Here is a 57,536-nt window from a genome sequence, read left to right as displayed (position 1 = left end):
TGGAAGACTCTGGGCCAAAACCAGTCCCTGAGTGGTGCTGCTGGTATCCCCACGTCCTGTTGGAAACCTAGAGCCAAAACAAACAAAGAGCTATGAAGGAAGTGGAACCTGTAGCAAGCCCAGGTAGGGGGTAGAGACTGAAGAAATGGTGGGCCACTTTCTTCCCATTTCTCTTCTCAAAATGGTGGTCCAACAGGAAATCTAGTTGTTGACCAGAGTATTAGTGTCTGTACACCCTGGTTACACACTCATATTGTGGAGAAAATAAGTCACATGTGTGAATCCCCAGGAAACAGTGCTTTCAGCAGAACCTCACAGCTTGGAGGCCCCAAGTACAAAAAGAAGCAAAGAAGTCCAGTGTCTGGGTTTAACATGGACATGCCCCCTCCCCCTCTAAATGCTAGTAAGATAAATGCCATTATCTTACTAGCATTTAGAATAACCTGTGAATCATTAGGGGGGAGAGTGGTCAGGGTGAGGTGGGGTTGGAGTGTGTTAGATACATACCCAAGATCATTTAAGGTGCAATCCAGAAGAAAAATAAAGTCTTACAATGCTCAGCTGAATGCTGGGAGTTGTGAGACTTCCCCCCACCCTGTCTAAACAATCCTAATGCATAGGATTGTCCCTTTATTTATTTGTATCCTGCCTTTCCTTTTTCCCACCCCCACATTTTATCCATAGAACAACCCTGTGAGGTAGCAAGGCTGAGGGGGTCATGACTCACCCAGCTGAGCTTCATAGCTGAGTAAAATTTGAACCAAGGTCTCCCCAGACCTAATCCAACACTCTTAACTCAGTGGGATGGGAGGACCCTGTTGCCTTCCAGATATTGTTGGACTCCAATTACCAGTTGGGACTGATGGGAACTGGAGTCCAGCACCTGGAGTCTAACAATATCTCCACTTCTGCTTTGATCACAACACTACATTAGCTTTCCCATCACATCGGACGGAACTCCAGCTGTGGAATGAGCTCCCTAAGGAGGTTCGCTTGGCACCTACATTATATGTTTTTAGATGCCAGGTGAAGACCTTTTTATTCTCCCAGCATTTTAACAGTCTATAAAAAAAAATTAACTTGGTGTTTTAAATTTGCAGTTTTGCATTGCTACTGTTTTTATCTGGTTGAGCTTTTATATTGTATTTAATATTATGGTTTTATACTGTTGTTTTATACTTTGAATGTTTTTAATTTTTGTGAACCGCCCAGAGAGCTCCAACTATTGGGCAGTCTAGATAACTGAAGCCAGAAAAAGGTCCTGCTTCTTCAGTACATATTGGTTGTGGTGAGTAGAGATTCTGTGGTGCTGAGCATGGAACCAAGAGAGTGATACTTATTTCAGAGTCATTGATTCAGGAGGAAGATGGGAGGTTAGGCATAATGTTAGTTTTGGGAGCCAGTTGGGAATTAGTGGAAGCATTTGGTTGGTTGCTAGGCAACTGTTGAGGTACTTCCCTACTGCTTCAAATTATCTAGAAGCTTTGGCCAAGGGGGGAATTGGGGCTGCCTAGCAACCATAAAATACACATTCCTCCAGTTCTTCCCTCTGTCAGGATAGGACTGTGGTGGCTTCAGGAGAATGAGGAATACATGATGCTTGTACCAAGCTGTAGCAGCTTCCCAATGGGTAAATGGGCCTGTTAGGTCCTATCCTATTTGAGTTCCCTCAAACTTCCAATCCTGGGCCTACAAAGGAGGATTCGAACACATTCCCTGGTAACCGTTCACATCTCCTTAGGAAGACTAACTTTTCACACCAACCACCACAGAGGCTCAGTATCTCTGTTGCGTTGCCCTTGTGGCAGTGAAACCTCTGACAGTGATTGGCTGAGTTGCTGTGATGATACCAGCATTCCAGCATCTCCTGGAACCAGGCTTTCGGCAATAGAATGTATGTAGTTCAGTTTGGATGACGAAAAAAAAAAAAAAGTTGTTGGTCTGGCTGGGAATAATTCTCAGAGGTCCAGAAAAAGCATGGAGCTGAAGAAAGGATAAGAGTAGGCAATGGGTCGAGAGTCCTGGGGGAAAGGAAGATGGAAGAAGCCAATTAAGCAGATAAATCTTCATATCTTCATGAGTTGAATTTAAGGTGCAATCCTATGCCTGTTTAGAGAGAAAAAAGGCCTATATCAGGAAGCCAGTGCTGACAATGAAGTCGTATGATCGCACAGACCAGTCCTCACACCTCCCAAATACCAAGTGAAAGCAGAATCAAGCCCTAAATTCTCTTGGAGCACAACCCTATGCATATTTAGACAGAGAAAAGTCCTACAAGTCCCAGCATTCCTGAGCCAACCATGCTGGCTGCGGCATGCTGGGAGTTGTTGGTCTTCTTTTTCTGTCTAAACATGCATAGGATTGCACCCTTAGTCATACAAAGAGCAGACCTAATGAAATCATTGAGGGTTAAGTTAGTCATGCTTAACTTACGTCCCATTGATTTCCAAAGTTTCTATACTACACCTGACTAAGTCTGGATCCAACCCATGTCAAGAAAAGCTTCACCTGTCAGATTATTGTTAAAGGTGGAAACTCTCGAACCCAGAGGCAGAGGGGTGGGACTGTTACGTAGAGAGTTCACATATTGATTGGAATCAGCTAACATTTTCCCGCAGGCTTCTAAAATGCTTTGATCAGTTTTCCAGACCTATAATGATATCTGACTTCAGATGGCTCAGCTGGACTCAACTACCTTCTTCCGGGCTTTGTAGCCTCTGTTTCTGGCAACTGGCCAGAGCTGCTGGGGGCAGAATCTGAGACAAGTTGCCCTGGGGGCCCCCACAAAGCAAGGCCCGCGTTGCCTCGGCTCCTCTGTTTACCACTGAACCACGCTCAAAAGAGACCCGCAACACACACATAGGTCCTTTTAGGGGGGTGCTCTTAAACACTCTGGGTGCCGCTGAGGAACCAAGAGGGTAGAATCCTGCCCAAGGTTCTTAGTGAGCATTTGGTGTCTCAGCTAGAAAGCAGGAAGATCCAAGGGGGCATCTCTGAGGAGCCACCTTAACAAAGAAGTTTCGCTGTTAGGAGGCACCGCTTGGAAGTGTATTCAAAGGGAAGTCCCGCCCAGTGCTGGCCTCATTGGATTGGTTATCGCAAAATCAGGACTCCTGGGTCCAGTGGGAATGAAGTGAAATTTAGTAGGTTATGAAAAGGGAAGGGCTGAGAGCCACAGATTTTGTGATGCTCTGGGAAAGGAGCTAGGGTTTATTAGTTAGAGGGCAGAAAGAGGGGCTAAGAAAAAGCAATGGCTCCCTGGGGATATGATGAGGATGAGGATGAGGATGAGGATGAAGAGGATGATTTTGTGGCCAAGAGGTTTAAATGGGATGGGGAGGGGAGACCCCCTGACAGTCAAGATTTAGAGAGTAGTTTACAGTAAACATGAAAGCCAGGACTTCTGCATTTTACTGGAAACCAGGAAGAATGCGTTAATAGGCTAAATTAAAAGTAGGCAAGGTTGCCAACTATTTTTTTTTCTGGCAGGGCTCCGATGGTGTTAGCGGCTGCATTACAAGCAGAAATTCAGCCAGTTCGGGTTTTCCTGTCTCTGCAACTCCAGAAAAGGGTGGGGGAGGAGAAGCAGCAGCAGCACCTGTTGAACTGCTCCATATTGTGCAGCTGTTAAAGGCACAGGAGTCCTGTTAGGTACCAGCCACATCTGCTTCACACATGCATGGATGTCACTGGATCTTTTGTGGCTTGGTTACTCCGTACTTGATGACTCTCAGCCAAATGTGTGAACACTGTTTTTGACCTGGCATCAGAACATGACTGGCACGGAGAATGTGGTAGAATCCTGAGGTGGTAGAATGGACTTCAGGAGGCATGGAGGGGGAGGCCATTTTGAGTGCTCCCCTACATAGTGTGTTCCCTGCAAAAACTAGTACATCAGGAGAATGCTCCTTGTCCTGTTTGCTAGTTTTCTACCTCCGGGGAGTTTTGACTGTTTTTAATGTAGGAGACCATGCAACACATGCATGTGCACACGCACTCACAAAATAAGCGTCCCCCCCCATTGCTGCCTGCAGTGACATAATCTGTTTCGCCACCTCACTGACTCCTACCAACTCACTCCCAGCTCCATCCTGTAGATCAAGCATGAAAGTACAAAACATCAAGAGCAGGAATATAGGATGTGGCAGAACTGGCTTGGCTGCTGCAGTATGTGTGAAAAGAGATCAAGGTGTCTCAGCTAAGCTGGACAGGAGCCAGAAGTGTGATGCAGCTGCTCAAAATGCCAATGCAGTCTTCGGCTGCGTTAACGGAAGCACAGAGTCCAAATCACGAGAAGTCAAACGCCCTATTCAGATCTTATGCCTGAATAAGGTAGCTGAATGCCTGCCCTGCTCCAACACCCTTGACCTGCTCATGTTGAGGAAAACTGGACGGGGCTGCATCCCTGATAAACCAGGGCCCCCATTTCTATGGAGGCATCTACACGTGTTCAAGCGCATGCAAGAAGAAGCCCAATGCAGACTTCTCTGCTTTGGATGCTGAGGGCCGGGCGGGATGTGCAGCCCTATTCCTCTTACTTGTTCATGCACCCTATTCTTTTCAGAGCCAGCTATTTGTCCAAACTGAGTCCACTTTCCCGAAGAAGTGCTTTTATTGAACTGGGATTCCAAGTGATGCCAACTGCAGTTCTGGATGGACGCTACCACAAGGTGCCATTTGAATGCAGACTCTGCATCTGTGGCCAACATCAAATGGAAGACATTGTTCATCACGACATGTTAATTTGCCCTCTGTACAGGGACCCAAGAGAGAGATTGCTGAAACCCCTGTTAACACAAGGATATAGGAAGGCCCTTGCAGAAACGGTTCTTTTTTCTTCTGAGTGACACATAAAGTGGCTTTGTTTGCACTGGCAGCAAAAAAGATCAGGAAGAGAGAACTAGACAAAATTGTCATAAACTGCCATGGAGATTCAGACTGCTGAGCGAAAGCTGAGTTTTAGTTATGGTAAATTTCAAGTTATCTGTGTATTTTTGAGGCATTTGTATTACTGTATTTATGTATGGATGCTTTCTTTTGATGTATTTGTCATGGCCTTTGGCTAGTACAATAAACTTTGGATCGATTGGTACCCTATTCAGGCATAATATGTGAGTAGGGTGGGCAGCAGGGCTACTCTGTTCTGCACCAGTCAAGTACCACGTTCCAAGGAGGACGTGGACAAACTGGTGAGCGGCCCGGATGGTGAGAGGTCTGTGGGAAACCAAATCCTAGGATAAGGGTAGAGAACCCCTGGCCCTGGGGCTAAATCTGGCCCGCCGGGATCCCAGTTTGGTCCCATATGCCCCCTTCCGCTTCCCCCCAACCATTGGTAGCTTCTGGGCTTTGGTGCAGTTTTCTCCCATTCTGAAAAGTTGAAATGTCTCTCCTAAGGCTTATTTACCAGCAGTAACAGCTTTATGCTACAATAGGTAGGGGATCTTTTGGCTCCACCCATCACTGGAGTACCGCCCCTGAAAGCTTCAAAATAGGGTGACCCTATGGAAAGGAGGACAGGGCTCCCGTATCTTTAACAGTTGCAGAGAAAAGGGAATTTCAGCAGGTGCTGTTTTTATGCATGCAGCACCTGGTGAAATTCCCTCTTCATCACAACCGTTAAAGCTGCCCTCTTTTGTAGAGTGACCAGATACAAATGAGGGCAGGGCTCCTGCAGCTTTAACTGCTGTGATAAATTTCACTAGGTGCTGCATGCATACAAATGACACCTGCTGAAATCCCCCTTTCTATACAACCGGCTAAAGATACAGGAGCCCCCAGTCCTCCTTTTGATATGGTCACCCTATAATCAAAATGGGATTCAGCTCTCTGGCTAAATGAAATTCTGTACTTCTGCACTTGGAGGCTTGCCCGAAAGAGCTGGGAATGTTTATCCCTGAGAAGGGAAGATTAAGGGGAAACTGTGTGTCATCCTTTTTCAAAGATATGATTGGCTGATGCAGAGAAGATGCACCAGCTTTGTTCCCTCTTGTGCCAGAGGGCAGGATGAGCCCGTAAGGAAGCGGACTTTGGCTCAACTGGCTTAAGGGTAAGTGTTCTTTGACACTGAAACAACCTCTCTCAAGAGGTGATTGGCTCTCCTTTGCTGGATGCATTTAAGCAGAGGCTATATGGCCCCGTCCATGACAGGTAGCATGCAAGTCAGTTACAATCAAAGACAGAAACCAGAACTTTTGGGTTCCCTAGAAGGGTGGGTGAGCTCCAGCAAATTACATTCAGGGTCTGCCAACTATGCCTTTAACAGCCGCTTGAGTTAATTAGGCTGCAATGCTTTGCATGTTTCAACAGGAAAAAAAATATCCTGCAACTCCCAGCTTTCGGTTGACAAATACTGGGATTTGTAGGATTTTTTTCTGCCTAAACATGCACAGCAACTCTGAGCTGCTGGTTGATAAATACTGGGATCTGTAGGATTCTGATTCTCTCTCTCTCTCTCTAAACATGCAGAGCATTGCACCCTTAGTCATGTGAAGAGAATGAGGTTCCTTTCCTGTACACTTGATCTCTTCCCCTCTGGTTTCTGTGGATTGTGCTCTTGTTAAAGGCACAAGAGCGCTCTAGACCTGTTGTTGTTGTTTTTGTGTGTGGTCATTTGGCAACCCTGAGCTTGATTGGTGGGTAGGAGCTAAGTTTCCTGGCTTCTCTATTAGAGGAAATTGGTTCTGCGAGTTAAAAGACAAGAAGTAAGAAGGTAGATGGATAGATAAGAACGGGTCATGACAGCTCAGTGCTGCAAAGGCGTGTCAGTTTAGGTTGTCACCTGAAGCAGGGGTAGCCCTTCTGTGCAGGGAGATGCAGCAAAGCTTCACATGTTGAATTTCTGCTTGCGGAATTTGTCAGCAGCCCGCTTGTCAGAAGAAAAGGTGATGAACACCAGAGTTCCCTTGAAAGGGACAAGCTGTCCATGGGATGGTGTAGTTGGAGCCAGAACTGCAGGCTTCTTGGGGTCCTTTGACTTGGTAAAAACAAATAACTAAATTCTGAGTGAAGGAAATAATGTTCTTTTTCAATAACTCACAGAGATGGAAGGAACTGGCATAAAAGTGAAGGGCTTTCGACCCAAAAAGTACATGTGCATTAATATCACAGAACATTTTTGCAAGCTTATGTTCAGATGCTACTTAATATACCAGCTTGACTGAGCAAGATCTGAAGATGAATGTTGCTGGCATGGCTCTAGAAAAGCAAATACCTTGCATATCTTTTGGACTTGTCCAATGGTGATAAGATTAGGGTTTCCCGTGTTGAATGAGATCAGCTTACATGGCATTTCTGCCCCTATCCTAGTGAGAATTCCCTTTCTCTAAAGGTATTTCTCAGGAACCACCTTCTCTCTCTCTCTCTCTCTCTCTCTCTCTCTCTCTCTCTCTCTCTCTCTCTCTCTCTCTCTCTCTCTCTCTCTCTCTCTCTCTCTCTCACACACACACACACACACACACACACACACACGGTTATGCTTCCACTAGGACCGTTAAGGCTCAGGCCCAACCCTTACTCAGTCCTCTCTCTGCAAGGACACCCAGACTTTATAACTTTGTAATCCTCCCTTTATTACCTCCCTCTTACATAGCCAAGAGCAGAAGGCGTAGGATTTTATTAACAAAGAAAGTTTTATGAATTACAATAAAACGTTGTTACATAATAAACAAATAACTGTTAAATGGCTCTATCAAGATAGGTTCCCTCATACATAGTACTCCAAAATCAGTCTCTCAAACAATCCTTTCACATTCACCACAGATCTTTATTGTAGGGTGACCATATGAAAAGGAGGACAGGGCTGCTGTATCTTTAACAGTTGCATAGAAAAGGGAATTTCAGCAGGTGTCATTTGTATATATGGAGAACCTGGTGAAATTCCCTCTTCATCACAACAGTTAAAGTGCAGGAGCTATGCTAGAGTGATCAGATTTAAAAGAGGGCAGGGCACCTGCAGCTTTAACTGCTGTGATGAAGAGGAAAGTTCCCCAGAGTCCCCTTATATAGAACCATAGAATAGCAGAGTTGGAAGGGGCCTACAAGGCCATCGAGTCCAACCCCCTGCTCAATGCAGGAATCCACCCTAAAGCATCCCTGACAGGTGCTTGTCCAGCTGCCTCATATACAAATGACACCTGCTGAAATTTCCTTTTCATTACAACTGTTAAAGATACAGGAGCCCTGTCCTCCTTTTCATATGGTCACCCTACTTTATTGAATCCTTAATTCTCTCTCTGTTCTCAAATCTTAACCCCTATCTCCGATCTAAACCATCTATCATCCCATCCCTGTCTCTAACTCTGCTGCTGCTCTAAACCATCTCTAATCATATCCCTGTCTCCTCTCATCTCACCCCTGTCTGCTTCGCACAGGCATAGCACGCACACACACACACACACACACTTCAACCCTTCTTCTCACTCTCTCAGCCAATTAGCTCACATATGCAAATCCATCATTCTCACCCCAGAGATATTTACCAAATCATAGATCTATAACAAGAATACAGTTATAAACACGAACTCAGTATGGACAGATGTGTAACATCACAGTCCTCCCTAACGACCAATTAGCAGGCCTTTTTCACTATCTTGAAGGCAGACTTGCTTGTGAGGGTATCAAAATTAATGACTGGTGTCTTAAGAGTCCAGGTTATGGCAACAATGGTTAAATTGACTTACATGATAAGAGTTGGAGAAAGGAGGCTAAGGTCGTAGCTAGACCTAAGGTTTATCCCAGGATCATCCTGGGTTCGTCCCTGCCTGAGCACTGGATCCCCTGTGTGTCACCTAGATGAACAGGTTTGACCCCTGGACGATCCAGGGATAAACCTTAGGTCTAGCTATGGCCTAAGAGATCGATTTATAGGAAAATGGAGTCTTTTCATTATTTACTGAAATGAAAAAGTTCAGGAAACATTAAAAATCTTTTTCTTTATTGAGGAAGATCGAGAAGCCCTTTAGATTAAATGGAAATCGTGCTTCTTTGTCGTCACTCTGCTTCCTGTTTCTCCTCCACATTTGAATTACACAGGAAGAGAGCAGCAGACACCTCCCAGCTCATGTAGTTCAATGGGACAGCCCCCTCTAGTGGGCACTTTACAGCGCCACTGTGACTGCACGTGGCAGGAAATGCCAACGTATTTCAAAAGAACTGGGTTATCCAAGGTTTATTTTTAAACGGAATACTGGAGGGAAGGAGGGAGAGACGCACAGGAGGCTCATGATGCTGTTAAAATGACCCACTAACTTCCGTGAGCTGCCAGCCACGATCATGCTATGAATCATTCCTTTAAAGAAGCCCAACATGTCAGGTTTTATTATACATGTGTGTGTGTGTGTTTACATTCTTAATATGTTTAATATGTGATGATTTTTGATGATAGGATTAGATCAGTGTGAGCACTCTTATGTACCAGGTATTATGTTTCCATTGTGGATTATGTAAAACAACAATCATATAATACTTCTAAAGGAAATAAAGGTTAAGGACTGGAGATGGTGGTGAACTGCTGTCGCAGAGCTTGCTGTGATGTTTTTGTTTATTTTGTTCAGGGCTGGGCAAGTCGTCCATATAGAGATATGACCTTGATTTTGCCATGCTGGCTCCCTTCCCCCTTAAAGAACAAAGTCTCCCTTTGTGTCTCTCTGTAGCTGCTAGCTTGGATTTTCCCCTCTGCACAGACCGCACTACAAAGAGCCAAGAAAGAGGTGCTGGAAAAGGAGGCTGGAGGAGACCCAAGAGTGAAAAAGTAGGTTTGCTGGGGATCTGGGCCCGTGCAAGAGAAGGTAAAAGGTGGTGGTGGTGATGGTGGGGTTCTCATCCTATTAAAAAAAGCAACGGGATCAGGAAGCAGAGAAATGTTTGGAGCTGAAAACGTTATGTTCACCTCTCCTGCCTGGGCAATTATCCCAACTGTTCAGTACTCCCAATGGATGCCCCTCAGAGCTTCATCCCACGTACCCATTTCCCTCAAATTATCCCCTACAGTGCTAAGCTGTTGCTGTTGTTGTTGCTACCGGGCGGCTAGATCCTTTGCATACCAGGAAATATGGGTTTAAGGGGGGAAATGTAAAAAAAAAAGCACATAAAAATTCAACAGATGACCCAATCCGATTCAAATTTGGTATGCTTAAAGCTCTCCTTAATATCTATTACTGTGCCAATTTTGATGTCTTTAGCTTGAAAGCTTATGCAGATGTAAGCATTTGTTTATTTTTTCTTCAAATCCTGCTCCTGCACCCCAGTGGCCGCTCAGAAAACAAATGATACCCTCAAAAACTAGTAGCAAAATACGGCGAGGCTTTTTGCCTTTGAAGCACAATTAAAGCAGGATGCATGGGAGTACTTCACAATAAAAGCAGATTATAAGCTGGAAAACTTTGGAGTCTTTCGCATGCAATTCGCAGTAATTGCACAGTATAACGCTGGTGTGAAAAAGCACCTTTCTCCTTCCCCATTAATCCCATTTGGGGGCTTCCTTCCGTCCCAGCTCTGGGGAGTCTAACACAGATTAATATGTAAGAGCGTCATCACCCAGGGGAAAATCATGTTTGCTTATTGTCACTTCTCTACCCCCCGCGTTTGTCCCCCTTTACTTCCTCTTTTGAAAGAGGAAGTAACCAACGTGCATGTGCCCCATTTTGATCCCGCTGCTTCTCTTGCACGCAGCAGGAGATAGCGGCCACTTCCATCTTTAAAAATCAGTCCGATTTACTAGGTTGTTTTCTTGTCGCGCGAAGAAGGCTAGAAGGGGCGGGAGGCAGACGTCGTCGTGAGAGGGACCTGCGAAAATCCGTGAGTGCCCAGTAACGAGCATGCAATAAAACGCTCGTCTGATGGAGCTGTAAGTCTGTAACTTTTCCAGCCTCTGTTTCCCCTGCTGCAGAAGGCCATGGCCAGACCGATCACACATTTCATAGAGTACGGCGGAATCACCCTTCCTGGCCTCGTGCATAATGAAGCAAGTGTCCGGTACGCCCATCAGGTCTTCCAGGTGCGAGACAGCGACGTCTTCAACCTCACGTACCCCAAATCTGGTGAGACCATCAGGCGCACAACTCCTGCCTCCTCGGAGTTTCTGCACTGACAACATGTATTTATTTCTTTTGTCTCTTTCTAAGCATTTTTAAAAACTTGCTCCTTGATCTAGACTAGACTAGCCTTCCCCTACCTGGCACTCTTCGGTGATGGACTACAACCCATTGTTGGCTCAGGATGATGTAGTTCAAACACCTGTGGAGGGTGACTGATTGGGGAAGGCGCATGCTAAGGCACCCCTCTTTTACTTCTGACCAGTGTGTCACAAACAGAAGTTCAACAGGTGCGATAAGTTACCAGATAAGCAGCAAAAAGCAGCACTTTTTGAACTGTGTGCCCAGTTGTTACAGGTGTCAGCATCATGTCAAGAGACAGAAGGTGACCCTGATGCACATCCAAACTTCCCAAAGTCCTGTTGTAGATGCCCCACCCCCCACCCATTGCTTTGCTTGGAAGTTCGGGAAAGGATCATAGAAAGTTTGGAGGACAGGGCAGTATAGAAAAGGGAATTTCAGCAGGTGTCATTCGTATGCATGCAACAGCTAAAACTGCAGGAGCCCTGCCCTCTTTTGTATCTAGTCTAGAGGGCAGGGCTCCTGCAACTTTAACTTTTGTGATGAAGAGGGAATTTCACCAGGTGCTGCATACATACAAATGGCACCTGCTGAAATTCCGTTTGCTATACAGCTGTTAAAGACACGGGAGCCCTGTCCTTCTTTTCATATGGCCACCCTACTCACTCCTTTCTCCACCCCAGGAACGACTTGGATGCAAGAAATCCTCACCCTGATCCACAACAATGGGGATCCCACACAGTCGCAATCGGTCCCTTCCTGGGAACGGGTGCCGTGGATTGAACAGAAGACGGCAGCCGAATTCCTGGAGAACCGGCCCAGCCCCCGTCTCATCAGCTCTCACTTGCCCTTATCACTCTTCCCAGAATCATTCTTCACCTCACAGGCTAAGGTATGGAGTGAGGTGGTGTTGGGGAAAGGTGTGTTACCCTTCTCACTATTAGGGAACCAATCAGCACATGGGGTGGATTACATTGCATATTGTACTGAACTGATTGGCAGGAGGGGTTGGTATTTCCTCTTGGCCCCAATTCAGATGCTCCTTGGGAAAGGAGGTGCTTGTGTCACCCCAAGAACTGTTTGTACCTCCCTAGGAAGGCCCACCTTGCAAGGTGAGAAGAACCACTGGGTTAGAGCAGCCTTTCTCAACCTGATGCTTTCCAGATGTGTTGGACTACAACTCCCAGAATCCCCCGGCCAGCCTGGTTGGGGAAAGCTGGTTTAGTTATTCCAACACCTGGCAACCTTCTCTTCCAGGTCATTTACACGGTCCGTGACCCCAGAGATGTCTGTGTATCGCTCTACTATTATGCCAAGATGTCTTCATTTCTGGAATACAGGGAGAATTTTGGAGAATTCATCGAGTTGTTTACTGCTGGGAAAAGTAGGTGGGCGGAAGCCGGTTACGAGGGCTCAGGAGTTCTCTGCAAAGGGCCGTGTCATCTAGCATTCAATGGGGAGCTTCCAGTTGGAGGGCGCCTAGCCCTCTCAACTGGAAGACATTGGGCAGCTCTTCCGCCTTTTCTTTCATGTAGCTTCATCACACCGGCATTATACCATGCAATCACTGCAAGTTGCGTGCAAAGGACTCCGAAGTTTTCCAGCTCAGAATCTGCTTTTACTGTGTAGTACTCCCAAGCATCCTGCTTTAATTGTGCTTCTTAGCCAAAAGAAGCGTCGTATTTTAGTACCCCTTTAAGAGCGAATCTTTTGTTGTTCTCTGAGCGGCCAGTGATATTTTTAAACTTCAAATTAAACAAATGCTTACATCTGTGTAAGTTTTAAAGATAAAGACATCAAAGTTGGCACAGTAATAGATATTAAGGAGTGCTTTCAGCATACCAAATTTGAATCGGATTGGGTCATCCCTTCATTTTTTACATTTCCCCCCCTTAAACCATTTTCCTGATGTGCAAAGGATCTTAGGAGCGCCACCGCCTGGGGTGTGATTTAGCTAACAACAACAACAGCTTTACACTATGGGGATAATTCGAGGGAAACGGGTACGTGGGATGAAGCTCATAATGGATTATGAAAGATGGGAAAAGCAGGCGGAAAAGATGGGAGTTGAAAATTTCTTCTGGAGCCCTAAATAAGATTCCACGAATGAGGCAGGGTAATGGCGCCTTAAAAGCCTTGTCTGGAAGCAATGTAGGAGGGGTCAATGTCAGACATTGCCCATCGGCTGTGGCCTTCCCCTCCCTTTAATCCCACGTGGCGTCCCGTTTGGCCCTTTTCTCCCACTCTGCTCTTAATCCTTCACCTATCCATGCTTCCTCGCTTCTTCCTCTTCGGAAACAAGTTCCACCCGAGTGCATGGCTAGTTTAGTGAATCTGATCGATCCATTCTCAGTTCCAGTGGGCCACGTTTCCCTGACCAGGAACCAATTAAATTATGATCTCAGATCGAACGCGGTGTCAGTTCTTCGCATGAGCCCATGTCGTGTTAAAGCATTTGTTCTGTCGGTGTTAAATCTGCTCTAACATCCCGCTTTGGCTGTTAGTCATTAAAAATAGGCTCTTTTAGCACCTTTCAGTCTGTCTCTTTCGCCCCTTCACTTGAAACTGTAGTTCCTAGTGTACAAATTTATAAGCAGCTACAGCCCAGCCCAATGTATATTTGGAAGTTTCATTGAGGTCAATGGGGCATGCTGTCAAGTGTGTGTGGGATGGGTGTGGCAGTGACAACTTCAGGTTTTTATAGGCCCTTGGGTAAGATGCCCTCATTGTGCCCCCTCCCTCAGTACGCCTGCCCTCTCACCCCCTCAACACCATTGCCACTAGGCGGCTGTTGTTCCTCACCCTTTTCATCGTCATCGCTATACTAGTGACCAGATACAACAGAGGGCAGGGCTCCTGCAGCTTTAACGGTTGTGATGAAGAGGGGATTTCACCCGGTGCTGCATGCCTACAAATGAGATACAGGAGCCCTATCTTCGTTTCCATATGGCCACCCTAATCAAAACGGCCCACTGAATGGGCCATGTGCATGTTGTTTACTTCCTCTTTCAAAAGAGGAAGTAATGCGGGACAAACGCACAGGCAGAGAAGTGACGGTAAGCAAACGCGATTTCCGGTGTGATGACGCTCTGGGCCAGAATGAGAAGGTGAACAAGCAGGTTGCAACGGTAAAGAGGAGAAAGTCCAGGGGATTCTTGTCCGTGGGCCTGTTGAGCTGTGGGCCCTCGGCAGGTACCTGGCTGTGCTGACACTGGCCCTGGTAAGATTGCAGCTTTAACATAATCTTAAATCCTTGCATGATCCTTCTTTGTATCTGTTCATTCTAGTTCTTTTTGGCTCCTGGTTTGATCATGTCAAGGCTTGGTTGACCTACAAGGACCAGACAAACTTTCTCCTTCTGACCTATGATGAATTGCTGAAGGTGAATGGCTTTTTTAAAAACAAAAATAAACCCAAAACCAAATTCCTTTTATCATTCTTTGCTGTTGCCCCAGCCTAGATCCACAGGCCATTTTACCCGAGTATCAGGCCCCAGCAGTCCAGATCTGACTCATGTTAAACTCATCTTCCCAGGACCTACGGGGAAGCGTTCTTCATATCTGCCAATTCCTGGAGAAGGATTTAGACGCATCTGCTGTCAACTCTGTGGTGGAAAACGCCTCCTTTGAGATGATGAAGGGCAACAAGATGGTGAATTACAGCCTCATTTCTGAAGACATTATGAACCACAAGATCAGCCCCTTCCTCAGGAAAGGTAAAATTAAAGCCAAGGAAGGGTGCTTTGGGGAGTATTTGCAGTCCAGCAATGCTGTAAAGCCCAGCGTCTCTTTCTCTCCCTCTCATATGCCACCCCCTCCCCACTTTGCAGGGATTTCTGGGGATTGGAAAAATCATTTCACCTTGGAGCAAAGTGATGCATTCCGTCAGCTGTACCAGGAAAAGATGAAAGATGTGGGGATCAAATTTCCCTGGGATGAACTCCAAAGCGAAATCCACCAGGAATTTGGAGAGGGAAATGATAACGCTGCATTTCCTCTTTCCTAACTCATTCAGCAATCTTTGCTTTGAGAAATAGCCTATTTTCTTCACCTAATAGGCCCCACACCCTTCTTACAACAATGCAAGAATCTCAGCTATCTGTGCAGTTTTGGCTTTTGGCTTTGAGCAATTCCCAAGTAAGAGCTCTCTTAATTCACTCAGATAGCAACCAGAGGGCCAGCAAATGCCATCAGCAGAATGAAGGGGCAAATGTTTTCTTGGAGTGTATCATATCAGGTGGTGATGGTTAGTGGTGATGTACCATGTATGAATGTTCCCCCGCCCAAAAAATGCCTTTCTGCATATAGAAAACAAGCCTGCCGGGGGAAAAGCATAACAAGAAAGAAGATTTGGCCTAGTCTTCTCCTTTAGATCCTAGTTTTCTTCATGCGGGGAGTTTTGCCATGGAATAACAGAAGAGTTCTATTTTGTTCTGTCACCGCCGTATATAATTCTGTGTCTGTCTTTTCTACAATACATTAATTTTTTTTATCCGTTTTGTCTTTCTTATTGTGGATGTAAAAAAAAAATTGTAGTCACAACTGTTTATAAAATCTTGTCTCCTCAAACTAATAAATAAAACAGCTCTCCTGACTGCCCACCAGATGGTACTGTTGCTTTAGACATACCAAGGGCAATAGGGAATGATAAAATTGTGGGCCTGTCAATACTACAGTAATGACAAATTGTTTTAAACTGGTTTAACTCTCATGGCTTCCTCCAAGGAACTCTGGAAGCTGAAACTTTTCCTTCTCAGCCACAAATCACAAGCTCTTTTATGTGTGGGAGGAAGCTATGATGGTTAAACCAGTTTGTGTTTGCACTTTATACCTGCCTTAACAATGAATGTCTGTCTGTTCGAAAGTAAGTCCCATTGACTTCAGTTGGAACTTACTCCGAGGTACGTTTGTATAGGACTGCAACCTGAGTGACTCAGGGGAAAGTACACTAGGCCCTAATTTTAGGCCCAACTGCCCCTTTCTGTGATCAGGGCTCATGGCCTAACCAGCCCCAAATCAGTTAAAAAAATGGCCTCCATCAGCCCTAGCTAGCCAGCATAGCCAACTTTGAGGGATCATGGGAGTTGTAGGCCAAAACAACAGGAAGGCCACAATTTGCCTACCCTTAGGTTAGAGAGGCAACTAATATTGGAGCAGTGCCATCCAAAATGACCCTCATCTCTGATGCTTCACTGCCAATGCAATTCAGGCTTATACTGCTCAAAGCCTAATCATTAGTTCTTCTTTTCTCCCCCACGTGTAACACATTTCTCAGGAAGGACGCAATGATTTTGAAAATATATTTCACGTTGTTCTGCATATTTCAACAAGTACATTCTAGGTCCAACGTCATGGGTCATCTGGAGACTTGCCAGATCTTTGGGGTTCTAAGAAAGGCAATTTTGCCTCACCGTCTCTTGTGGCAGTGGGAAATTGGTAAAGGAACATAAGAACCTAAAAAGTGCCATGCTGGATCATCAGGCCAAGGGTCCATCTAGTCCGGCACTCTGCTCACACAGTGGCCAACCAGCCATCGGCCAGGGACCAACAAAGCAGGACACAGTGCAACAGCACCCTCCCACCCATGCTCCCCAGCAACTCATGCACACAGGCATACTGCCTCGGATACCGGAGGCAGCACCTATCCATCAGGGCTAGTAGCCATTGATAGCCTTCTCTTCCAGGAATTTATCCAGCCCCCCTTTTAAAGCCATCCAAATTGGTGGCCTTCACCACATCTTGTGGTAGAATCCACCCTTTCCATTGACAAAACAGGTGGATAGTATAAGATCAAAAAAGGAGCATTGCTGGATCAGAGCCAAGGCCTATTTAGTCCACCACCCTGTTCACACGGTAGCAAACCAGATTCCCATGGAAAGCCCAGAAGCAGGAGAAGAGCTCAAGAGCACCTCCTGCTTGTGTTCCCCAGCAGCTGGCAACCGGGGACATTCTGCCTTTGATCCTGGAAGTAACATATAGCCATCATGACTACTAGCCATAGATCGCCTTTTCTTTGGATCTATCGCCCTCTCCTTATCCACAAGTGCCTGTTGTTTCATTGAAACCTGTTTAACCCAGTCCTTGTTCCATCACCCACTGGCAGATTTTACAGCCTTCTTGTGCCCAAATATTTTCCACTGGCACAGCCTGAGGCAAGCTCCTCACTCAGCCAGAGCTCACCAGTCTCTAAAAGGGGAATGATGGTACGCTCGCCACACAGGAGGAAGGAGGTAAGGAGGGCCATGTGTACTCGAAACTAACATGTAAAAATCCAGGTAGCCATCCATTCCAGTTTGGGCCTCTTGTTTTGCGCCCAATAAGTGTTTTCCTTGTGCTCTGAATCATTCGTTTGGGCTAGCAAAACTGGCACTTTCTCAAAACCTAAACAGATGGTTACGCCTCTGGTTCCTTCCCTAGCTCTGTTTCTTCACCCTGGTTCCCCGCCGCCACTTGCCGCGCTGTGGCTCAAACGCCCCGACATTTTCCGCGTTTGCTTTGCTGCTGGAAACTGCGCAGTTTATGCGCCCAAGCATCCCTCCAGGGCAGGGCCAGGCTGTTTTTGTCGAGAATTAACCGGGCAGGGTCAGGTGACTCTTCATCGTTGCCGATAACCAGGTAAGATTTGCCCACTTGGAGGTGGAGGCATCGGCAGGTCAAGTCCTGCTCGGGCACCCAGAGCGGCTGCTCGCCCCGCCGAATGGGCACGTGACGCTGGCGGTAGACGGTGAGGACTGAGGCAGTAAATTGCCACCACGTGCCGGACTTCTGCATGGCCAACAGTTGTGCACGGAGAACTGCCAATCCACGTGCAGGTTACAGAAAAAGAGAGAAATAACGATCAAGAAGTGAACTTAAGTGTTATAAGTCTCAAGCTATGATATCCCTTCCTTTCAGGTGATTCTGTTATTCCCTCCCTATAAGTAGGACTGTCTACTGTTCCCATTTTTAAAACAATGATGTCACTGGTAGACATGCAAAATCACTACTTCCCAGAAAACTTGGCCTTCCAGCTATGATGTATGTATAGGGGAGTGGGGAGACAATGACATCACTTCCTGAATGAATAAGGGCTTTTCTACATGAAGGTTTTAACCGGCACCTTTATCAAGGCTTCTGCTTCCAGATTCTTTGTGGGATTAAGATCTGCTCCTTTACATGCTTCCCCCCCCCCCCAGGGCTTTTCTTTCTCTGCCTTTCTAGACATTCCATTACACAACCACTAGGTGGCGATGTAGTATAGTGGAATTGCACAATTATGCAAGGCTTCCATAAAGCCACTGAGAAAAATACCAAACTTTCATTAAGAAAAAAACCCGCAATAATAATAAAAGCAAAGCATGGGTGAGGCCCTGGAGGATGATGACGTCATGTAAAAGACCCGCAAGCTACTGTGAGTAAATAATCAGGAGCGCACAATAAAAGCCTCAGGTAGAAAAGCTCCAAGTCTTCACATTTTGCCTCGTATTTATCCTTAAAGGTGGTTTTTTTCCAGTGCTTGCCATTTTAAAGCTATGGTATTTCTTGAAGTTAGGATTGCTTATGTCACTGGAGCTTCCTGGCTGGTTTATGTTTTGGGAGGAGACCATGACATCACTTCCTAGTTTAGCATCCCCATTGCTCTTTCAGCAGAACAACTTCTCACAGTGAGGTTGGGGGCAGGGAGCCGAGGCGGCATTTCAGGGGGAGCTGTCTGTTTGGGATGCAAGTCTGTGTTACCGTAATCCTTCTTGCAGTAGTTCCTCAGGTTCATTTGGACACGTCCTCGTGGTGGCTTACAGTGGGTCTGGCATTCAGTACCTGGTGAATGGACAGGGTTAGGCTGGGGTAAAATCATCCCCCTTGACCTCTCAAATCAACAGTCCTTCGTCCCAGGAAATTAGACTTCCAGGAACATTGGTAAGGATAACCTTTCCCTAGTAAATACATCCTAGGAACATAAGAAGATGCTTTTTACCAGGCCCATTGGTCCATCCAGCTCAGTATGGTATACACCAGGGCTGTCGGATCTCAGGCTGCTAGGATTCCAATTCGGAATCTCCTTTTGCCCAACCACCAATCGTCTGGTAGTGTCCCAGCTTTTGAGCAGTCCCCCGCCCCCTGCCAACATTCTAAAAGGTTGAAATTCCACTCCTTAGCTACTGACTCTGCCCTCTTCCCAGCTTCCAGCGACTAATCAGTAGTCGCCATCAGCCCTGGACCGCCCCCGGCTTGATGTTGGAGTGAGGTCACACGGCGGAAGGGCTGTGGCGACCTTGCTCCAAAAAGAAAAGAGTAAGTCCCTGACTTTTTTTTTACAGTGCACTTCGGTGATTTGCCCTGCAGTGGCTGGGCTTGGCAGCTGCATTGTAGGACCAGCGCAGCGCCACCGCGCAGCCAATAAGCCGTGAGTGACCAAATGACAGGAAAAACCAGGATTTGTCAGGATTTTTGCTAACAAATCCACTGGGGGGGGGGGGGATTGTGAAATTTGAAGGAAAAAAGGGTTTTTTTTTCTGCCCTCCCCACCCAAAGGGCCTATGAAGTTGTAGTCATGGCAGCTCTCAATTTTTCCTATATCTATGGCCACAAACTACAGTGGCCATAAAGAGGAATGGCCCTTTATGGCTGTCGTAGTATTCAGCCATAGATATAGTAAAAATAGAGGTGCCATGATCTTAACTTCATAGGTCTGGTGAAACAGGGCTGCCGCTGCTTCTGCCTGCTCACACTCTCACCTCCCCCTACCTCATTGTAAGGGAATCTCCAGATACAAAAGTGGGCAGGGCTCCTGCAGCTTTAGCTGTTGTGATGAAGAGTGAATTTCACCAGGTGCTGCATGCATACAAAGGACACTTGCTGAAATTCCCTTTTTAATAGAACTGTTAAAGATACAGGAGCCCTGTCCTCCTTTCCATATGGCCGCTCTATTCACTAGAAGAGTGTGCACTTTTAAAATGCCCATTTTAGAAAAAAAATGCATTTTCACACTTCAGTCCATGGTGGGGAGGGAGTATGCATTTGGATGCATTCCTTTAAAAATGTGCATCTAAATGTACACAACAACAACATATCTCGGTTTCAGGAACAGGAATGAGGTGGAACATGCTTCAAGATGGAACCTGGAGAGCCTTGATCAATTTAATCCTTGCTGTTTCTCCCATCTGTACCTGCAGAGCCTAATTTAAGACAGGGCCTGTTTTCAAAGCTTTAGAACATCCCTAGTAATGCTACAGTGTTTCTGAATTTGTGCAGAGTGCCTTTCCCCACGCCACTGAGTAACTAGAGCTTGCCTCTAAAATTTAGTACCCAAGGGGGAGAGGGCTCCCAGGTTCAATAGTGTGGCTTTAGGGAAGGTTGGAGTTTCAGCACTTCTTTCTAAAATCAACCTTCTTTCTTTCATTCAAAAAAGGGGGGGATTTGACCCTCCTTTCCTCTTTCTTCTCACCTGTGTTCCATTCCTGTGGTGGGGCAGCTGTAGTTGTCATCACTTCCTGGATTCCTAAGAGATGGAAGATTTGGAGTAAGCCGTTTGCTATATAGAGAGGGGGGGGGGGCATTTACACCAAGCAGGATATTGCACTATGAAAGTGGTATGAAAGCAGTATATAAAAGGCAGGAGTCACACCAAACAGGATATAGCACTATGAAAGCAGTATGTATCAATGGGCCCCTACAGTTGTCTGTGCACTTCAATACCACTATAAAGCAGTAGTGTGGCTCCTGCCTTTTATATACCACTTTTATACTGCTTTCATAGCGCAATATCCTGCTTGGTGTAGATGAGGCCAGAGAGAGAGAGAGAGAATTCTTCGCAAAGAGATACATTCCAAAGTCTGAGTAAATAGATCCATATTAAATCTATTTGCATGCACTTGTTTTTGCACCAGTGATTCTGCTAAAAGAAAAGAACATTGTTAATATTAGTCATGAGACTTATCTCATCTTCCAGAAATTTTTCTAATGAAGCCTCCCACCCAAGTTGAGGTTCCAAATGGTTTTAGCAGAAGTCCACGGTGAGGCTGTCCTGCGTGCTTCACATCAATATCTATGCTCTATGAAGCTATTTCCTGATACACCTTCCAGCCCCTACAGAGAGATCAAGCGTTTGCTTGAAAACATATGCATCCAGAGCTATGACATCATTTCCTGTTTTAGCAATGACTTGGGAGGCCGAGCTAAAGATCTGCCTGAACATCAGAAATAGAAGGAAATATGCCTTTAAAAGAGGATTAGTCATAAGACCAGCAAGGGTTACTAGCTACAATGGCCATAGGGAGCCTCCATCTTCAGAGGCACTATATCTGTGAATACAAATATTTTTATTTTATTATCGCACTGATATCCTGCCCTTCCTCCAAGAAGTTCAGGGTAGTGTAAATGACTTCCCATCTTCATTTTATCCTGACAGCAAGTCTGTGAGTTAGATTTGGCTGAGAGATAATGATCGGCCCAAGGTTCGTGCCTCCACAGAGATTCAAACCCAGATCTCCCTGATCCTAGCCTGACGTGCTAATACTACTACTGCACTATGCTGGCTTTCTTGGGGCAAACAATGTGGCAGGGGCTATTGCCTTCATACCTTGCTTATGGGTTTCTTAAAAGGATCTGGGCTATTCTTACGTTCTCATGGCCAGGTGAGGCCATATCTAGGTAAAGCATCTCTGGCTTTAACTGAGGTCTGACACACATACATTTTCCAGCTTCACTGGCTGCCAGTCCAGGTCCGGGCCCAATTCAAAGTGCTGGTATTGACATTTAAAGCCCTAAACGGTTTGGGGCCAGGTTATTTGAAGGAACGCCTCCTCCCATATGTACCTACCCGGACCTTAAGATCATCTACAGGGGCCCTTTTCCGTGAGCCCCTGCCAAAGGAAGTGAGGCAGGTGGCTACTAGGAGGAGGGCTTTCTCCGCTGTGGCACCCCGGTTGTGGAACGAGCTCCCCAGAGAGGTCCGCCTGGCGCCTACACTGTACTGCTTTCGTCGCCAGCTGAAGACCTTTTTATTCACTCAGTATTTTAACACTTAATTTTAACTTAAATTTAAATTTTACTGTTTTAACTCTGTATTTTAATCTTATATCAACTTTGCTGTGTGGTTTTATCCTGGTTGCGCTTTTTATACTGTATTTCGTAATTGTGTTTTAACCTGTTGGGTGTTTTATTGTGGTTTTAATTTTTGTGAACCGCCCAGAGAGCTTCGGCTATTGGGCGGTATAAAAATGTAATAAATAAATAAATAAAATAAATAAATACATTAAACCATGCTTGGATGTTTGGTATGGCCATGCAGGTGGAACCCTAATGAAAAAATGGATGCTGAGCAGGGTTCGAGGAAGCGGCAAAGCTCACGGATGCAGGGCGCGTGGGCGCTGCGGCTTTGCTGGAACCCCTGCGCGCAGCGGTTGCAGGTCAGCCCGGTGACTCCGTTCTTGCACTGGCACTGGCCCGAAGTGTGGTTGCAAATGGCACCGGCCGCTCCAATGGGATGACACTGGCAAGCTGCAGAGGAGACAGTCACAGTTCTTGGGTTAGGCTGCCGTGAACCTCACCAGAACAGGTTCCCCCCTTCCGCCCTGCTGGAACGTGGACTTCCCAGAACGTGCCATTTTTACGGCCCCGCAAGTGTTCCCGCTGTTGTGCTTCGTGAGGGGACCTGCTAAGACACCCCTGCACTGAAGAGTGGATGCAAAGGGTATATATTGCAAGCCCTAGACCAGGGGTGGGCAACTTATGACCCTACCAATATTTTCACCTGCAAATCTTGTCAGCCTTTGTGCTGGCTAGGACTGATGGGAGTTGTAGGCCAAAACATCCGGGAGGTCACTAGTTGCCCGCCCTTGGCCTAGACGCCGAAATTAAAAGGACACAAGCACGTCTATGGAACCAGTGTAAATTTCATGGCTTTCCCCACCCAAGGCACTCCAACAAGGAAGCTACACGAATAATTTTCTCACAAAAACTACATTTCCCAAGGTTCCAGAGTGGAAGAAGCCATGACAGTTACGTCATCTTGGAAGCTAGGTGAAGGGCACAATCGATACATCTTTAGGCAGAAAAAAGTCCTGCAAAGGATTGCACCTTGAGGGCTTGTTCCCTCAGGGAGAGTGGAAAGAGTGCTGTCTCACTAGACTTGAGATAATTGGAGGTCGGGGCCAGAAGATCTTGACAAGAAACAGGAATTAAAAATAGGAGAGGATCCAGACTTCTGAAATTTTACATTAGCTTATTACTCAAACGTCTCTAATTTCCTTTGAACGTAACGTAAGAACATAAGAAAAGCCCTGCTGGATCAGGCCAAGGGTCCATCTAGTCTAGCACTTTGTTCACACAGTGGCCAACCAGCTGTCACCCAGGGACCAATAAAGCAGGACGCAATGCAACAGCACCCTTCCACCCATGTTTCCCAGCAACTGGTGTATTTAGGCTTACTGCTTCTGACATTGGAGGTAGCACATAGCCATCAGAACTAGTAGCCATGGATGCCTTCTCCTTGAGGAATGTATCCAACCCCCTTTTAAAGCTCTCAACATGTTTTTAGAAGACATCAGATCAATGAAACTCTCTTCACTTCCCCCACACCTATACAATACTGTGAGAATTTTGGTGGACCAGGAGATCTCCAAAATAAAACCCACATTGCTTTAATACAAATTTCCAGAATTCAGGTTGGGTTGGAGAGAGGGTGATGGTGCCTCCATTTTTTTTTCTTTTTGTAGAGAGTGTGTGTGACTCCATTCCGGGTTTCAGTCAGAAACAGCCAGAACTCTAAAGGAAGCTATCCAAGGTGCTGAACCTAGTTTAGGGCTAGAGTTCACCACCTTGGATAGTTCCCTTAGAGTTCTGACTGAAACCCGGAATGGAGTCACATCCCTGCTGAAAACGGAGCCACCAGCCTCCACGGGAGGATGACAAATAAACCAGTTTTAAATTTGTTGGATGGCTGTGCCTTTTATTTCTCCTCTTTTATTTCCCTCATGCCCTATTGGACAGTGTTAGTGCTGAACCTGCGGGGAGGCAGAAACCACCTCGCTATGCCACGTGCAATTGTCGCCATCGTTCTAGAGCCGAGGAAAACAAATAGCCGTGGTAAGGGTTCCACCGGTGCATTGCCCATAGCAACGCCATGTTGGCCTACCTTACCTTTGCAGGCCTTGCTGCTCGTCATGGGGCGGCTGAGGTCGCGCTTAAAGCCTGGCAGGCAGTACTGGCAGTGGCGCCCAGCTGTGTGGTGGCGACAGTTCAAGCAGACCCCCCCGCTTCGGCGCCCCGAGAGTTCGAAGAGCTCCATGCTGAACCGGCAGCGGTGGGAGTGGAGGTTGCAGTCGCAAGCTGAGGATGAGGAAGGGGGTCTATCAGCTCCACCAGTTCCTCTCAACCCTGACCAAACATTTACACACACCCACACACACACGCACGCACTCAACCACTGTTCCCAGCCCACGGGGTTGTCTTTACATTGGGTTGCCGCCGCGATGACGCCAAACCCCGTGCTTTCGCTGCTGCGGGGTGGCAGAGGCTAATCTTGATGCCGCAGGGAAAGCACAGGATTTCTGGCTCCAGTCACAGCCCATGCTCTGCCCAGGCAGACAGCAACCAATCGGGTTGCCAGCCGCCCAGCCACGCTTCTGCTGCGACTCCAGAGCAAGGCCTATTAGGGGCTGTCTTGACATCATCTTGCATGTCCTTGCCTTGCTCAAGAGGAAAAACGTCGGGGTAAATCCCCGACTTTTTTCCTTTGCAGCTTTGGCGGAAAGCCCTGAGGTGGCTGCGCAATTGCTGCTGCATCGTATAATCAACACTGCGCCACTGCGCACCCATCCTGGGGCTTTCCGAGCATTTAGACAGCCTACTAGAGTCCCCCACTTCTGAAGATTACCCCCAGTCCCATATTTCACTGTGAACCATGACTGCCCCTGTGGATTGCCAGGATCGTGTTAGTCCAATACCCTAGTTTACCTGCCCCAGTGAAAATCGCCTAGTGGTTAATGCTCTCAACAACCAGCAGGGTTGATTTTGGTTGGGGTTAAGCATGTGAATGAGGCTTTGATCCACTACCCAAAGCTAAATCTTGGGAGGTGGCGGCTCAAGGACCCTTGGACTCAGATGGAAGATCTTCCCTGGGTATAAATGTCTCCCTGTTTAGGCAAATAACTTGTCCCAGCCCTGCTGCGGACACACACAAAATTCCACGCCACGTGTGCTCAGTCTCACCCACACACTCATGCGCATCTTTGGGCGTGGCCCGTTGCCAGGGCCTGTCCCAGTAGAAGGCTTTGCAGGTGTCGCACTCAGGCCCGGCGGTGTTGTGCTGACAATCACACTGGGGCACCCCTCCGTCTTCCCCAGCTGTGCACCGTGAGGCGTGTCCATTGCATTTGCACCTGCCCCCGACCTGCAGCTCGGCCACCCCATAGGACGCCTCCCTCCTTCGCAGCCCCAGCGTCCGCGTCGGGTGCATGCGGTCAAAGGACACTCGGAGATCCGTAGCCGTCACCCAGTCCTGGAGGACAGGACTGTATTCGAACATCCTGGCAGAGGGGCGGCCTGCTAGAGGCATGAAGGCCACTAATCCCCCTGTTAGAGGTTTGGGGGCTGTTTGGGCCTCAATACATGCTGCCTCGTGTTCCATGGCCTTCAAGATGGTGGTGGTTGGGGGCAGACCATAGCGCCGCCGACAGCGGGTGGAGAAGAATTGAAAGGGCACCCAACTCCGCCCATAGTCCATAGATTTATAAATGGCCAGGGATTCTGGCCGTGGAGAGCAGAATCGGAGAGCCACATAGAGAACTTCCACTCTGCGTCCTAGAGCCATAGTAAGAGTGGCGTTGGTGCCCGGCTGGGACCACCAACAGGTGGCGCCCCCGTCGGTGTCGGTGAGGGACTCTGGCAAGTGGACTTTCCCGTTGCAGCGCTGACAGAATTTCGAGGCTGGGTCGGTGGAATCCCGGAAGGCGCAGAGTCGCGCAGGGGGTCTGCCGCAGGTGCTGGACGCTTCCGCCAGACGCCCAGAGGCCAGTTCGGACAGCTCAGGGAGGCAGTACCGTGGGTGTTGGTTGGCATCGTAGCAAGGGTCGCGAAGGTCGGAAGCCAGGCCCAGAAGAAACGGAAGGAAAACCGCAAAGCCCCATGGGAAGTGAAGCATCTCTGGGGGGAAGGAGCCAGGAGTCAAAAGCTAACTATACATCACCTGGAAGAGAAAGGAGGAAACGGTGGATGCGGTAGGGGTGCTACCAGCTAGGGAAAGGTGACAAGCACCCACATGCACACCCACACCCCTGTCTACTTTTCCCAGTTTCCCCCCCAACGTTTCCCCTTATTTCTTCATCCTGTTCAGGGCCACTACTTTTACCGCACAACAATATGAGCTTGTTATTCTGTTGTCTGCGATCCAGAGCTTTTTCTCTTGAGAACAACACCTCTGTTGTGGGGTATCACATTTTGCCAGAGTTCAATGCACATGTGCCCCCCACGTCAGGGACGTAAGACTTTTCAAGGGCTCCAGCACTCAGCCACGTTTCCTTAGGTCCCTCAAGATGTAAGGTTTATTTACACACATCAACAGGCTGAGAGTCCACAATATGAATGCTTCCAATTGAGTCCTGCTCCCCATCTGATGTCTTGGGGAAACCACAGTATCAAAGGATTTCCTGGCTCTCTGCCTCCTTTTCAGATCCAGTTCCAACACAGACTGATCGGAAAAAAACAAATTAGGCAAGCCCCTTGGCTTAGTAGGACGAATTCAAGCAACTCAGGACATCTCTGGGCAAAATTTGTCCAGACCACATTTCTAAGGAGCAGTGGTGTAGAGGTAAATTTTGAAGCGCAGCCATTCATCATGACAGTTTCCATTCAAACACCTGTGTTGATCCATATCAACAAACCAGTTCTAGCAATGTTCATATCCACCAGGAGCAGGGCTTTTCTAAAGCTACTGGATCTTAATTTCCCATTCAATTAAGCCACCCCCAAAGACGTTGCATTACAACAGGGAACAATATGTTGTGGCTGGGAAAATTAATGCCCCCGCCCCAGCGACTGTAAGAATTGCAGCTAAGCTCAGAGGGAACAGGGAAGTCTGAATGGGGCGGCAGATGATATCAGTGCCTCTGCTAATAAAAATGTGCCAGTACTATGTCTTTGCGAGCCTTGGCTCCATCCAGGGTCAGCCCTCCCATGAAGCAGGATGAAGCCCACACCTCAGGCAGCAGAGTGGGAGGAGTGGCAAATTGCACCTCTCCCCACCCCGTCCCTGCCTTCGGCTGGTGCTCCAGAGAGCCCCACCAGCCCCTCTCCCATTGTGGCATTTGTTGCAGTGGGGCTGGCAAGGTTCTCAAGCAGCCGCCCACTCCTAACACAATGCCAATGCATTTGACCAGCACTTAACGTTACCAAATTGATGCTGTCTAGGCCACAGGGTTTGCACCATAGAGAGGTGGGGGTTCTATGGTTCTGAAGATCTTATTAAAAGCTCCACTCCCCACCTTATCAAATTTCGATCCATTCTAACCAATGTACAACCCTGCCTTGCAACAACTTTGCTCCTAATTTCTGCCCCTTTATGTGCGATATAGGACAGGGCCCATATATTCCGATCCCTGGTGTGCATCCGATCCCAAGCCAGGCAGTGCCCCCTAGAGGGAGGGAGGAGCAGAGGACTTGAAACTCATTCAATAACACCCTTTTCTTGCAAAACTCTCCTGCATTTAAAATGGGATTTCCTTGCGGGTGGTCAGCCTTGGTAAATAGTAGGTAGGGAGATGAATGCACCCCTTCTCAAGTTGTTACTGCACCTGTTCTTGGCTCTCTGATCATTCATGGGACAATAATTCACACGCGCAACGCACACACATCTCAACGACCCACTTGAATCTAGAAACCAGGCCCAAAGAGCCAAATAGATGAGAATTTAATGAGCGTGAGAAACTAAGTTTAAACTCCCTTTTCACAGTTGAGGCACGATTGGGAATTAGCCCAGTCCCTAGGGGAGGGTGGGAGGAGAAGTAAGGAGAGAGGGTGGAAAGGTAATAAGCAATGAGAGCTTGCATCTGGTCACTGGTGTGTGTGTAGGGGAAGGGATGCCTTGAGAGTGGTGGTATGTATTTGAATGGATCAGGGAGCGCTAATTTGTGGATTATGATAAGCCAAATTCTCAATTTTCCCTGCGTTCCAGCATGCTGGGGGTTGAGTAAACAGGCTGGCTCCCTAAGGGGGTCACAGCCATCGCTCTTCTAGACAGCAACGTCTGGAGAGCAAGAGGACGTCGAAGGAAGAAGGGTCTCCTCTTGGCCTAGAAATAGCAGGCCCCGGAGCAGTAGATTTCCATAGCAATGTCCAGGCTCCGGGACAAGTTCTCCTCAAAGAGCATGTCTGAATTTGCAGGCTTCCTTAAACACTTCCACTTTCTTTGCTGCCTTTCAAGGACGGCTGTTGTCTTATGCTTATTTCTGGGGCATGCACTGGTTCCCCTTGCCCAGCTGCAGTAGAGCGCCTGTCTCCCCATGAACTCTTATGCCAGAAAAGAGAATTTTGGCAGCTGCACGTTTTCTCATCCCATACCGCTATGAGGAGACAAATTGTGCCACCTAAAATTCCGCACAGCTACCGTTTCCCCGAAAGTAAGACATCCCCGAAAATAAGATCTACTTCCAGTTTTGCCTCTCGCTGTAATATAAGGCATCCCCCCGAAAATAAGACCTTTTTTTTTGTTCAACAATAAATGTGTACCGTATTCTTCTTCATGGAAAAATAAGACATCCCCTGAAAATAAGACCTAGCGCATCTTTGGGAGCAAAAATTAATATAAGACACTGTCTTATTTTCGGGGAAACAGGGTACTACAAGGTTCTGGAGCCTTGATCTGCATTGCTTCTGGTTCTGGACCATCACACCCACCCACCAGGCCTAGAGCTCACGCTCTCTTGCAGCCCACAACCCTTTTCACTTCTGCATTCTCACAGCTTCCTGCCCTCCCCCATTTGATGCGCTACAACTGCTGTTCCCCAACCATAGGGTGACCATACGGAAAGGAGGACAGGGCGCCTGTATCGTTAACAGTTGTCTAGAAAAGGGAATTTCAGCAGGTGTCACTTGTACGCATGCAGCACCTGGTGAAATTCCCTCTTCATCACAACCATTAAAGCTGAAGGAGCCCTGCCCTCTTTTTTATCTGGTCATGCTAGGCAGGGCTCCTTCAGCTTTAATAGTTGTGATGAAGAGGGAATTGCACCAGGTGTTACAAGCGTACAAATGACACCTGCTGAAATTCCCTTTTCTATAAAGTTGTTAAAGATACAGGAGCCCTGTCCTCCTTTCCATATGGTCACCCTACCCAACCATTTCTCATCAGTTAGTATAGGGCAAATGGCCTCAGCTCACCTTCTAGGTAAGGTGGAAGGCTGGGATCCGAGAATGTAGGATTCTGCTCTGAGAAAGCTCCGGTGCCCTGCCTTTCCCTTAGAACAACCCCTGCATCCCAAACTCACTAGTCACTTCTTTCCCCAAAGAATGCAATGAACTTGAATTGTGTCTAGAGTAGCACATCAAGAATTTGGTCACTGCAGCTTGTCAACTATTAAACATACAGAATCCTGGCCACTTGTCTTTGGCGGGTAGTCACCTTATAAGGAAACTGCACTTTTAACGGAGGCGTGTCACTTGGTTAGTTACTTATTGACCCTGTTCAGGCAACATGATAAATCATGGTGGTTAAGTATTTTGAGCTAAGTATTATGGCTTATGCCATGTAAACCATGACATAGCATGGTATGTGAGCCTTTCCTAACCATGGTGGCTACATAACCACAATTTAAACACACTCACTATCCATTTGCTGTAAAAGGATTAGCAGCCTAGCCATGGCTTAACGTGTCGTCTGAACAGGGCCACTGTATTTTTATGCTGTCCTTCTTTCAAGGACCTCAGGGCAATAGATATGGCTTTCTTCTCTTGGACACCCATTTTATCCTCACCACAACCCTGAAGTGGTTTAGACTGAGGAATCATAACTGGACCAAGATCATTCAGAAAACTTTGTTGCTGGGGCAGATTTGACCCTGGGTCTTCAGGTTATAGACCTGCACTTAGACAGAGCAATCCTGTTGATGGGTGGGAGAGACGGCAGTGGAAGAACCTGGTTAGGTATTATTACTTTCTAGTGGACGTGTAATGCTGATTAATCTGAAATAAAGTGTTTCCTTACTGAATCTTAGGGTTGCCAAAGAAACACACCCACACAGCCCGGCCAGTTCTTACGCCTAACACCAACGATCTGAAACAGCCAGTTAGTTGGAGCTTTTTGCAGCATGTACAAACTTTATCCCCGGTAACGTCTGCACATCCAGCCTTAAGGCAAAATCTTAAATTAGGGTAAAATCTAATGGGCCACAAGTGAATCTGGCATTTTATGGGAAATACCTTGCCAGATCTGGAGTTTACTGATGTTCCAGACCCCAAGACTGGTTACCTGGAAGGACACAGCTCGACACCAGTGTTGAGAGGCTAAAAGGTCCTTTAATGGGTCCCTTTGTAAAAACGCCCACAAGTGTGAGAAGAAACAAAGAGACAGCCATAAACCACTAAGCGTGTAATCCGCGTGGGGTTATGACAGTCCCAAATAAAGCTTCGGCTCTGAATGAGACAGTCAATTACGGGATGGGCCGAGGCGCTCACGGAGGTCTGGCGATCCTAGACGCGCGATCTCCTGTTTCTTCTCCCTTGATAGGGGATAATCCTTGCAAGAGAGGAAAGCGATGCCTCTGTATTGTCTCTTGATTCTTTCTCCCTGTAATAGCTAATTGCCGGAGGAGGGGGGAGCTTTGATTGTGCAGCATTCCTCAGCCACCAGGGAGGTCTTATCTCTCACAGTGTGTGTGTGTGGGGGGGGGGGGGCTCCTTTGCACTGCTGTGCAACTCCTTCTTCCCAGGCACGCCATGAACCAAAGTCTCTTCCATCCCATGTAATCTTTGCCTCCTCTGCTTATCGGCTGACTCCCATGGAGGTCTACATGTGACATAGGCTGGAACTGGTCATCCACGAGGATAATTTTTCCTCAGAAGAGTCTACGAGCCAGTGTGGTGCAGTGGCTAAAGTGTTGGACTGGGAGTCAGGAGATCCGGGTTCTAGTCCCCACTCGGCCATGAAAACCCACTGGGTGACTTTGGGTCAGTCACAGGCTCTCAGCCCAACCTACCTCACAGGGTTGTTGTTGTGTGGATAACATGGAGAGGAGGATTATGTAAGCCGCCTTGGGTTCCTTGGAGGGAAAAAGGTGGGATATAAATGCAAGAATAAATAAATACGGTAAATTTATTTATTTATTTAATTTATTACATTTCTATACCGCACAATAGCCGGAGCTCTCTGGGCGGTTCACAAAGAGTGAGAATCGACCCCAAAAATGGATGCCCAGGCCCTAGCCAGAAATGGGGTGGTAAGGGTGCATAAAATACACCTTAATGTGTGTGTGGGGTGTGTGTGCAGGATTAATGAAGAACAGCCAGAACCTAAATATACAAAATAGGTCTCAAGTTATTTCATTGCATTAAATATTAGTAAAGTCAAATTTAATTTGATAACATTTCAAAAGAAGTCCATGAGAGTTATCCCCCAGTGCAGGCTCCAGCTTGGGGGGGAGGGACTTGGGCAAGACACCCTCAATGACCCCCCTTCACTCAGTCAGCCTCTGCCCTCACTGCCCCCGTCACCTCCTGCTGTTGCTCTTCTTAGTCAATAGCTTCAGGTATTGGGCGGTATAAAAATGTAATGAAAGAATGGATTCTAACACTGCGGCTTTAGGGTGGATTCCTGCATTGAGCAGGGGGTTGGACTCGATGGCCTTGTAGGCCCCTTCCAACTCTGCTATTCTATGATTCTATGAATGAATAAATGAATAAATCATTTCTGCTTGATTGACAAGCAGAGAACCAGCAAGCAAGCCGGTTGTGGTAGCTACCACTACTACTACTACTTCTCACCAATCTAGTTTAATTTGTTTGTTTGCTTGCTTACTTGCTCACTCTATTTCTTTATTTACAGGATTGGTATACTATGTTATATCTGACCAAATTTCTGAGCAGTGAACAATAAAAAGGAAGGGAGGAAGAAGATCAAAATACAGAATTAAAATATTAAAAATCAGATGATGTTATCTAACACTGCGGCTGGTCAATCAGGAAAGGCTTGTTTAAATAAAAATGTCTTTGGCTATTGTGAGGCCTGAGATCTGTTTAGGTCAGCTGGGCTTTTTAGCTCTCTTTTTTTTTTTAGTTTGATTTGATTTATATTGTATTTTAACTTAAGTGGTGATTGTGAGCTATCATGACTGTCACTCCTCCCCACTCATGTGGAACTGAAAGGAGGGATAGAAAGAACTGATGAGAGAGAGAGAGGGAGAGAGAGAGATGAGGATTTTTTTTTTTTAAAAAAATGGGAATATGTGATATTGCAGCAGCATCAATGTGAAACAAAAGACATAGGTCACTGCCCCAAGATGTCGCCAATCTAAATTTGGACAGAGGGGAGAGAATTGAGAGAGGGGAAGCAACCCCCCCCCACACACACAGAGAGAGCAGGAAATAATGGGGAAATGGCTCTGAGCATAAGCAAAGTGCATTTCCCTCACCATGCAGGAAATATCATCTGGTCCCTCCACATCTGCGATTATGGGACCTGTTTTTCAGGCAGGAGAGCGCGTTGCCAGTCCTTCTCTTTTTAAAGACGTGAGTGACAGGTAAGGGCTGGATTTTCCACCAGTGTACAACTGTCTTTATGTTCTTTTCCCGGCCTCTTCAAATGCTCAAATAAACACTCCCCCTTCCTTTCCACTGCAAAGAGCGAAACGTCCCAAATTCAATTTTATGCCCTTCTGTGAAACTCTAAACATCCCCACCGACAACCCTTCTGCCTTAGCACCTGCTGTGGGGGTGGGATGGGATGGGGGGAGCAGAAAAAAACCTTTAAAGTTGACCTGTGTGTGTGTGTGTGGGGTTATTGGTGGCTCTATTGTTACTGTTGAAAAACTGACACGGTCACTTAAAAGAAGGGGGGGGGGGAAGAGAACCAATTTCTTCTTCCTCAGTTTTTTTAAAAAGCCCCCCCTTTCCCCCCTTCATTTTCCAGTAGCAAAATCTATCTTGACAAATTGGTGGGGTTCTGAAGCCATCTGGATTTTCAATAAATCACTTGTCAAACATAAAACAAAAGCCTTTCTTTTAGGAAGGGAGGTGTGTATGGGGTGGTAAAGGCTCTGTGATTTTAACCCTTGCCAAGTTTCTGAAGACAAATTCTGGTGCAGGAAGAGGAGGGTGACTAGGGTGACCATATGAAAAGGAGGACTGGGATCCTGTATCTTTTAACAGTTGTCTAGAAAAGGGAATTTCAGCAGGTGTCCTTTGTATGCATGCACCTGGTGAAATTCCCTCTTCATCACAATATTAAAGTTGCAGAAGCCAGATACAAGAGGGCACGGCTCCTGCAGCTTTAACTGTTTTCTCCAGAAAACCATCTGAACTGGGTTGTTTGGTGACCAAGTCAGAAAACAAGCGGATCTGGATTGTGAGAATACGCCAGTTGTATTTGCCCAGTATTTACTCCAGTTGCAAAAATGGGGTTATATGGCCTATCCTTTCAGAGCTCTGGATTGGTGGAGACTAGAGAAGGGAAAAGAGATCGGGCATAATAGGATGCCAACGCAGAAGATATAAGCATGCTTCTTTGGGCTTTTCTACACTCGTCATTTATTGTATACTCGTTATTCCCTACTTACAATTGTTAGACACAGTTTTGCTTCTGTGTCTAACGAGTACTTTTTGTGAATTTTTTTCCAGAGCAGGTAAAAAAGCAGCATTTAATTGTAAAAGCAAAAAAACCCTGCTTTTTTCACATGTGTATTTGTGGTATTCCGCTACACCGCAGTGCCACCTAGAGGTTATGTAGTGGGAAAGCAGGAAAGGAAGTGCTCTTCATGTAGTGCTTGGATTTAGATACAGATTAACAGCCTCATGTAGAAAAGCTCTTAGCCAATAGTAGCAGCATCTCCTTATCCTTCCTTATTGGAGATTTCTATTTATTTATTTATTGCATTTCTATACTGCCCAATAGCCGAAGTTCTCTGGGTGGTTTACAATTGCTTTATAAATATGCACTGTTCCTAGATTGCTGAGGTGCATTCAGGAATTTTCCCCAAAGATTGGGAGGAAATTTTATTTTTCTCAGTACTTTAACTTCAATTTTCTGCTTGTCATCCAAAGGGGACCGATTGTGTATGGATGTACCTTTGGAAGAAGGATATGAGTTAACAGAAACCTTATCAAAGATGGTGACATTTGACCCCATGGAAATTTCAGCAAATTCTTCCAATTGTTGGTGTTGTCATTATCTCTGAAGGTTGACTTGGTGTGTATTTGCTGGGAGTGCCTGCGAATTCAGATTTTCTTTTGGAATCGGATAATGATTAAGATTAGGGAAATTGCAGGAATAATCCTGCCGATCCCATGGTCGTGTTGCTGGGCTATTTCGAAGAGTTGGGAACAAAGTGAGAAGTAGACCTACATTTGCTGTCTCTGAATGACTGCAAGAATATTGATAGCCCAGTAGTGTGTGTTTGGGGGGGGGGGCGGGGAGAAACAATCTGAGAGACCATCAATAGTGAATTGGGAAGTCACGTGTTGATCTTTGAGCTTGAAATTGACTCATGCTATAATTTTAGATAGGGTAGGATTAGTTATGTGGGTAATATGGATTAAATATAGACACTGGATTAGAACTGCTAAATCTCTCTCATTGCAATCGGGGCACTTTGCTGCCATTTTACATTGGGGCTGCTGTGTAATTATAGTTAAGATTTGAGAGAAATTGATATGTGTGATACGTTGTTCATTATATTATTGTTTACCTCGTTGTTGTCGTTGTCAACATATATATCTTCAATATGTGGTTCCTGGGAAAATGCAGACTTGCATGACTTAACTATTTGAGAGATTCACCAAAGTAGAATGCCTCAAGGTTGAATTTATGAAGTAGCTGCTCTAGGACTGTCTGGAAAGGGAAAACTGCTAGAGCAGCCTTTCTCAACCTGAGGCGCTCCAGATGTGTTGGACTACAACTCCCAGAATGCCCCAGCCAGCTCTGCTGGCTGGGGCATTCTGGGAGATGCAGTCCAACACATCTGGAGCACCCCAGGTTGAGAAAGGCTGTGCTAGAGCAACAACTCTAACTTGGAAGACCTCTTTAACTCTGATTGGCTTTTCTTAACAGAGCAGCTGAAAAGTTGATGGACAACCTGACTGGTAATTCTGGCAATAGTGACTCCTTGCTCTCACTTCCTTACAGAATTGTTTGTGTGGTCAGCACCTATGGAGAACAAAGTGTTGCCTGGGCAGAAGAAGCTGAAGGACAGCCTACTCTGGCATTGGCCAGGAGAACAAGGATCCCAAGTAGCCCTATCCCTCCTGCCTCCCAGGATGACATCACAAGGGGAAGCCCAACCTGGCCCCATCTATTGGCCCCAGAAGGAACAACTGAAAAAAGCATGCCTTGATGTAAACCCTGCCCCTGGCCTCCACCTCTGCCCAACCTGTATTTGCAAATAAAAAGAAACATTACAAAACACCGCTTTGCTAAGGAACCAAACCTGGATAAGCACTGCTCCCTTGGAACCTCTCACTGCCAAGAGGAATGGGGTGAAGAGAATGCTGACGAATGAAGGTGAAAGAGAGACATGAGGATATTTGCCTCTGGCGTTTGCTGTACACAAGAAATTTGCCTGGATCCCCCGTGGAGACTTCCAGCATTAAGTCCTACCCAGGTAAACTTACATAGGACTGCAGGCCTCCTCCTCGTCTTCGTTTCTCTTCCCTCCTCCCTGCCCCCAACCTCATAATTCCAAGATTTCTTCTCTGTGAAAGAGATCACTCAAGAACAGGATCCCATCAGGGGTGTCTGGGGATTCACCCTGCATTAGCCCTGGGCGTTGAAGCCATCAGTGACACAGAGCTTAAAATAAACAGAAGGAAAGCCAGGAGCTTTTTGTGTGTGTTTTTTTAAAAGAAGAAATTCTTTTCTGCCGGCCGTATGAAGTGCACATCGGCAGGGGCAGGTGGCGGCTGACTTGGACCTCACGTGTTTGCTAGATTTTACACTTTGACACTTCTTTTGCATCCCAGAAGGCAGGTGGTTGGAGACACAGCCGCTCCAGGAGGGGGTACGGGAAGCATAAATCATGGCTAAAAATGACTTCCCCCTCCCTCCTTCTCCATCAATTCTTGTACTCAGGCCCAGCTCTGTATTAATTCGTTACACATATGTTGTATCACCTTCTGCAAGCGCACAGGGTGTGATGGCTCAGGGCTTCCAACTCAGAAATAGACTCAGAATAGCAGAGGCGCCATTTAGAAGCCGGTGGGGGAGATGATTTGCATGGGGTTATTTTTCAGGAGCAGAGAAAGAACGGGCAAGGGCCTTCGCTCAGGGGTAGAGCACCTGCTTTGCATGCTGAAGGCCCCAGGTTCAATCCCCAGTATCTCCAGGTTACGGCTGGAAAAGACCTGTTTGAAAGAGCTGCTACCATTCAGTGAAGACAATACTGAGCAAGCAGACACAATGTAAGGCAGTTTCCTATGTTGCTATCACCAGGCAGCTCACTAGCTTCTACATACTGGGGCTGTTCACACAACACACTAAGCCACACTCAGTGTGAACCGTGGGTTAGCATGTTGTCTGAACCTAGGCCATTACCCACAGTGTGGCTTGTTAACTGTGCAAGATGGCTTATTTTTCTCAAACAAGCCACCGTGAGAAGCCATGGTTTGTTCAGGGTGGTTAACAAGCCACACTGCAGGGTTAACAAGACACTCTGTGGAAAATGTCCTGTGTTCAGACAACACTCTAACCCACAGTTCAACAACCTACATTCAACCACTGAGTGCGGCTTAGCGTGTTATGTGAACAGCCCCATGGATTGAGTGACTGCTGTATGCAATTCTGTTATCAGGGAGGGTTTTTTGTTTAAGGTTCCTTCAATCTATAGGGTTGGATCCAGGATCTGCATTCCGTGGATGGGAGGTACCTCTGCCTGAATTTTGCATATCCCCTCTCCCTCCAGCACCACAGATTAATATATTCTGCCCCTCTGAGGAGCATTTTCAGCAGGACAGAGGGCCTTCAGTGGGGAGGAGGAAAGTCCACTTCTGCCTGGCCAGTGCACGTGTCCAAATCTGAATCCAGCCCACTATGTGCAGTTTTATTTATTGAATATGCTTATGAATTGCCCTTCCACTAATTTGCAAGAAAACCATAAAAACGATAGCATGATGCAACGATTTCAAACTAAAACTAAAACAAAACACGGTCTATAAATGCACGCCAGGCAAAAGTCTAGCTGTAACGGTTTGCACTATTTTGCACAAGACTGGCATTATGTGGTCTTGGACCAGCTGTAGTTCCTGAACATTTTAAAAGGGCAGCCCCACAGAGAGGATGTTCTTAAAGTAATCTTAAAGTAAAATAAGGCACGGGCCGCTGCAGCCAGTGAGCTACGAGCAGGGCCTTTTTTGTTGTGGCTCACACCCTTTATTTGCAAGGGATTCCGGGACACACCCCTTGGGTCCTTTGCTTTGTCCACTTACTTCTCTTGGCAGCATCCTACCAGGCTCTCATGCATATTCTCTAACCTCATTTGCTAGTGGCAATCCTTGTTTTTCTGAATCGCCTGCATGAAGTAAATCACTGCCTTTCTTTTGGGGGAGGTTAACTTCTTTTTTAAAACTGTGAGTTGCTAGTAGAGTTGCTGTTTAGGGTTTAGTTCTGTCCCTAGAATCTCTGCAAGTCATTTTACCCAATACAGCTGCTGAGGTATATTTTGAACTGTTGATAAGCTATTGTGAAAGAATGGGGGGTTGGACTTGATGGCCTTATAGGCCCCTTCCAACTCTACTTTTCTATGATTCTATGATTCTAATTGTGGGTCATCTCCCCACCCAGCCCACGATGCTAATACAACTTTAACAACAAAAAAAGGAAAGAACGAAAGAACAAAATTCTACTGCAAGGGTTCCCAATGCAGCACCCATGGCTTCCCAATGTGATGCCCACGAGTACCCAATTTTTTTTAAAAAAAAATGTTTTCCATTTTTAAAATATACGTACATGGATTTGTATGAAATGCATAAAACTTCCTAGCAATTATACATGGCCTGCAACAAAAGTGGACCAAATATCCAAATAAATATTCATTTGAAGGTGATGTCTAATGCCACGCTTTCAAATATCGGAAGTGTTGTAAGGTTCTCTATCCAATGCATTATAGGAAGCGTATGTTTATCCTTCCGGTGTTGTAATATCAGTCTTCTAGCTGTCAAAAGGGCACAGAGAATCCGTTTACACTGACCATTTGTTAATTTCCGTGAAGCAGGTAAATAATTTAAAAGAACATGTACATGCGTGAATATTACAGACTGTTCCAGTACCATTTTTTCCTGTGTAATAACCTCCCCGCAAAATGAAGCAACTACTGGACATTGCCAAAACATGTTTTTAAAGAAGAATTAGCTGTATTGCACTGCCAACAATTAGCTGAATTAGGCAATCCCTTATTAAACAAGAGTTGCAGTGTCCAGTAGACACAAAGCAAACGTTTTTGCTGAATAAGATGCAGCCTATGATCATTAGACACGACAGGTAGACACCAAAGCGGCGATTTACTGAGTAGGCATTTTCTGGTGGTGCCCATGGCATGGTCTCCAATTCCCAAATGCACCCACAGGTCCAAAAGAGCTGGAGACCCCTGCCCGACTGGCTTTTAAATCAGGGGAAGACTGGCATTGGCAAAGGCCTAGAGCATGCAGAAGGGAGAGGTAAGACTTCAGCAATGTGTAAATACAGCTTTCCCCAACCAGTTGCCCTCCTCGGCCACCCCAAGCCTGCTGACACCTCCCTCTTCTGCGTGGGTGGTGCAGTTCTGGCTACAGAAGCAAAGTCACTCACAGCCTGAACATCGAAAATAGAGGGAAAGATAAGCAAGTAACTCCAACACATGTCCTCCTAAGAGTCATCTTTGCCCTGCAGCGGCTCTGAATCGACACTGCGTCAGCTATATGACGCAGCTGCCGATTCACTGCCACCATGGGGCAAAGGGATGATGATGCACAGCAGAAAAGTCGGGGACTTACCCTGACTTTTCCTGCTGGAGTGAGGTCAGCGCAGCTTTTCTGCTGTCTGTCCTCGCTTCAGCACCACACTGGGGGCTGTTTCTGGCGGAAGGTGGCCTCCCATTGGTCGCTGGAAGCCGGGCGAGGTGGGCCTGGCAAGCCAAATGGCCACCGGAAACCCCGCACTGCCTCCCTTCATTTAAATAACTCACCGCCACCCTGCAGCAGCGCCACTGCAAGGTTTGGCAGCAGAGAGGCACCAACTCTGCACAGTGAAGGCAAGGCCTTAAAATACACAAGATTTGCTTTTGCAATTTACCTTTCAAACTAGCCAAGAGTAGTCTGCTGGATCTCTTTGCCCTCCCTTCCCAGAACATGAAATTGTTAGAAAGAACCTTTAAAACCGCTACTATTGAATAAAAAAGAAGCCTGCATTCCTGCTTCAGAGGGTAGTATTTATTTAATCTATTTCCCAGAAAAGCTTCTTGTAGATTTGTATCCAGGGGTACCGCAACCTCACAGTGTGAATTTTCATATAAATCTATTTTTTAAAAAACAAAACCATTTCTCCCTTGTTATAGCTCTCTGTGGTGTGTATTAGTAATAGAGAGACATATGGCTTCCACAGGTATTCTGTAGAGCAGTTCGCAGATTTGGGGGTCAAACCCCTGGCTGTCATTCTAGAGCACTTCCCTCCCCCTCACCATCTGTTGGGTAAGAGCCTGAAAGCATCTCTGTGAACCAGGCTACTGCTATTTCCTTTACTTTTGCAATAGGGTTACTAAGTTTGCTTCCACACAGTAGAGCCTTTACTCTGGCATTACTTTTCTGCTATTTCATGGAGGTGGAATTAGAATGGAGGTTCCAACTCTGAATATGGTGCTACGTTACCTGGAAATGAGTTTCCACTTGGGCAGGATCCTCTGGTAATGTTTCCATTCAGCAATGTTAATTTAAAGTTTCCTCTATGTTGGTTCAGCCTCTTTTACTGCATCCTGCCAAAGCAATAAAACAGGCTGAAGCTGCAAGCAGGGAGTATTTAATTAAAGGCAAAGGAGCCCTTTAAAGCCTCTAGGGTGCTTTGCTTGTTCATACCAGCTGGTACCGGAATTGTTTAACTGCAACAATAAAAAAAAATTGCAACAATGAAAAAACACAGGAGGATAATGGAGAGCTCCATCAGACGAGCGTTTTAATGCACGCTCGTTACTGGGCACTCACATATTTTTGTGGGTCCCTCTAACGACGACGTCTGCCTCCCGCCCCTTCTAGCCTTCTTCACACAATAAAAAACCCACGCCAGTAAGTCCAACTTATTTTTAAAATATGGAAGTTGCCGCTATCTCCTGCTGTGTGCAGAAGCAGAAAGATCAAAACGACCCATTGAACAGGCCACGTGCACATTGTTTACTTCCTCTTTCAAAAGAGGAAGTAATGAGGGACAAATGCGTGGGCAGAAAAGTGAAGGTAAGGAAATGCAATTTTCTTGTGATGGTGATGCCATTCCAGGCATTTTCTCACAGAAAATGCCTGGAATGCCATCCTCATCATCCTCATCAGGATGTTCTGTAAAAAGGGATTAAGTGACAGATTGCAACTCCAGAGAAAGGGGATCAGACAGTGATTTGCCAAAAGCCGTTCAGCAAGTCTCCGGGGTCTAAACTCAACACACTGTCCATTGCATGACGCTAGTTCTCAGTGACCATTCACAGCCACTTGCCTATTACTTTTAGGTTTCTTTGGGATTTTCTCAGTTGAAAGTTCGGAAGGTTTTCTCATGCTTCGATTCCACCCCATCTCGTTTACGCTTCTGGGCTACCAATTCGCCCCACCTCCTCCCAGCGGAGGTGATCAGAGCAAAATAAAAGGGTTTGTGGTTTCAGGATGGAACGGATACGTTAGTTCGTCATGTGTCTTTGCTTAAACAAACTGCAAGCAGCAATGCTTCCTGTTGGCCAAAAGACCCGTCTCTTTGCCTCTCCCTCATTCTCCCAAGCCTTCGGCTCTCGTGACAGGCTTTCCATGACGTCAGGTTTTTTGGCGTGAACTCCTCTCTTCGGAGGATATATGGCTCCCGGCTCTCAGTGGCGCGTCTCCGTTTCATCTCCTCTTGCCGCTACACCAAATTAAACCCAGGAGGAGCCGGGTGTTGCCGGAAACAAGCCCCGCTCTTGACAGGGTCAAATAATACCTCAACGAGGATAATGGCAATTTTCCAGCCATTGGATATCCAGCTCCTAACCTGGAACTAACTGACCACAGGCTCGGGCCTTGACTCTACTTTAGCCCCGTCCTTCTCCTGTCCGTCATGGCGGCATACGGAGGTGTTGCGAGGCACTTGAAAGATTTGGAGACTGGGCTCACAGGAGACAAATCAATATAAAATCTGCACATGCTAATTTATACCTATATATCCAAATCTGGACATTACAAGGATGTATTCAAATTTCACAGAAGGTGAACGCCAGCCACTTGATTGCTCATTCAAATCATGCCCAATAAAATAAATTCTTCAGTTCATTTTGCACCATGCCCCAAATTGGCCTAAACCAATGGAAAATGGGGCATTTCCCTCCTTCAGCTTAATTGCCATGCAGAGGAAGACTTTTTTTGGGGGGGTGCAGCATGTGGGGAAGGGAAAGTTAACCCTTCCCTCCTCACCTGCAATGCTCCTGAAAATTGGGAAGTATTGGCACCAATAGATATTCAGGGATCTGTGGAACAGATTTGGGGTTGGGAGCAGCCCTATGGCCCCACTATTAGGAATAGTCAAATGTTTGTTTGATTCCTTTATGGAATTTCTTTGCCCAATCCAAGTTAGAACTACCAGCCTCAGGCAAGCACAAATAGCTCCATTTAAGAAGACATTGCTTAAGTCATCGATGGCGTCATTAGAATCTGTTTCCAGCTTATCTGATCCTACAAAACTGCACAGATTTCAAACCAGATTCCGTAGCTGTTCCTCAGAGTTTCCTGAATTACATCATGCTTTGCGATCTTCTGCAATTTTACCTGACTTCCCCGAATCACAAAACATTTCTCAGCCATTCATAAAACATGCCAGTTCTTCCTGCACAACATATTGCAACCGAAGGTTTTGTATTTTTATTACATTCAGATCATCTTACCATTTCTACCCTAGGCTGATGAACTGTTTATTAAAGTGGCTAGTCCCAGTGGGAGCCTCCCAAAATTATTAAACATGTAAACACATTGATATTTATGAATAATTAGGGTGGCCCTTTAAAACATTTGGAAATGCAGTTATGATCTATGACAACCTTCCCTAAGCCGGTGCCCTCCAAATATGTTGGACTACAACTCCGAACATCCCCAGCCATCATGGCTTATGGCTGTGAAGTCAGTGCTGAATAGGGCTATTGCAGATTAAAACAGATACAGCAGGCAGAGAACGGTTTCAGAATGTTTGGTAGTGAGAAGTTATGAATGGAGTAGAGGAGACTTAGAGATTCTCTACATTAAGCAAAAATCCCACACTCTTAGCAGGCTTTCTTCTGGAGTCTTTCCAGGTTTACATCAGACTACTTTAGATGGCAATCACCTGATTTGGAATTGAAAACTTGCTTTCGCAGCAATGCTGTATATGTTCAATGAAACTGCGCCACTGCCAATATGGCATCAGTAACTTTTATTACAGCTTATCTCCGATCTTTTTGAAAGCAGGATAAAGGGGGGAAAGCGTCAGAGACGTCCTGGAGGTTGATGACGTTGTGTAAAGGACCCACAATCTTCTGTGAGTGACCAATCACAAACGTGCAATAAATTCCTGTGGAATTCCCTGCCTCTGGAGGTCAGGCAGGCGCCAACCTTGTACTCCTTTCGGAGCCTCCTGAAAACATCTTTATTCCAAGAAGCCTTTCTTTAATATGCAGCCTTGAATCTGTTTTTGCTTCTTTTAAATTTTGTTTTAATTGTTTTATTCTGTTTTTATTTTCATTTTATCTTGTACACTGCTCCGAAATTTTTCACTGGGGAGCGGTATATAAATATTATAAATAAATAAATAATAAATCACTCATGTAGAGAAGCTCTTAGGCAGTGCCCTAGGAGCTGAATCACATGTGATGCTAAGTCATGTGTATTTTGTTCCCAACATTTTCTTCTTTTATGAAAGGCAGCCACAGAGACTGCAAGTCTGCAGTAAGTCGGCTGGTAAATGTCCAGGGAGTAGGGATGGAGGAGATTTCTTGGTTTATTTTACATTTTAACTAACCTAATTTTGCACTTTTGAATCACTGTGCAAACCGAAATTGTTACTTCAAAAATTGCAGTTCCCCAATCAAGAAATGCAGGCATCCTTCAGGGAAACATGCATGCACAAATGGGTATATTAGTACAAGTAACATTCAAAATGCATACTATTAGGATAATTGCTTGTGTTTATTAGACAAAATTGCATACAAAATGCAAGTATTAAGAGAAATGCACACAAAAATGCATATGAATTTTCATATGAACTTTAAAAAACAACTCAAAGTTCTGGACACACTGAACTTTGGAAAAATGAAAGAAATCAACATTGATAGATTCTTTCATCCTTAACAGGGTGAGGGTTAAGGATGAGGCAGGGGAGATTTTCTGATTAAAATACAAGAAAAAAGAAAAACCAGGGCCAAATTATTTTTATGTGACTTCAGCATCACGTTCAGAATTTGGACCCAAAATTCTGGACCCAAAATTATTATTATTATTATTATTATTATTATTATTATTTATTTATTTATTTATATAGCACCATCAATGTACATGGTGCTGTACAGAGAAATAAATTCCACTGAACTAAGTGTGATTTTCTTCTCGCAGTTAAATATGCACAGGATTAGGTGGCAAGAGTATTACAAGAACATGAAAGAAGAAAGAACCTTGGTCTTTATCTGCGAAACATTGGAAAATATGGATTCTGGCAAATCTACTGAGAAGCATGTTAAGGACTTTGCTGTACACAGTGGACACAATCCCACACAGAGTGAAGGGTGCTTAATTAAGCCCATCAATTTCTTTCGTTTGCAAAAAGCACAAAGGGAAGACAACAGCTACCTGTTCATCACTGTGTGAAACGCCCAATATTTTAATTAATAGCAAGGACTTCAACCTGAATAAAGAAACCTTAGACTACAAATCATATGAGTTTCAGTCTATTTAAATTTAAAATGGATCTAATCGATTTGCATGAAGGTTGCATAGAAACAATAGCCCTGAAGCATGCGCACGCTTGGATTTCAGATGTTGCTTGCATGTACTTCCGAAGAGTTATCGTTTTAGAAGAAGAGTTCCTCTGGTGTAAAAGACAAGAGAGAACACCTGCCATCTGCAGCTATTGCTTGCCATCCATCTGTGCTTTGTTGATGTGGTTTTACAGCGGAGCCAATATTTGTCACACGGCATTTTTCTGAGAAAATGTGACATTTTCATTTTCTCATTCTCCACCCTTAGGAAAAGAAGGCCACTGAGCAGAAATCCGCTACTCTCCACAATTGGGGCATCAGCAGGAGGGGAGTTTTGGCAACCATTATTTCCCCTCTCCCACATACAATGCCCCAGGATAACACTAGATTTGGGGCATTGTGGAGGATTCAAAATGGTGGCCAGGTGGCTTCTGGGTCATTCTATGGTAGGGTGACCATATGAAAAGGAGGACGGGGCTCCTGTATCTTTAACAGTTGCATAGAAAAGGGAATTTCAGCAGGTGTCATTTGTATATATGGAAAACCTGGTGAAATTCCCTTTTCATCACCACAGTTAAAGCTGCAGGAGCTATACTAGAGTGACCAGATTTAAAAGAGGGCAGGGCACCTGCAGCTTTAACTGTGGTGATGAAGAGGGAATTTCACCAGGTTCCCCATATATACAAATGACACCTGCTGAAATTTCCTTCTCTATGCAACTGTTAAAGATACAGGAGCCCCGTCCTCCTTTTCATATGGTCACCCTATTCTATGGGTTTGGAAGCCCATGCCGGCAAGTGCATTTCTATGATCTCCCCTCCCGCTTGATGAAAGGGAAGGAAAATGGGTGAATCACACATACCTGCCTACATATGGAACGCCTGGTTCACCCAGAGCCCTGTATGCATGGTGGGGCAGAAGATACGTGCCCTCTGCCTTTGACTACAGAGCAGTGATTCTCGGCTGGACGCATGGGTAAACTGGCCTTTAATAGTTCAAATGCTGTCATTCCCCCTACCCCAATTCCAATACTACTTTCAAAGTCCATTTAAATCCATTGAAGTCTTGGCTACAATGTTCTTGTGAATCTCTCAAAATGTCATCAATCTCCGTTTTCATTTTTCAATCCGCAAAGGAAATAACAATAACAACAACAACAAAAACAACAAGAGAAAGAAGAAAAGAAAATGTCCTACCGCCACTGCTAACGGTGAGCCGTACCCTTCAAGAAACTGTTTGAGAATTTCTTCTTCCCTTGAAGAAATTTAGTGCAATGGCCACCCCGGCATCCCTGACATTTGCACACAGCTCTAGTTTGGATAAGGGGCAGAGCAATTCTACCGTTCGTCACACAGAGCTACAACATCGGAGTCTGCAACGAATCGAAAGTCCTGACGGCACAAGCCTGGCAGGGCAGAAGGCAGGCAGCAGCCGCAGTTCCGCTCCTCACCTCTTCCAGGCTGTTCAGGTTTAAAAAAATATTGCCTTCCATTGAAACCTATGAGGGGAAATTGATCTATGGCAGCTCTAGGGAGGGTAGTTCTAGGATTAGTATAGATCAGCAGTCAGTTTGGGAACGGTTCTGGGGGCCAAGAAAGCAGTGGATTCGGCAAACCCACAATCACTTCCAAGGCTGTGGAGGTACATGTGGCCGCTGGGAGAGGGTATTTGAGGTTGGATCTCTTGCTCCGAGAGTGGACCTCTCACCCTGTGCTCAGAAGGGGAGATCCGAAAAATCCGATAGCCTCTTAAACCCTCCCAGGGACCCTAGGATTGCAGCTTAATTGGATTAAAAATAACGTATATTTTTAAAATCTGCTGCCTGATTAACCGGGGACACATGTTTAGTCCATGAAATATTCTTAAACAGAATTATCCAACAGTTTAATCAATGAAATGTTGCAGCCCTAACAAACGAAGAACTTATTATGGGCAAAATGTACCTGAATTTAGTTTCCCATGAAAAAAGACAAATCACAGCGGATGTATTTGTCACTTTGATGGATTTAATGAAACGTCTTCTGTCGATAAAATACAATCTGTGTCACCATTGGCTGCACAACATTTCAAGACTACATTTTCCTTTGGTGTCAGAAAACTGAGGTACACATTTCTACAAAGAGCAGGAAGGGAAATAAATGTTCTACAAAATAATCAAGAACTGCAAGGAATTTTGATCTGGGCCTTACCAGGAGTCCTTATGCACTGCTTCAGCTTTAAGAAAGAAGCCAGGCACCATAAGGCCCTTGATGCCCTTCTTACTTTACTTTTTAAGTGATGCACTGAAGGACTGAACTGTCAATAATTTGCAAGTTTAAATGGTGGCAAAAGTATAAATACATAGGGCGAGTTCACATGTCACGCTAAGCCACTCTGAAGATAAGCCACTGTGGGTTGGTTGTAACCTTGATAATCCATGTAACTCCCAACAGAGGATTGCACGCACTGCATCTTGCTGTGGTTGTTTTCCCCTTACCCCTCCTACCAGCCCCCAGCATGTATCCCAGGCACCTTTTGCTGAAGAAATCCTCGTTCCCCACATCAGTACCCTTTCTGCAATTGGTCTGCCGGGGTTGCTGGCTCACAAGGGAAACCCACCCACCCCACATCAGATCGCCAAATGCGTATAATTTTCTGAGCCCTTATGAACACGGTAACGCATTCACAAACTTTTTGAAAACAAATTTTATTCGAGGTCTTGCGCAAAGGCACAGGAGCACAAAATGGCCTGTCTGCTATTTAGCCCAGCATACCAATATCTTCCTCTTGTCAATGTCCTTGTCAATTTCATCCTCCATTTCAGGGCTTGCCTTGAAACACTTTTTAAAAAGGCAGCTTTATGTAGTACACCCAGAGGGAAAAACTCCTTCTCCTGTAGCTGCCAGCAACTTTCAGCTCACCCTCATGTTAGTTCCCTCCACTGTTCTCCATTGTTAGCTGTCAGATATACAGAGCAATGACAGGGTTTGGTAAAGATACACAAATTTCAAAGCAGAGCAGGCAGTGAGTTATATCGCTAAATATACACAAATTTCAAGGCAGAGCTTTGAGTGGAATTGGTAAATATGCGCAGACTTCATGGCAGAATAGTAAAGCAGATTGGAAATTTACATAAATTTCATAGCAGTGGACTTTCGATTGTGCGCAGCTGCGCATAACTGGAAAAAGTCCTTTCTTCTCAATTTTTTGGAGCATGGCGTGGAGGGCACTGACAAGAGATGAAGGAAAATGTCAACGGCACTAGTGAGATTGTAAGGAGTGGCAGGGTTTTTTGCCACTCTTCCTGGGTGGCTCTCTAGCTGTTCCTGACAAACCACAATGAAGTCACCCTGCTGGGTTCAGACATCACAATAAACTACCCTGAAAACAAACCACAATGAAGAACCCAACAAGAAGCCATGGGTTCTCAGGGTGATGGAAAACCCATGAAGGAAAACACCACTGTGGGCATCGATGTCGCAACAAGCTAACTGAAACAACCCTAATTACACCTAGCAGAGTTCCTTTTGATTTTGATAGGGCTTCTTAAGAGTAAAGGAAGTCAAAATTGAGCCTTGAAATCACTAACCGAAACGTAATCTTACAAGGCATTAGTTATATTTATGGAAAATATATATAATCCTGCAATTTTAATACATGCTTGGGGGCCGGTGGAAACTCAATCTCTTTTTAATTAATACAAAAGTATCGTTGCTGCTGTTTCCCCTATTATTTCTTCTTTTGTGCAATTTAATCCACAGCAATATGTACAGACTTTTGGAATCCACTTTTTATATTGCAGCCTTATACATGTCTATTAAGAAATAAATTCCATGGAGTTCAAATGGAACGTACTCCCAAGTAAGCGGGTACAAGATTGCAGCCTGATAGTGCAATCCTATACATGTTTAGGCCATCATCATCATCATCATCATCATCATCATCATCATCATCATCTACAACTCCCAGCATTCCCCAGCCAGCCATACTAGGGAGCAATCCTATGCATTGCAACCTAGATCACCATTGACCTTACTGAAATAATTGTCAGATGAAAGAGGCTGCCCCACCACTACTAATCCCCCACCCCCACCCAGCATCTTCATTTCTTGGCCTGGTAACTTTCCCCTAGTAATCAATCCTGGACCCACAACAGCAAGGCATGATTTATTCTGAATATGTTGCACTCACCAAAACTTCTAACCCTACCCTCTCTCTCTCTGAAATATATCTGTCACAGAAATACATCAGCCACATCCGCGCATGGCCTTCACTCATGTGCTGCCAATGGCATTTCAAAATCATGAACGTGTCCTCCTGTTTTGTGGTTTCCCAAAAATCTGCAGAGCCAACAGTTCGAAAGCAGGAAACACACACACACACAGAGAGAGAGAGAGAGAGAGAGAGAGAGAGAGAGAGAGAGAGAGAGAGAGAGAGTGAGAGAGGATACGAACAGTTGCCCCAAAGCACATCCTTTTACCTTGGATGAATCCATCTGAAATTACAGCCCCCTTGCGGCTCCTTTGCTCGTGATCCAATTCTGCCAAATTCCAGACATGAACATGCACGGAAAAATCCAGAGAATTCCTACTTTTCCAACACATGTGCATAAGAGGGAGTTTCAAAGTGTGGAAGTGATCTGCATAGCATGATTTTGACGCCACAACTTCACAAAGGAAGAGCAACTCCATCAACTTCCATCCAATTGCAGTTACTCGGGCTTTCCCCATCAGTTGGCAATCAATTTGCCTGTGTTAAATTACCCAGAACAAGTGGGCCCTGCAACAAACTGTTGCAGCATGCAATGCTGCAGTTCAGGATTCCAGACATTCCTTTCGCACACCCAAGTTTTGTCTCCCCCCCTCCCCCAGGTTACCTGAGCACATTCAGTCCTGATTGCACTCTTTTGGTGGCTTCCCTCCTAACTCCCCCCCCCATAAATATTTTTTGTACTTCTTCAAAGCTTTCATGTTCCCCCAAACCTGCTGATATTTCACTGTTGTATGCGCAGTGCCACTTTGGCCACATGCGCAGTGGCTCTCAACACCTGAACACCAGAAATGGAAGGAATGATAACTTTTCTTGCATTGGAGTTTCCTTTGCTCTTTAAGCAGTGAGGTTGGCTCATTCCATGGATCCAGACTTAAGTCATATTTCGGGTACAGCCATTGAAATCAATGAGACTTTAAGTTAAGACTAACTTGTCCTACTGATTTCAATGAGTCCAAGTATGACTAATTCAGGATCAACACCAATGTGGGCAGCAGTTCCCAAACGGGTTGCCAAAAGAAGTAAGTGAAAGGCCACAGTGTGAACCCAAAGAATTCAACTGCAGAGAATGCTGCCCACACTGTTTCTCTGGATGTGTCACTGGTTAGTCTTACCTTGGGGTGAAGGTGGGGTATTACATCTTTACATTGGGCATGATTAGATCATTCAATAATCATCCCCAACACAACGACTCAGCAGCCTTTACCTGCCTCCAAAGAAGGCTTCCTGTTGCACCTCTGAATGAGTTCTTGCTCTGGGATTTTCTCATCGTAGCCAGGAGGCACACTCAGAATAATGACTCAGCAAAAACACAGCAAAGCCCTCTTCCAAGGCCAGGAAATTCTTGCTCTTGTCATTGTTCAATTTGTGTTTTTTTAATTGTTCTGAGGCTTTATGACAACTAACAGCTACATAATAAAAAAAACGAAAGTGGCATTGGCGTTGATGTCCATCTCTTCTAGTTTGTCCCTGGCATTTGGTACTCGGAGGTATACTGCCACTGATCCTGGAAGCTTCATTTAGCCCTCATCTCTCCCAGCTCTGTTTTTCCTCTTATGTTTCAAGCTCGCACCGCTTCCCCACTCCCACTGCCCAAGGTACGAGAGTTCCCACTGGCAGAGTGCAGCTTTTTCAAACACACAAAGCTTCTGTTTATACTGCAGCTTTAACGCAAAGCGCAAGCAGCTGCAACCCAGGGCTTTTTGATATCCAGAGACATTTGAATCCGGGCTGCTTACTCTTCCATACTCTAAAAGTAATGCATTTCGGGTGTAAGTGAAGTGTGCCAGTTAATAATTTGGGAAGACAAAGTCCTTCAGCTATCAAATGTTTAGGAAACATTGATATATGGTGGATCAACCTGTCTGTCTCTATGGCAATTTGTTACCCTTCTTTCCCCCCTGAAACTTTCAAAAAGTCTTCATTTTGCTTGGTTGCTTCCTTTCCTTCAACCCCCACACTTCCCCTCCCCATACTTTCACCGTTCTCAGAATTTGTTTCTTTTATTTTTCCGAAATGCCAAACCTTCTCTCCCCTTCTAAACCTTTTCTTCTTCTAGCATTCCAGGCTTATCGGCTATCCAAAAACCTTTGCCAATCTCAAGTTTGTTTTACTGCTAATTTACTTATTGATCTCCAGCCTTCAGACTCTAGGTAGCAGAGAATGGAATATTTGGGGGGAAACTAATCAGGATGACGGATAATGCAGTCCAAAACATCTTTACTCAGACATAAATGTTCTACCACCCTTCTCCCAAGTGCATAGACATAAGATTCAATGCAATTCTATTGTACAGATGTTTACAGGGAAGTAAATTACACCCAGTCCAAAGGGACTTACTCTCTAATAAGCGCATTGAGGATTGCAGCCCTGGTCTCTCTAAAGCACAGCATGGCACACCACCACCCTCCATAAGTATTTTCATTCAGGGATTTTGGGTACTTTGCCATTCTGCAGTTATTTTCAGGGTTACGTTTCCATTATCATGCATATGATTGATAATTGAAAGACCCCTGCAGCCGAAATAATTCAAATGGTTTACTGTTCCCAAACTCTCTGGTTAGGTTTCAGCTTTTGTTGTTTTTCAGCCTTTGCTATTATTGCATGCATAAAATTGATCTCTGGGTGATTTAAGGCATATTCCAGCTAAGTCTTTTACCTGTGACTAAATCTAAGAAAAAGTCCATACTTAGAATTGCCAAGCCCTTGGACAGTGTTCATGGATTGAATTTCATTTTTCAAGCACTGGCGAGGTTCCCTTGAATTTCAAATTGTGCATATTACTACTTTTATTAGTAATAGTGGCAATAGTCATATTTCACAATATACTAATTCTCAAAGGGGCATCCATGTTAGTTTATGTTGCAGGAAAAACAGCAAAGAACCTTGGGGCACTTTAAAGACAGACTAATTTTGTTTACACATGAGGATAACATTTCTTGCATCTAATGAAGTGTACTCTAGTCCACTAAAGCTTATGCCATAATAAAAGTTGGTTGTCTGTAAGCTGCCACAATATAGAAATTTAGCGACACACTGACTTATTATTAACATTTTATGATTTGTATTATTAATAATGTTGATGATAATTAACAAAAAAAGAGCATTGACAAATATTTTCAATTCTTCCTTCTTGAAAGTGGGTCACATACTGGAGACAGTAACTGAAACTTCTCTCCTGTAGCCAGAGGTGAAGCACCCAGTGTTTAAAAGTGCAATCCTATATATGTCTATTCAAAAATAAATCCTGTTTAGTTTAGTAGGTCTTACTCCCACTTAAATGGATGTAGAATTGCAGTCTCAACCTATCCCATTAAAATCAATTGCTCTTTAAAACGCTTAACTTTGTCTAGATCATGCCCAGAATTTCCATCAGTGATTTGCTTTATTTATTTATTTAAGGACACGTTGGTTTTCCCATTTTTTATTTTCCAAATTCTATAGAAATTAATGGTGTCAAGCAGAGTATAAAATATACAAAATGGGATCAGTAATATGCTGGAGATGGACAGTCATCAAAAATCTGTGGTTTTTTTTTAACTATGTTCAGTGCAGTTCCCTCTTACACATCTGAAATGTATGGGCTACAGTAATTCGAGATTTTAAATCCATGGTAGATGATGCATTTGCTGTTGACCCTGTCAAAATTTTATAAGGCTTCTTTTAAAAGAAAACCATTTGGGTTGGATCCAGATTTAGTCATTGGAACTTGTTAGTGATGGCTAAAGATCTGAAGGTGGAGATAGAAAAGTTAGAGTTGGGGAAATGGGGGCAGAAGAATTAGGAAAAAGCAAATAAATAATTAATTGATATATTTTCAGATATTTTGGAAAATTTAGGAGAAAACCATCCCCCCTTTGATTTTTTTCTGCTTTTTCCCAGGCCTTCACACCTAAGTTCCATTGGTTTCAAAGGATCTACTCGAAGTATAACTAAATCTGGCTCCAATTCAGAGAATTCATCTCAAAATTTACTGCTTGCTGATATAAGATGCTGATAAGTGGTGAAAACATACAACCCTTTTATTGTAGGATTGCTAGGTAAAACACAGAAATAACAGCGGAAGATTGTAATCCAAAGTATACATGCCTGGAAACAAATCCCACAGAAATTCATGGAAAAATAAGCATCATGTGAATATGAGTTCTCACAACAGCTTCTCTGTATTTCAAACATATTTTGGTATGAACGGCATATCTTGCTGTGTCCCATGTTACAGGGGAAACCAAAAAAAAAAAAAATAGTGAAAAATAATTACCATCATTACATCTGTTGTCTTAACATGCACTCACACGCAGGCTCTTTGCTGATACGAGGGCAATTCATGCCTGATTGTTCACCTTCTCCATAACTTTAATGGAATACATATACAGATTTAGTTTTGGGGGCACTGTGGTCTAATTTACGAGGGACAGCCTCCATTTTCTCATACTTGTCTCTGGTAAAGCTTTATCCTCCTTTGTCTTGATTTTTCCGTAGTTGAGGATGCCTTGTTAAAATTTTTTAGATCATTACTAGAATTGTCATTCCTCAGGGGTTGTTCCTTCCCAGAATGACTGCTAAGCGTGCAATCTGCCATTTCTCACACACTGCAGCAAAATCTGAGGTACATTTTGAACTGTTGGTAAGATATTGTCAGGCAATTATGTTTTTCTAATACATGCCTTGGTTTTTAGGGCTGCAATCCTATATGCAGTTATTTGGCATTAGGGCCTCCATTGAACTCAATGGACTTACTGCTGAGTAGACATTTATGGGAACGTGCTGTTAGCCTGGATCTGATTTAAAGTACCCTAGCATGAATAATGTAACTCATTTGAAGTGGAAAGAGTATACCCTTTACTTTTTAATTACAGTGATTATACTGCAAATAAGATGAACAAAATGCTTGCCTGGTGGACTGAGGCAGAAGTTTTCAAACTTTTCACCTTTGAGGGAATTCTTTGCGCACTCTTTGATGTGAAATGCTTATGTGCTGCAAAGGATTCTGGGATATGTTCTAGCTAGGGTGTCCAATCCATGTGATGGGGTTTGGCAGGGCCTGTTGAGTCTCGCTAGGCTCCATCCTAGAACATATACAACACTCTCCACATTTACAAAGGAAAGCTGGCCCTGGTAGGAAGGGGAAACGAACTCTCAAGGCAGTCTGTCTGCCGCCATTGATCTCATAGAGAATCTCTGGATAACCTTCCAAGAAACCTGAGGGGCATCCATGAGGGATAAGATTGCTTGAAGTCAGAGAGGTCGCTTCAAATACTTCCTCTGCCACAAAGTCACTGTGGCAGCCTTGGTCAAGTCACTCCCTCACAGTTTAAGCGGGGAAGAAAAAGATGCTCTTGACAAAGCCGATGGTGTCATGCATAGGGAAAGACTAGCACTTGCGATGTACTAAATAAATGGTTAATAATAAATAATACCCAGTAATTACCACAATACAATTTAGTGCTTCAGATGCCATTGAATAAAAGAAAGCTATTTGAGGGGGCAGGATTAGCTTCCTAGTGCTTATCTCATTGGTCTTGAAATGGCAATTCATAATTACTTAGTTTTACAAAGCAACCCATGATCAGCTATCATCCAAGAATTCAAATAAATGAATGTACAGCTCAGTGAGGTTATATATTTCCCTATGCAACCCTTTCCCTCCTGTTGTGCCAAATTAATAGGAACAAGAACCTATTTATTTCCTCAGTTTGCCTGCTAGTTGTGGGGAGATGCATCAAATTTGTATCTAATACTTGGGCATATTCTTCAGATACCAGCTCGGATACAAAATCTAAGAATAAAAACTTTGCTAACATTTACTGAGCCTCAAAACTTGGGGCAGCAGAGGGGGATTGTAGTGTTTGCAAGATAGATTTAGGAACTACAGGTACAGGTCTTACATGTACAAAATTGTGTATTTCTAAGCCGTAAGGAAATGCAAAATCCGAAGATTTCCAAAACGTTTTAGTGGGGCATGTCAACTACAAGACCTTATGGAAAAGGCGTCACTTTGATTCTTATTTTCAGCCAACTAGGAAGGCATACACTTTCACCCAACATAAAATAAGCAAACATAATGTTGAATAGAGATGATGGGCTTAATCTTGAAATTCACCCGAAGAATCCTTGAATTTGGTATCCATCTGCTTAACTCTTCTTCAGTGTAATTTGTTGTGTGTGTGTGTGTGTGTGTGTGTGTAGGAACTTTCAATTTTAGTTGTGTTTGGTTTAAAGAATTGTAGCATTTAGGCTGCAATCCTAAAAACATTTATTGGGAGCAACTGCCTTTGAATTCAGTGGCACCTACTTCTGAGTAAACAGGCTTAGAACTATGATGTACTGTTATAATAAAACACCTGTTATCATGCATTGTATAAGTAGCTGCTTTTAGAGATGGAGGAGGAAGACGTTCAACCCAAATTCTAACAATACATGCTATGCAGACAAAATTTTCTATAATATTAGCTTGTCTACAAACATTAATGAGGGAAGGAAAAACTTTTAGAAAAAATATTTCAAAAAGATGTGATCTCAGGTTTGAATCTTTTTTTTCTTCATTGCGTTTTTGGCAAACTGCATATCAGCGAACCTCCAATTTCAGTGGCAACAAATCTGAGAGAAGATTTTGAATTTTCTGCCTTCTCCAAATTGAGGGAATTGTCTTTTAAAATAAGTTTTCACCTAAATTTTCATTAATACATGAACCATCTGAATACAGATATGCAAGATTTGATCCTTCTTCTCAAACACTGCAACTATTTAAAAAAATCTTTCTCCAAAGGAGCATATACCTATATAGCAGTAGAAGCTACTACATATTTAAATTGCAATCCCTGCTTAACATTAAAGCACAAATATTTTTTGTGTCTGTTGAAGCAATGTAGAACCTATCACCACCGAAATCACCTAGCTAACATCAACATAAAACCGCCATAGCTTTAGTTATCGCTCATGTTTGCAGAATTTCCAGGCAAGCTCCTGTTCATTTTGTGAGCTGTGGTAATCTAAGAAAACATTATACAGAAGGTCGCAATATTTTTAACATGTCACTTGGGACAGTTTGATTTTCCCGTAATTTGGGGCAGACAGGGGAACGGGAGATGGTGGATTTGCAGGTTTGAGACTCAAATGCTTGGGGAAACTTTTTCGGCCCCACATATTTCAGCAAACCTTGAAAAGCTGTTCTGGTTCTCCCCAAAATTGTCACCGAGCCCAAGAATATCAACAACGAACAAGCCGTTAGCTATAAATTCGCTTATTTCCCTGCCTCTATAACACATTTTATTACCAAATGTCTCCTATAAACATGGATATATTTAGCAATATAAGTACCATCACATTAGCTGTCTGGACCTCTTGGCTAATCTCTATCAAATTTTCCTTGCCTGCGTCAGCTGAGATATTACGGCTTCGTTTGGATAATGCCGCAGTATAAACATTGCAGGCTGCTAGTGCCACCCGCCTCGCTGTCGAATAACTGTGTCCGCCGCGTTCTGTTGCGTTTGCTAGCCAGGATACTGTCTACCTCCCATTATACCACAAAACACTGGTACAGCCGATATCATGCAGATAACGTCTCCGCATGAATACTGCAGACTTTGCTGTCTCAAATATTTCTCTGATCGCATTTTTCGGCTTCAGCTGCGTAGGCAGGCTGCGCTAGAATTTATCATGCATTAGGGAAAAGAATGCAGGAAAACAATGCGATGCAATAACATAGTGACAACAACACGGCGATGAGAGCAAACCAACCTTTTCTTCAACCCCCTTGACGGCCGTGCCTGGAGACCGCGTCCACTACTCTCTCCACCGAGGTTTCTGGAATCTGATATCAGCCGGGCTGGAGTTTCTTTAAAATGCTGGGAGTTTATGAGGAAGTTTGACGAGTTTTACAAGCCCTTGGGTAAATGGCAGGCGGTCATTGAGTTAGACTGGATCCACTGATGGGGAAGGGGAAATAAAGCTTCCAAGGATCTGTTGAAGCATTAATGAGCTATGCAAGTTTTGATAGTCAGGTTTCTCGCCCCGTCCTGAAACCAAGAGCCACTGGTGGTGAAAGAGCTTTCCAGAGCTCTGGGGCTTTGATCTGGGGTTGCTACATTCCCCGATGGCACCGGCCTGAGCGAGTGGGCTTCTGACAGTGATGAACAGCGTGTCAAGGAGAGGGGGCAAGCGTACTGACAAGACAGATGCCCAAACACATGCAGACAGGTGGGCAAGTGGGAAAGGGACAGAGAGGGAAAACACAAATGAACCCATGCAAACAAACCAAGGAACAAAAACGAATTGAGGACGCTCCAATTGCACACATGTATAAGGAAAAGTGAGACAGAAGGGGAATCACTCTCTCTCTCATACAGACACACTTTCTCACACGTCTAATAATCTGAATAGGATGTGAAAGAGACTCCTCTTGCGTCTCACTTTTCCTTATACGTGTCTACAGTGGTTTTTTAGGGACGATTTTCTTTAGAGTTTATAGGTGCTTCCAAGCAAGACTTTTAGCCCGCGGTTGGCCTGCCTCATTCACAGAGGTTTACAGGAGTTGAGGCAACGTCTTCCACTTGGAGCCCTCTCGTGTTTTCGCACTGCTTCTTCTGTCTTTTCCCTCACCATGGACAATCCATCGAGGGGAAAAAGACGGAAGAGCGGCAGAGTGCCTTCTGAGTGGGAACGCTAGAAGCCCTCCGTCTGGAAGCCTCCTATAAGGAACCTGGACAAGTTTTACAAGCCCTTGGGTAAATGCCAGACTCTCGTACTTAGATTTAAGGGTGTAGGTTTTGGGGGGTGGCTTGTTTGATTGTTTGTCCTTGAGGGGAACCTGAAGGAAAAGCGATTAAAAGGAACGAAATGGGCTTTCATTCTAATATTTTCTTGTGATCACC

The 57,536-nt window shown here is 45.0% G+C and overlaps 2 protein-coding genes across 2 annotated transcripts; one reads left to right on the top strand and one right to left on the bottom strand.

The window, feature by feature from the left end:
• Window positions 1–6,562: 6,562 nt before the first annotated feature.
• Window positions 6,563–15,577, top strand: LOC134406149 (sulfotransferase 2A1-like). Its single transcript, XM_063137434.1, has 8 exons — window positions 6,563–6,632; window positions 9,681–9,748; window positions 10,886–11,036; window positions 11,795–12,003; window positions 12,369–12,495; window positions 14,399–14,493; window positions 14,646–14,826; window positions 14,941–15,577. The coding sequence occupies exons 3-8, from the start codon at window positions 10,892–10,894 to the stop codon at window positions 15,114–15,116; spliced, it is 933 nt and encodes a 310-aa protein (XP_062993504.1). The 5' UTR covers window positions 6,563–6,632; window positions 9,681–9,748; window positions 10,886–10,891; the 3' UTR covers window positions 15,117–15,577.
• A 1,979-nt stretch (window positions 15,578–17,556) lies between these two features.
• NTN5 (netrin 5) lies at window positions 17,557–56,709 on the bottom strand. The gene is made up of 7 exons (XM_063137402.1): window positions 56,404–56,709; window positions 25,301–26,276; window positions 24,230–24,418; window positions 22,439–22,588; window positions 20,535–20,588; window positions 18,827–18,907; window positions 17,557–17,904 (listed from the first exon to the last, which is right to left on the bottom strand). Exons 2-7 carry the CDS (start codon window positions 26,229–26,231, stop codon window positions 17,576–17,578), a joined length of 1,734 nt encoding a protein of 577 aa, XP_062993472.1. The 5' UTR covers window positions 26,232–26,276; window positions 56,404–56,709; the 3' UTR covers window positions 17,557–17,575.
• Between the last annotated feature and the right edge of the window lie 827 nt (window positions 56,710–57,536).

Source organism: Elgaria multicarinata, chromosome 11, assembly GCF_023053635.1.
Source record: "Elgaria multicarinata webbii isolate HBS135686 ecotype San Diego chromosome 11, rElgMul1.1.pri, whole genome shotgun sequence".
Classification (NCBI taxonomy): domain Eukaryota; kingdom Metazoa; phylum Chordata; class Lepidosauria; order Squamata; family Anguidae; genus Elgaria; species Elgaria multicarinata.
The sequence above is the reverse complement of the archived record's forward strand: the minus strand, read 5'-3'. Positions and strand labels throughout refer to the sequence as shown.

Bases quoted from the DNA above. Each gene is read 5' to 3' on its own strand.
- NTN5 (XM_063137402.1), bottom strand. From the start codon at position 26,231: ATGCTTCACTTCCCATGGGGCTTTGCGGTTTTCCTTCCGTTTCTTCTG. The intron at 22,589-24,229 runs GTAAGGTAGGCC...TCTCCTCTGCAG, and splicing joins GAGCAGCAAGGCCTGCAAAG to CTTGCCAGTGTCATCCCATT. The intron at 17,905-18,826 runs GTAACACAGACT...GTGGATTGGCAG, and splicing joins CTACTGCAAGAAGGATTACG to TTCTCCGTGCACAACTGTTG.
- LOC134406149 (XM_063137434.1), top strand. From the start codon at position 10,892: ATGGCCAGACCGATCACACATTTCATAGAGTACGGCGGAATCACCCTT. The intron at 11,037-11,794 runs GTGAGACCATCA...TCTCCACCCCAG, and splicing joins CCTCACGTACCCCAAATCTG to GAACGACTTGGATGCAAGAA. The intron at 14,494-14,645 runs GTGAATGGCTTT...TCATCTTCCCAG, and splicing joins CCTATGATGAATTGCTGAAG to GACCTACGGGGAAGCGTTCT.